The sequence below is a fragment of the Nomascus leucogenys genome, unplaced genomic scaffold, assembly GCF_006542625.1.
Source record: "Nomascus leucogenys isolate Asia unplaced genomic scaffold, Asia_NLE_v1 Super-Scaffold_518, whole genome shotgun sequence".
NCBI classification, from domain to species: Eukaryota; Metazoa; Chordata; class Mammalia; order Primates; family Hylobatidae; genus Nomascus; species Nomascus leucogenys.
Genome location: NW_022095776.1, coordinates 551595 through 623683, shown reverse-complemented (window position 1 = coordinate 623683; position 72089 = coordinate 551595). Strand labels below are relative to the sequence as shown.

Here is a 72089-nt window from a genome sequence, read left to right as displayed (position 1 = left end):
GTTTTGGTTTAATGTGTATTTTGCATAATTCTGACCCCTCTTGCTCTCATTTGATTGCAATTTTCCTAGAAGATATTTTTCATACTTGTACTTTTAGCCTATCTGTGTGCTTAGACCTAAAGTGAGTTTCTTATAGACAGCAGAAAACAAATCTTTTTTTTAAATCTCTTTAGCCAATTTACATATATCTATTGGAAATTTTATTCTATGTATATATTCATTTTAATTGTGAAAAGAATGGACTACTTCCATATTGTTAATAGTTCTATTTGTTTCTTGTAGGTATTTTCTCCTCTTTTCTGCTCTTATTGCCTTCCTTTTTATTTAATTGATTTTTATAGTGACATGTTTCTATTTAGTTTTTTGCCAAGGCCAAATTGCAAGATAAAAAGTTTACCTTTAATCTAGTCTCTTGACATCAGATCAAACCTTATGGACAAATCTAAAAACATGAGGTTTCCCTCTTCTGGGGCCCCACTTTTTGGACTGCTGTATGATCTCTGGAGGATTGATGAGTCCACACCAAGCAGCAGTGGACAGCAGTGTTCTACCTGTGAACACTTGTTTCTTGTAGGCCCTACTGTCTCTCAGGGCACCACCTCTCTTATCCTTGAAACAGGACTGATATTGGTAGAGAAGGGGCATTCACTCCTATCTGGCAGAAAAGGAGGATTCAGGCCCTTTACCTCTCAAAGTTCAGAAAAGTCAGAGCCCTCAGAGATGCACTTGCAATGTGGCAGCCACTGGCCACAGGGGCTACTAACTGTATTGTGCACAGTATAACTAAGATATGCTGGGGAAAAATACAAGAAAATATTTAAACATTAGTTACATATACATATGTGCATAAAAATATATAATGCTGGGTTAAAGAAACATATGTATATGTGTGTGTATGTACATATGTACACATATATATGTTTATTTCATTCTGATTATATGTTGAAATATTTTGGATATATTAGGCTATGTTTTTAGCATCAATTTCACTCATTTTTCTTTTTCTTTATGCTGTTACTGGCAAATTTTAATTGACACATGTGGCTCACATTTTACTTCTATTGCACATTGGTGCAATAGAGGATTGCCTAATTTCAAAGCTCAGTTTGCCTCAAAAGCCAAGAGGCCAGAAAGATTGTAAAATCTAAAAATTAAAAATAATTGTAATCGGTTGGGCATGGTGGCTCACGCCTGTTTTACTAGCACTTTGGGAGGCCGAGGCGGGCGGATCACTTGACCTCAGGAGTTCAAAACCAGCCTGGTCAACATGGTGAAATGATGTCTCTACTAAAAATACAAAAATTAGCTGGGCAACGCGGTGGGTTGCCTGTATCCCAGCTACTTGGGAGGCTGAGGCAGAAGAATCACCTGAACCTGGTGGGTGGAGGTTGCAGTGAGCCAAGATCTCACCACGTACTCGAGCCTGGGTGACAGAGTGAGACTCTGTCTCAAAAAAATATAAATAAAAATAAAAATAATTGTTATTATTTTGTTTCTATTTTGAATAATACACACACACACACCCCTCCCCCCTCACACACACACAAATGAGGCAGAGAAAGAGAGAATCTTGTTCTGTCACCCAGGCTGCAGTGCAGTGGCCTGATCTCAGCTCACTGCAGCCTCTACCTCCCAGGCTCAAGTGACCCTCCCACCTCTGCCTCCCAAGTAGCTGGGACCACAGACACCTGTGACCATGCCTGGCTAATTTTTTCATTTTTTTTGTAGAAAAGTTTTGATGTGGGGCACTCACAGCTCCTATTCTCTCAGCCTATCAAAGTGCTGTTATTAAAGGTGAGATCCACTATGCCTGGCCACATATATACAATTTATAAATAAAAATAACCTTATATACATGGTTAAATGCAAATATCCCACAGTGAAGGCCGTGCTTCAGCATAAGGAGGAAGTCCTGCCTGAAAAAGTCTGCACCTTGGAACATTTTACCCTGTTGTCATTTGGCTACCAGTTGGCTCACATCTTCTCTCATTCACAACCTGAAGGGGTGGGGCCTGGGGCCGTATTATCCAATCACTAGTGCTGGGGTAAAAACTGTCTTAAAACTATTATTTTAATGCTTAGCAATGCTAATTTTTAGTGAGAAACTTAAGATTACTTAATTTAACATAACCAGACTTTAAGACTTTAAATTACTAAAAAACAAAAAAAAAAGTTAAAATGATGACACAGTTACTTCCTCTAATGTTTTTTGGTGAGGGTTTCAAATACCTATGTCATATATTGAAACCTACAGTTCTACAAGCCCTACCCTTAAATCAAAACAACCCTGATGCTATTGTGAACAGGTACTTAGCATAAATCCTACGCTTAGGCAAATTTATATAGTGATTTCAATTGTCCTTCACATTCCTTTCCTGTGATAAGTGTCTGGGTTTAGGGGGTCACAGTGTGAGGCTCCACCATCTTCAGCTATCTGAGACATAGCTTCTATTAATAAATGTTCCTCTTAGATGTTTCTTTCTGAGAAACTTAATTTGTCAGCCTCATTCTTCAAACTCTCAGCTCCTTTGGCCTTTAAAGGTAGGTTTATATACATATATATATATATATTCACAAGAAAACACCCTCATATATATAGTCTCTCAATTTCTCGAACATTGTTATGTGGTTCATGACTGTAATGTGTACCACATGTAGTTTTGTACATGAATAGTATATTTTTTATAGCTACTTTCTATTACACATCACTAAAATACATGTTCAGTAAGTTCTCAACATCATTGATAGGTCCCTGGAAACTGACTTTAAGTGAAACAAAATACTATATGCCATGGAAAATTAACTCTTGTTTATATCAATTAGCCAATGGTAAAATTGATTTTATTATATAGTACATTGTTTTACTTAAAGTCACAGTTTCCGAGAATCTATCAAAAAAGGGAGAACATACTGTCATTAGTATTGTAGTATATTGCACATTACAGCATTACACTATTATAGTATGTTATTGTAGTCTTAGCAGTTGGTAGTATAATGTGTTTCAGTTTCTCCCAAGGTCACAGAATTATCCACACCAACCAATAACAACCTCGTGTGGGAACCAAGTGCATCTCAACCTCTTGATACTACAAAGTCTTCCCTAACACCCCCTGTTTATTCTCTCTACTCCCAAGTGCAATCCCTGTGTGGGTCTGTATACCTTATATAATTTCCTTCTTCCATGATTATATGTAATGAATAACTGCTGTCAATCTCATTTGTCCAATGATTGGTGCCATGGTTTTAACTGTTCCAGTAGTACAAGGGTGGTAATTTATCCCTCACCAATGGGGTAAAGGGGAGGCTAATCAAACAATTCACAATACAAACTGGATTAACCAACCATGACTAAGGACATCGGCTCAACTTTAACTGCTTTTGGCCTACTGATTTCATGATACATTAAAAGTCACCTCAGTCAGAGCCACCAGTTTCTGGTGGGCTTTTGCTTTGGTCTAAATAGCCTTTTGTGGCCTTTATTATGAGTTGCCTTCCCTGACCACATTAAAGCACACTCATCACCTAGACATATATGGTCAGTTGACTCTGCTCCAGCCTGATGTGTCATCGTATTTAGCCTTTGTTTGCATGCAGTTTGCAAGACACTTGCCTTTCAAGGCAGTGAAAACACAGAAACTTAATCAGTGAGTACTTCAGTCCTGATTACCAAGAGTAATCAGGATATTGAGTTATTTTGCCCGGTTTATCAGGGAATTGGTTTTTGTTTTGTTGTGAGTTTCTTTTTCCCCACATTGATTAGTATTACATATATTTTGGATAGTAACATATCCTACATATGGTTTACAAATATTTTCTCCCATCCCATATATTGTCTTTACATTTTGTTGATTGTTTTCTTTATTGTGCAGAAACTTTTGACTTTGATATAGTTTCACTCTTTTATTTTTGCTTTTGTTGCTTGTGTTCTTTGTGTCAAAGCCAAAACTTCATTGCCATGACCAGTGTCAAGGAGCTTTATCCCCATTTTTTTTAAAGAGGATTCATGATTTTAGTTGTTATGTTTAAGTCTTTATTTTAAACTCATTTTTGTGATAAGAGAAGGCTTTGCTTTTTGTGTGTGCATATCTAGTTTTTTTCTACACGATTTCTTGACGTGTCTATCTTTTCCTAATTCTGCAGGATCAGTTGACTGTATATGTGAGTTTATTTCTGGGTCTTCTACTCTGTTCCATTTGTTTCTGTGTAGGTACTATGTTATATTGGTGAGTATAGTTTTGTAATATAGTTTGAAATCAGAAAGTTTGAGGCTTTCAGCCTTTTTATTCTTCTCAATATTTGGCTATTTGGGGTCTTTTTGGTTCCATACTAATTTTACAATTGTTTGTTCTACACTTATTTTAATGGCATTAAAATTTTGATAGAAATTTCTTTAACTGTAGATAACTTTCTGTAATATAGATATTTTAACAATATTAATTTTTAGAATCTATGAACACAGGATATATTTCCCATTTTGTATTCTTCAATTTTTTCATCATCATTTTATAGTTTTCAGTATGAGATCTTTACTATTCTTGGTCAAACTCATTTTATTTTATGACTTAAGTATTTCATTCTATTTGATAATATTGTAAATGGGATTGTTTTCTTTATTCCTTTCTCAGACACTTTGCTGTTACTGTATAAAAATGCAACTGATTTTCATGATAATATTGTATCCTGTAACTTTATTGAATTTGTTTTTTAGCTATAAAATGGTTTTGCTGTCGTGTTTTTGGTAAAATGGTGGGTATTCTTAAGCCTTGTTATACTTTACATTGATAGTTGCTATTATCATTCTTTAAAATATGACCAGATGGGTTTCTGCTGTCATGAATTCAATGGAATTCAGATGTTCCCATTTGAAATAATTTTGTCGGTTTTGCCTGGACCCAGGGAGGGCGGCGGGGGGGTGCACCCCATGGGAGCCCAGAGATTCAGGATGATGAGGGAGAAGCGGTCAGGGAGGAGGCTGAGCACGGGAAGCAGAGAGAGGCTCTGGGGACAGTGGGGAGGAGAGGGGGTCGTGTCAGAGACCCAGTGGGGAGAGAGAATGGGCCAGAAAAGGGGTGAAGAGTGGGAGTGGGCAAGAGGACTGCTTCCCAACACAGGCCGGGGGCAGGGGAATTTTGCTAAAACTGCAGGCCCCAGGGAAGAGTGCGGGCAGGGTGGGAAGCAGTGGAGAGGACCAGGCAGACCTCAAAGTCAATTTGGAGAAAGGAACATTTCCCAGTTCCTTCACCTCTGCCCAGCGTTCTGCAGGCATAACCCCCAGGGGCAGGGAAGGGGTGGAAGCAGCTGTCAGCATGCTCGGAGAGCTGAGGGGCGCACACTCGCTTCGCAGGGCCCGGGTGATGGCGGAAGCAAGCGATGGCTGCGGATCCCGCTGGCTCTGTGGATGGGCATGGGAGGCAGGGGCGGGGCAGAGCTCACAGGGCCCAGCGCTGGGGTCTGCAGGGTGCCCTGGAGAAATCCACCCACCCCTGCAGTGGGCCTTCTGGGAAACCAGTGTGGACGGCGCGGTGGAAACGCCCCTTCCACCTGGAGCATTTGAGGCTGGAATTTAAGCTCCGGCAGACAAGCCGCGGAAAGACTGGAAGAAACCCGAGTGCAAAGCCCAGCCCAAGGGGAGGAAGCGAAAATGCCTGGCATTTGTCAAACTGGGCTCTGAGGAGAAGGTTCCGGGCCTGATGTTCACTGCCCTATGGAGACTCAGGCTGGGCGGGACCCTGAGAAGCACCAGGGACCCAGTGCAGCAGGGCGGAGAGGGCGGTGAGGACACACAGCTACTGCTTCCCAGCACAGTTCGCCTTCTCCAAGGCCCGGCCCCCAGCTGAGCCCAGCACTGAATTGCATGGCGCCTTCTGGAACACTGCTGGGGGTGACCAGTGGAAGACCCCACCTCCCAGGGAGACAACCCTACTATACCCCCAGATAATAAAGCTGCTCCTCTGACCAGAAAAATAAATAAATATATAAAAAATTATGTTTGGTCTTTGAAAATAATGTGTATCCTGTTTACTGGACAACATGCTGCCCATTTATCTATATGCCTAATTAGTCAAACTTTTTAATGAAGTTATTTAGCATTATGATCCTTTATTATGAAACAAAACAGTAAATTTTGTAATGATTTTACTGTCATCTAATATGATGGAAAATATGTCAATTTGTCACTGCCAATGAATCTTTGTGTTACTTATTTTACACTGTTAGTTATTCTGTCTACAAATGTCTAATGGCTTAGAATCTCGCTTAACATATTGTATGTACTAAGCCTAACTGCTCTAATTTATCAAATTATCTTTTTATACCATTCCTAAAAATACAATATTATTTGTTATTTTATTGAAATTATTTTTCTGCCTAATCTAAATAAGAAAATTATGAGGTCTATTGAGTCTGCCCTCGATAAAAGTTCATTTTTTGGCTGGGCACGGTGGCTCCTGTCTGTAATCCCAGTGCTTTGGGAGGCCGAGGCAGGTGGATCACGAGGTCAGGAGTTCAAGACCAGCCTGGCCAACATGGTGAAACCCCGTCTCTACGACAGATACAAAAATTAGCCAAGTGTGGTGGCAGGAGCCTGTAATCCCAGCTACTCAGGAGGCTGAGGCAGAGAATTACATAAACCCAGAAGGTGGAGGTTGCAGTGAGCTGGGATCATGCCACTGCACTCCAGCCTGGGCAACACACACACACAAACACACACATACACACACAAGTCCATTTTTTCCTCTTTATTAATACATTAGAGGGTATAAAAGCAGTTTCATTATAGGGACATGTCGCATAGGGATGAAGTATGGGTTTTTGTGCAACAATCATCTGAATGCTGCTCATTGCCCCAGTTAGGTCTTTTCTCATTCCTAAACCCTCTACCAACCTCACATCTTTCTGAGTCTCCACTGCCTATTTTTCGTTTCTATATCCAAGTGTATGAATTATTGAGCTCCCATTTATAAGTGAGAAAATGTAGTGATTTATTTTCTGTTTCTGAGTTATTTCACTTACAATAATGGCCTCCAGTTCCACTCATGTTGCTGCAAAAGACATGATTTTATTCTTTATGGCTGAGTAGAGTTCTGTGGAATAAATGTAGAGCACATTTTCTTTATTCAATCATTGATTGATAAATTTAAATTGACTCCATATCCTTGCTATTGTGAATAGTGCTGCAATAAACATATGAGTGTGGGTACCTAACTTTCCCACACTGAACCCATGGAGGACTAATATCTACAAACCTTTAACTGTACTCTCTGTGGGAAAAGGTTAATATATTTTTACAGTTCAATAAAATTATTGTGAAATCACTACACAAGGTGTTTACCATTGATATTTTTCCATAAAATTGAAGTCAAGTTATGTTAAATGTAATTGATCATACTTATTTATTCCTCACCTGACTCATATTGGCTTCATTTTAAATTTTCTAAATTTATACCTTCTTCCATTTCATACATTTCAGTTGATCATACTGTATTGTAGGATATTAAATAAAATATAAATATTGTCATTTATTTTATGTATTGATATATTTTATATTTTTATTCTTGCATTTTACAGTGAGGTTATGAAAGCTTTCATCATCTAAATCTATTTTTTGTTATGTTCTTTGCCTCTTAATATTCATATAAATAATTATATAAACACAAATGTTTTTGAGAATATTCAATTTTAGATAATTTTGTATTTCATCCATAATTAATTTGTATTACTACCTGTGTGAGTTAGAGGACTGTTTATCTTCACTTCTGCTTCACTTTCACCCTGATCTCTCCACACTCCACAGCTCTTGTTTAGTCAAGAATAGTGATTTATCATTTAACTAAATGGGGCCAATTCAATAAAAATATACAGATGTACCTTTTAGATATATGGGTTTTGCTCCAGACCAGCGCAATAAAACAAGTATCACAATAATGTGAGGCACACAACTTTTCTTTCTTCTCAGGGCATACAAAAGCTATGTTTATACTATACTGTAGAATAAGACTGTAATAGCCTATGTTTATATTAACAACGTACATACCTTAATAAAAAATGTACTTTATTGCTACAAAATGCTGACATAGGTATACACACACACAAAGATCACATGATTTTGGAAAAGTAGCGTTAATAGAGTTGCAAAATGTAGGGTTGCCAAAAGTCTTCAAATTGTAAGAAATCCAACATCTGCGAAGCACAATAAAGTGCAATAAGACAAGCTTTGCCTGCACAACAATCAATATTCATGAGCAATATACATAGAAATCATACATAAAATATTTTCACATATGTATAAAAGTAATTTACAACTTACAAAATAGGTGGGAGTTACAATCAGAAAATGATTTGTGAAGTAAATTAAAAGGGAGACCAAGCCTCAGAAACATTCCTGAACAGACAGAATCAGTTAGATCTCCTCAGTGACCTCATCTTGTTGATTTGCAAACAAGCAAAACATAATGTGACCTATTTTTTGTGAGTGCCTGCAGTAAAAATAAAAACAAAACAAAACAAAAACAGAACTTAAGCTTAAGCTATCAGAAGTACCCAAGAAGCTTACAGTAATATACATCTGTATGGAAAACCGAATAAGACAATTTTATACCTGCAACGAATTAAATAATTTTAATATTTTGCTCCTGCATTTCTTCAATACCTCTGACACTTAGCCATTGAAATGGTAAACCTCTTTTGGTCTGGTGTTCCACAATTCATTAGTTGCCTGTTACTCAAGAAAAATGTTTTTTGAAACAGGTTCTTGTTCTGTCGCTTATGGGGGAGTGCGTAGACAGAATCAAAGCTCTCTACAATCTTACATCCTGAGCTTAAGCCATCCTCCCACCTTAGCCCCATGAGTATCTGGAAATACAGGCATGTGCCACTGTACCTGGCTAATTTCCTCTTATTTTTTGTAGAGCCAGGGTCTTACTATGTTTCTCAGGCTGGCCTCAAACCCCTGGGATCAAGTAATCCTCTCACTTTGGTCTCTCAAAGTGCTGGAATCACAGATATGTGCTACCATTTCCTGCCAAGAAAACTTTTAGAGTTTATCTAATTAAACAAAAGAGCTTCTGCACAGCAAAAGAAACTACCATCAGAGTGAACACGCAACCTACAGAATGGGAGAAAATTTTTGCAATCTACTCAACTGACAAAGGTCTAATATCCAGAATCTACGAAGAACTCAAAAAAATTTACAAGAAAAAAAAAAACAACCCCATCAAAAACTGGGTGAAGGACACGAACAGACAATTCTCAAAAGAAGACATTTATGCAGCCAACAGACCCATGAAAAAATGCTCATCATCACTGGCCATCAGAGAAATGCAAATCAAAACCACAATGAGATACTATCTCATAACAGTTAGAATGGTGATCATTAAAAAATCAGGAAACAACAGATGCTGGAGAGGATGTGGAGAAATAGGAACACTTTTACACTGTTGGTGGGACTGTAAACTGGTTCAACCATTGTGGAAGGCAGTGTGGCGATTCCTCAAGGATCTAGAACTAGAAATACCATTTGACCCAGCCATCCCATTGCTGGGCATACACCCAAAGATTATAAATCATGCTGCTATAAAGACACATGCACACATATGTTTATTGTGGCACTATTCACAATAGGAAAGACTTGGAACCAAGCCAAATGTCCAACAATGATAGACTGGATTAAGAAAATGTGGCAGATATACACCGTGGAATACCATGCAGCCACAAAAAAATGATGAGTTCATGTCCTTTGTAGGGACATGGATGAAGCTGGAAACCATCATTCTCAGCAAACTATCGCAACAACAAAAAAACCAAACACCACATGTTCTCACTCACAGGGAGGAATTGAACAATGAGAACACTTGGACACAGGAAGGGGAACATCACACACAGGGGCCTGTCATGGGGTGGTGGGAGGGGGGAGGGAAAGCATTAGGAGATATACCTAATGTAAATGACGAGTTAATGGGTGCAGCACACCAACATGGCACATGTATACATATGTAACAAACCTGCATGTTGTGCACATGTACCCTAGAACTTAAAGTCTAATAAAAAAAATCCAAGAAAAAAATTTTGTATTGTGCTACAATTTACTTTTAAACAGGACAAAATAAAATGAACTAGCTATACATAAATCTAACAAAAATTTGTAAAGCATATGAGAAAGACCATAAAAAGTCTTTGAAATATAGGAAAGTCAGCATAAACAAATGGAAAAATACATCATGTTCTAAAGCAGAAAAACATTATTACTCAATCATCAATTTTTAGAAGTAATTAATAAATTTAATTTTGTCCCAATATAGATACCATCTGGTAGTGGAAGCAGGCATTTTATTGCAGAACTCCTATAGATGAAAACACAAATAAGAACAGTTAAGAAAACTCTGAAAAAATAGTTGAGTTGCTATCCCACCCTGTGAGACATGTTGATTTATGAATATGTGTATAGCTCAGTGGTACTAAAAAATCAGAAATAAACCACAGTGCATAAGAAAGGGTCTTTGCTTGTTCAGGCTGCTAAAACAAAGTACATTAGACTGGGTCATGTATAAATAACAGAAATGTGTTGGTCACAGTTCTGGAGGCTGGCAAGTTCAAGATTAAAGCACCAGCAAATTCAGTGTCTGGTGAGGATCCCTTTTCTAATAAATGATGCCTTCTTGCTGTGTCTTCACATAGCAGAAGGGACAAGGGTGCTCCATTCAACCTCTATTACAGAATATTAATTACATTCATAAGGTTGAAACCCTTCTGAATTAGTCACCTCCAAAAAGGCTCCATGTTTTAAAACTATCACATTAGGATTAAATTTTTACAAATGAGTTTTTAGAAGAACACACAAATTCACTTCGTAGCAAAAAGTTAATTGGCAATAAAAACTACTGTTGGGTAGGCATCATTAATGCTTTGGGTTTAATAATCTGATATTTCTATCATAAAGGTAAAAATAATGTATTAATTATAACTTGTAATTAAATAACAGTCAAATGAAAGATAAATCTATATGGCAAAAAAATCAAGTTTTTACAAGGTGAATTCTTACAGTTTGGATCAGAATTTTCGTGGTTTCTGGTGATGAATAAGAGGGTTTCCTCCTGCGACTTTTTTACTGAAGTTTCTGACAGGCTTGTTCAATTTCAAAGTGTATAAAAATCTTTTCTGTTTCTGTCTTTGAGAAATTCAAAATAAAATTGGCCTCCATGTGGTTGATCCTAAAACAATTATTCACTCAGTGCTGCTCTGCTGAGGAAGGGCACTGAATCTCACACGTCCAGAAGCATCATGTTCTGTCAGATACAGGATTTGTCCCTGAGCCAGAGCCTCATCATTCACACATGATCAGAGGCTTCCCCAGGCATGCACTGCTCTGCGCCCTCCCACACAGGCTCCGCTCTGAGCATCTGAATCAGAAGGTGACCAGTGAACATGTGTCCTAGTACTCTAATTTACAGGGATTTTGTTTTCTCTTAATGATCACTTCCAAAGCTCTAGAGTCTTTCCTGACTCCACCTACCACATACAGATTGATTGGAAGATTTGGACAGAAGCTTTGGTCCTCACTCTAAGCTCTGCCCTGTTCCATCAACTCACTCCTCTAGAAGTAAAATAGTCTAATCACTCCTGAGAGACCACATGTCAGTGCATCTTTCTGTGCCAATAATTGAATAAAAGTGCTAAGAAAAACAGACCAGAATTTCTGCTGAGGGTTGCATCTAAGGGTCTACATGCCAGAGTTATATCTCTATTTTACACAGCTATTGACAAGTGTAATTTCATCTCTAGATAAAAAATTGAAGACAGAACCCCAGTGCGCAGAGGAAAAATAAAATGGAATTAATGCTCTATAAAATCCACCGTACCTCAGCTGTGGATTGCTAAGTCTCCTCAGCAAAAAGCAATTGTTCTCAATCTTCTAAAACAACTGTGGCTTCAGGCAGCTGGACACTGAGAGTGCAGGATGCTCACTGGGATTCCATGCCTACATCACAGAGGGATGAAATTCCTAAGAGAACGTGAAGCCTCCGGTCTTGTTCTGCCATTTGGTCTAACTAATACTCCCACTCATTCTGGCCCAACAGGACTCCCCAACTCTTCTCTGGGCCACACTAGGGAAAACTCAGGAAGACAAAAAGTTATTAACATGCCTCCATTTCTGTAGTTCCTGGGGTCTAATTTGTTCATTTTTAGGTTTTGGGTTTTTGTCTTTTCTCTACATCCACAGCATTTGTGTGTGCTATTCCAGTACCTATAATTTTAAGTAGTCATTTTTTTCTATTCTTTTCACCCATACTGTCTTCTAGTAATTTTTTTTCTAGTAGAGCCATATGATATGGACACAAGAACTTCTATATAAAAGTTCATCATAACTAAGTTGAGTATCCCATCCCCTCTTTGGGTTGGACTGCCATTCAGAGAATGTAAAAACAAGATTTGCCTGGCATTCAGTTAAGGAAAAGAAAGACACATCTTGTCCAGGAATGGTCAGTGAGAAATCTCAAATTTTGAAAATGGATGCCTATAGACCTCAAAGATGTTCTCTTCATCTTGGAGTCAGTCAAGAAGAGATTTTTGGGTGCTTAGGGGACAGTCACATTCAATCAACACATTACATAGCCAACATGTGTGAACCTAGAGGAAAAAGAAAGCAAAATCAAACAGTTTGGCCATGTTAATAAGTTTAGTGATAAGAGCTACAATGTGATTTCAATGCAAGTGGTCACAAAAGTCTAAAAAATTACACAAATGAGCTTCAAGAGACACATGTTTTGGCTGGAGTCAGCTGACTATTATCCTAAAGGTGTCAATAGTGGTGAGACATGACCAATACTTCAGGAATTGGGCCAAAGGCCAATACAGTTATTATGCCAGGAATGGTCTGGGGCCTTCTAAACTGTGAGACAAATTGGTAAACTTTCACCAGGAAGCACTATTTGGCATGCAGTGATGACCTCTGCATTACATATGGATTCAGGCTTGGTTTATTGGCTTAACTGTGGTTAGCATTTTCAGAAAAATGATCTGAAAGGTCAGCAGCTGAAATTCTGTCTGATTTGATTCTGAAAAAAGATTTCCTTAATCAAATAGCCTTTAGTTTCAATGTGGAAGACCAAACAGAACATGGGCAACAACCCAAAACCCTGAGCTTTTACCTTTAAGTGGAGCAGACACCCCTGCTTCAAGTTCTGTGTGGCTGGCAATGAGGTGAGACACCCACAGCAGCCTCGTGAACACCATAAGGTGGCAGGTTTCTTGACTTGTCAGTGAGTTGGGGCTGGGCATTTAAAAAAATATTCACTGAATTGAAGACACCATTGAGCCAGCAGTTTTTCTTCAAACAGTGAAGGGGGGTGTATTTGTTCGGTTTCACACTGCTGATAAAGAAAGACATACCCAAGAATTGAGCAATTTACAAAAGAAAGAGGTTTAATGGACTTACAGTTCCACGTGGCTGAGGACGCTTCACAATCATGGCAGGAAACGCAAGGCCTGTCTCACATGGGGGCAGACAAGAGAAGAGAGAATGAGAATAAAGCAAAGCAAATGGATTTCTCCTTATGAAACCATCAGATCTCATGAGACTTATTTGCTACCACAAAAACAGAATGGGAAAAAACCGCCCCCATGGTTCAATTATCTCCTACTGGGTCCCTCCCACAACACTTGGGAATTATGGGAACTAAAATTCAAGATGACATTTGGATGGGGACACAGCAAAACCACATCAAGGGGCATAAAATTTTCACCAAAGAACCTAATTTTTCTTTTATAGCTAAGATGTTCTTGTGGCATTCCAATTTACTTTTAGAATGTGTTATATTCTAAGTGGTCTTCTGATATCTTGTAGAACTCAAATTTTCTCACTTCAAAACTGAAATATCAAGGTGGGAAGCCCCAAGCCATGATGTGCCAGGATTCAGTTTGACAAGAACATTGTAGGAAGCTCAACACTGACTTTCAAATCCTCGGAAGTAGTAGTGTCAGGGAGATTATGTGTCAAAAAGTCTTAAGGGCCACCTCTAGGTGGAGGCTGACTCCCTGTCTCAGAAGCATCAAATGAAAACAGTATCAAGTATTCCTTGGCTGCTGGAAGAATTGAGCTATGTAAATGTGCTCACATAGTTGCAGTGAACCTTAACTGGAAAACAAGACTATGCGATTTTGGCGATTTTATCAGTTACTGGCAGAGAGATGTTACCATTCTAGACAGGAGTATGAAGGCAGATGCTTCTAAGTTAGGAGCCAACAGAACATCACCTATAGAGTTGAGCTTTTTGGACATCAGAGAGTAGAGGCATTCATGAAACATTCTGCCCTGCCACTTTGGCAAATGGCAGGGAAGTTTGTCTCACTTACACTTCTCTACCTGTTCCTCATCCAGTTTAGAATAATCCCCACTGGCACTTATAGGACAGGCAAGGATAAAAACACCTAACCTGACAGTTGCTACTGTAGATTCTATGTAGAAACACAAGACTTTGATTTAGCTCAAAAAGTTCCACCTCCATTGTTATGTGTCCCTCCTGTCTTCACTGTCACCCTGCCCAAACACTACTAGTTGAGTTTTGCTGTTTGTTTTTATTTTATTGTTTACCTTTGTTTTATGTTATCCTGTATGTAAACACAGATTTACAAGTTACACTATCCTCAAGCCAGGGGAATACACAAGACCAATAAAGGCTGGCACAGGTGTGTGTAGAGGATAGGACAGGGCAATGGGAAGATATTATTCTCTTTAAACTTTTCACCCTGAGGTCTGTGCTGTCCCCCCACCTTTGTACCTTCCAGCATTTGAAGAGTATTCAGAATCAAAAGCTTCCAACTGATGAAGGAGGGTGAAGGACTTCATCTGGAGGATGAAGTCCAAGATCAAGGTGTGAGTAGTGTTTGTTTTCCCTGAGGCCTCCCTCCTGGGCTTGTATGTGGCTGCCTTCTCCTTGTTTCCTCATGTGGCTATTTCTCTGTGTGCACATTTGTATCCTTATTGTCGCGGGAAGTCAGGAACCCCAAACGGAGGGACCAGCTAAAGCCATGGCAGAAGAATATGGATTGTGAAGATTTCATGGGCATTTATTAGTTCCCCAAATTAATACTTTTATGATGTCTTATGCCTGTCTTTACTGCAATCTATAAACACAAATTTTGAAGAGTTCATGGACACTTATCACTTCCCCAATCAATACTCTTGTGGTTTCCTATGCCTGTCTTTACTTAAATCTCTTAATCCTGTCAGCTGAGGAAGATGTATGTCACCTCAGAACCCTGTGATAATTGCGTTAACTGCACAAATTGTAGAGCATGTGTGTTTGAACAATATGAAATCTGGGCATCTTGAGAAAAGAACAGGATAACAGCAATGTTCAGGGAACAGGAGAGATAACCTTAAACTCTGACCACTGGTGAGCTGGGCAGAATAGAGCCATATTTCTGTTCTTTCAAAAGCAAATGGGAGAAATATTGCTGAATGCTTTTTCTCAGCAAGGAACATCCCTAAGAAAGAGAATGTGCCACTGAGGGTGGTCCTCTAAAATGGCCCCCTTGGGTATGGCCATCTTGTGTGGTCAAGCTGCAGGGATGAAATAAGCCCCGGTTTCCCATAGCACTCCCAGGCTTATTAGGATGAGGAAATTCCTGCCTAATAAATTTTGGTCAGACTGGTTGCTCTCAAACACTGTCTCCTGATAAGATGTTATCAATGACAATGGTGCCTGAAACTTCATTAGCAATTTTAATTTGTGCTGGTCCTGTGGTCCTGTGATCTCACCCTGCCTCCATTTGCCTTGTGATATTCTATTACCTTGTGAAGTATGTGATCTCTGTGACCCACACCCTATTCGTACACTCCCTCCCCTTTTGAAAATCCCTAATAAAAACTTGCTGGTTTTGCGGCTTGTGAGGCATCACGGAACCTACCGAAGTGTGATGTCTCCCCAGATGCCCAGCTTTAAAATTTCTCTCTTTTGTAGTCTGTCCCTTTATTTCTCAAACTGGCCAACACTTAGGGAAAATAGAATATAACCTATGTGAAATATTGGGGGTGAATTTTGCCTGATATCTGGCTGAATTTCCCCGATACCTTATCTCTTCTTTCATGGAGACATCACTTAGATTGGATTAGGACCCACCCTAAGGCCCTCATTTTAAAACATTTTATTGTAACTGATAAAAAATTGTCTACATTTATGGTACTGTTCTGAAATATGCACACATTATGGAATGGCTAACTCAAGCTAACTGGCATATGTGTTACCTCACATACCCATCATGCTTTTGTTATGAGAACACTCAAAATCTACCATCTTAGCAATGCTCCAGAACAGATTACATTAACTGTAGTCACCAAGTGCAATAGATCTCTTGCACTTATTCTTTCTTACTGAAATTTTGTATAATGTGACCTCTCCACCACCCCACCTGCACCCCCAAAGACCTCATTTTAATGTAATTACCTCTTTGATGACACTTTCTTCAAATATGGCCACATTCTTAGGTACTGGGGATTAGGGTGTCTACATACAAATTTTGGAAAGCACACAATTCAGCTCACAGCAGCCTCTGTGAGGATGTAATGTTTACATTGAGATCCCAGTAACCTAGCAACAGAGGGAATGACATAAAAAGATTCTGGGGAAGAAAATTCCAGGCAGATGATTTTATTGAGCAATAGTCCTGAAATGGGAGCCAGCAGGGTGAGTTTGAGGAAGCAGAGACCAGTGATGGCAAGGAGGGGGTGTGGAAAGCAAGCAGAGGAGGTGAACTCACAGAGTTCCAGTGAGATAAGGAAACTTGACTGTGATTTAATTCCCTATATGGTGAGAAGCCATTGGAGGGTTTTAAGCAAGAGGCACAATCAGATTTATATGTTTAAAAGCTTTTTCCAGCTGCCTTATGGATAATGCATTCTAAAGAGGGTGAACATGGAAACAAAATCGTTTTGTCACAGGTCAGGTAAAAGTGATAGTGGCTTAGACTGGGTGATATGGAATCAGAATGAAGTAGGTGGATTGGGGATAGATTTGTGCAAGAGGCTATAGTGGCTATAGGACCTGTTGGTTTGTTGCTTGAAAGGGAAAAGGGTCTTCAAGACTACTGCTACATGTTAGTCAAATTAAGAAAGTTTCCAGAGATATGGTGGGGCCCTTTCTGAGACAGAAAAGAACAGGAGAACAGGCTTTGGGAGAACATCCAAGTGATCTAGTATTTTCCTAAGAGCATGGTTCAGGAAACTTGGTAGAGCCTGGGCATCCTCAGAAGTACTGACACACTCCTCCCACTGGGTCATTTTAGCACTGACACTCAGACGCAGAGCACGGAAATTCCCAAATAAGAAGAGATGTGATGCTGTAGGAATGCAAGAGCAGTGAGGAGGTTGGTGGGGCTTTGCAGCTCACCAGCTGTGTGATCTCAATGGAGACCTGCTGCATCTGGCCTGTGTGAGGTCAGTCTCCAGCACAGCGGGGATAAGAGCACCCACTTCATAGATCTGTCTTGAGGATTCAACAGAGTCACACTCTTGAAATGAATGCAAGTCCTGTCACATGCTGGGCCATTTGCAAGAATTATTATTGGTATTATAATTAATATCCTTGGTGTTATTATTAATATCCTCAATATTGATGGCACATCAGCTCAAGGACTCCATCAATAACTTCAGAGATATCCAAACGCCCTCAGTCTTCACTCTTCCATACATTTCTCCAGTCTAGTAACCAAACCACTCTCACTTCAACCTTGTTTTTGTTTTTAAGTTAGATCAGTGGCTGTAGGCATGTCCCTAAGGCTCTGAGCAGTTTGTCAGTTGTGTTCTGTCCACCCCAGGTCTTTGACAGGCATTGATACCCTTTAGCAGATCTAGGAAGCTTGTTTGTACTCCTCCTTTCCAGGGAGATTAATTGTGAATGAATATTGGATTGGTCAAGTGCTCTCTGCGTCTGTTGAAGGGACCTTCTGTTGCTTTCCTTTATCCTATTACTTTGTGTAATGCATTGATTGATTATTGAATAAGTCAGCACTGCATTTGTAAAAGAATTCCATTTGGACTTGTTCAGGAAAGTAGTCATGTAAACAGCCTTAATTTTTTCATGTATTTATTGACAAATCTATATTATGTTTGTGTGAGGAAAACACTTTTGCAAATTGACTGTAATTTTCTGAAAAGTTTATAACTCTGTATCTCTTTTATGTATCACTTTACAATATTTCAATTGTAATAAAAACACATAAAATTTACCATTCTATACCTTTTTAATTGCATAATTTAGTAGTATTGCATATATCTACATTGTTATGCAACAGGTTTCTAGAGCTTTTCCATTGCAAAACTAATACTCAATACCCATTAAACAACAACTGCCCATTTTACCCTCTCCTGAGCCCCTGACAAACACATTGTACTTTCTGTTTCTATGAGTTGGACTACTTAAGATATATCATAAGTGGAATCATACACTCATTGTCACTTTGTTTTCTGGCATATTTTACATAACATAATGTCCTAAAGGCTTATTGTTATTGTAGCAGGTGATAAGATTTCCTTTTAAATCATATTTTATTGTATGTATATATCATATTTTCTTTACTTAGTTATCTGTCAAGGGACATTTAAGTAGCTTCTACCTTTTGGATTTTGAGAATAATTCTGTTATAAACATGGGTGTGCAAGTGTTTTTTTTCAAATCCTGTTTTGAAAATTTAGATAGATATCCAGAAATGAGATTGCCAGATTGTATTATAATTCCATTTTTAATATTCTGAGGAAGTTCTGTACTATTTTTCATAATGTCTGCATTATTATTTTTTTCACCACTAGTGCACAGTGCTCTGATATCTCTACATCCTTGAAAACATTTATTATTTTTTCTTGTTCAATAGTGGCCATCCTAATGAGTGTGAGGTAATATCTCTTTGGGGTTTTGCTTTTTATTTCTCTAGAGTTGTAGTTTTGAGCATCTTTTCAAATTCCTCTTGGCCATTTGTATAGCTGATTTTTAAAAACATCTGTTGAGCATTTTGCCTATCTTAAAATATGATTATTCATTTTTTGCTATTGAGTTTTAGAAGTGGTTTATACATTCTGGATATTAACTTCTATTAAATATGTTATTTGCAATTTTTTCTCATTTCTTCAGTGGCATTTTTACTTCACTAAATGTTTTCTTTGATGTCCAGAAAGCTTATTAGCACTTGATGTAATTCCATTTTTCTGTTTTTATTCTTGTTACTTCTGCTTTTAATGTTATACTAAAAAAAATTACCAAGATAAATGTCATGATTGTTTACCCTATATGTATTTTAAGAGTTTTATAGCTATCTACTTACATTTAAATGTTTAATTCATTTAAGTTATTTTTGTATATGGTGTAAGTGAAAAGTTCAATTTCATTTTCTTTTATTTTGATATTCAGTTTTTTTATAACACTATTTGTTAAAGACTCTGTTCTTTCCCCTTTGTTCAGTCATGGCAACTTGATTGAAGATTATTTGATGATATTCATGAAGGTTTATTTTTGAGTTCTCTATTCTGTTCCGTCATCTATTTGTCTTTCTGTTTGTATTTCTATAGTTTTGTATTATGTTTTGAAATTAGGAAGTGTGATACCTCCAACTTTATTCTTCTCTAAAGCTACTTCAGCTACTCATTGTCCCTTGAGATCCCATAGGCATTGAATCTGTAGACTACTTTGGGTATTGTGGATGTCTTCACAATATTGTCTTCCAATTCTTGAATAAGAGCATGCTTAAGTTTGTTGTTTAATTTTCACATATTTTTAGAGTTTGTAGTATTTTTTCTGCTATTGATTTGTAATTTTATTCCCTTTTAATCAAAAATAATAGATTGTAATATATATCTATTTTTTGAGACAGGGTTTTGTCCTGTTTCTCAGGCTGGAGCACAGTGGCTCACTCATGGCTAGTCAAAGCTTCAATCTCCCAGGCTCAAGCAGTCCTCCCAGTTCATCCTCCTAAGTAGCAGGAAGCACAGCCACGCCCAGCTAATTTTTATATATTTTGTAAAGACAGGGTTTTCTTATGTTACCCAGGCTGGCCTTGAACTCCTAAGCTCACTCAGTCCTCCCAATTCAGCCCCCCAAAATGCTGGAATTATAGACATGAGCCACCATCCCTGGGCCATATTTTAATATTTTAAAATTTAGTAAAACCTGTTTTGTGTCCTAGTAGGTCATCTATCAAGAAGAATGTTTCATGACTCATTGAAAAGCCTTTGTATTCTGATGTTATTGTGTGGAGTGTTTTTTTTCCCTTTTTTTCTTTTCACTTTTATTCAACGTGACTAGTGTATTCTGTATGTCTTTTAGGTTTACACAGTGTGCAGTGTTATTCAAATATATTCTCACGGTAATTGTTTCTCTAACTATTTTTGCATAGCTATTTCTTTCTTCATTTGTGTCAATATTAGCTTTATATGTTTGGGAACCCTGGTGTGAAGGGTTATTATAAATACAGCTTTCTTCATTTGTGTCAATATTAGGTTTATGTGTTTGGGAACCCTGGTGTGAAGGGTTATTATTAATACAGCTTCCCCAGTGAATTGACACTTCTGTCATTATATCATATCTTTCTTTGTTTCTTAATATAGTTTTGATTTAATGTGTATTTTGCATAATTTTGACCACTCTTGCTGTCATTTGATTGCAATTTTCCAAGGAGCTATTTTTCATACTGCCACTTTTAGCCTATCTGTGTGCTTAGATCTCAAGTTAGTTTCTTATAAACAGCAGAAAATAAATCTTATTTTTAAAATTTCTTTAGCCAATTTATCTGTTTTTATTGGCGTTTTTACTCCATGTATAAATTCACTTTAATTCTGAAAATAATGGACAATTTCCATTTTGTTAATAGTTCTACTTATTTCTTGTAGCTATTTTCTCCTCTTTTCTGCTCTTATTGCCATTCCTTGTATGTAATTGATTTTTATGGTGACATGTTTTTATTTCTTTTTATTTTAATTTGCCAGGGCCAAATAGCAAGATAAAAGCTTTGTCTTTAATCCAATCTCTTGACATCTAAACACTGGAGGTCAAGGCGATGGACAGATCTAAAAACATGGGATTTTCCCCTTCTGGGACCCCATAATTTTTGGACTGCTGTCTGATCTCTGGAGGGGTGATGAAACCACACCAAGCAGCAGTGGACAGCAGTGTTCTACCTGTGAAAACTTGTTTCTTGTAGGCCCATCCTGTCTCTCAGGGCACCACTTCTCATTCCCCGTGAAACAGGAGTGATATTGGCAGAGAAGGAGCATTCCCTCCCATCTGGAAGAAAAGGAGGATTCAGGCCCTTTACCTCACTAAGGTCAGAAAAGTCAGAGTGCACTGAGATGCACTTGCAATATGGCAGCCACTGGCTACAGGGGGCTACAGAGCACCTACATGGTTCTCAGTATGAACTGAGATATGCTGGGGAAAAATACAAGAAAATGTTTTAAAGATTTACATGTATGTATCTTTAATAATTTAATTCTGATCATTTGTTAAAATATTTTGGATATATTAGGTGAGGTTATTAAAACCAATTTCACTCATTTTTCATTTTTTATGTTGCTGCTAGAAAATTTTAATCGACACATGTGGGTCACATTTTACTTCTATTGCACATTGCTGCAATAGAGAATTGCCTATTTTCAAAGCTCAGGCTGCCTCAAAAGCCAAGAGACCACAAAGATTGTAAAATCTAAAATTTAAAATAATTGTCATTGGTCACCCATGGTGGCTTATGCCTGTAATCCCAGCACTTTGGGAGGCCAAGGTGGGTGGATCACTTGAGCTCAGGATTTTGAAATCAGCCTGGCCAACATGGCAAAATCATGTCTCTACTAAAAATACAAAAATTAGCTAGGCAAAGTGGTGGGCACCTGTAATCCCAGCTACTTGGGAGGCTGAGGCAGAAGAGTTGCTTGAATCTGGGGTCAGAGGTTGCAGTGAGCTGAGATCGCACCACTGTACTCCAGCCTGGGTGACAGAGTGAGACTCTGTCTCAAAAAAATAAAAATAAAAATAATTATCATTATATTGTTTTCATTTTGAATAATACACACACATTCACACACCCCATCCTCCTGCCCCAAAACACACACACAGAGTGAGGGAGAGAAAGAGAAAGAGGATCTCACTCTGTCACCCAGGCTGGAGTGCAGTGGCCTGATCTCAGCTCACTGCAGCCTCTACTTCCTAGGTTTAAATGACCTTCCAACCTAAGTCTCCCAAGTAGCTGGGACCACAGACACACCACACCATGCCTGGCATATATATATACGTGTATATATATATATTTATATATACACGTATATATATATACACACACATATATATATATACGTGTATATATATATACACGTATATATATATGTGTGTGTATATATATATATATATGTATATTTTTTTTTTGTAGAAAACCTGGGGGTGGGGTGCTCACACTATGTTGCCCAGGCTGGTCTCAAACTCCTGGTTTGAAGATCTCCTCTCGCCTCAGCCTACCAAAATGTTGGGGTTACGGGTGAGATTCACTGTGTTTGGCTATATATATATATATAATTTATAAACAAAAATAACCTTATATACAAGGTTAAATGCAAGTGTTTCACAGAGAGGGCTGGGATTCAGCATAAGGAGAAAGTCCTGCCTGGAAAGGGCTGCAACTAGGAACGTTTCACTCTGTCTTCATTTGGCTACAAGTTGGTTCACATTCTGTCACTCAGAACCAGAAGGGCGAGTGCCTGAATCCTATTAGCCAATCACTGGTTCTGGGGGAAAAACTGTCTTAAAACTATTATTTTCATGCTTAGTCATGCTAATTTTCAGTGAGAAACTTAAGATTAGTTAACAAGACTTTAAGATTTTAAATTACTAAATAAAAAATTAAAATTATGACATAGGTACCTCCTTTAATGCTTTTTGGAAGGGTTTCAAGTATCTATGTTATATATTGAAACCTATTGTTTCTGTAAGCCTTACTCTTAAGTCAAAACAACCTTGATGTTATTGTTAACAAATACTTAGCATAAATCCTACCATTAGGCAAATCTATATGGTGATTTCCATTGTCCTACACATTCCTTTCATGTGATAAGTGTCTGGGTTTAGGGGGTAACACTGCAAGGATCCACCATCTTCAGCCATCTGAGATATAGCTTCTATTCATAAGTCCCTCTTAAATGTTTCTTCCTGAGAAACTTGATCTGTCAGCCTCTATCTTCACCCTCTCAACTCCCTTGGCCTTTAAATGTAGGTTTACATATACTTACTCATGACAAAACAAGGTTTTACATATATGGTCTCTCAGTTTCTAATGGAACAGGAATTAAAAGAAACTAAAGAATGTGTCAGCAAAAACTCAGTTGTATGTAAGAAAACCCAATTCTCCCTGAGGAAGAGAAAGAGTTGGAGTCCTTTAAAAATTAACTGCTTGTTTTTCTGCCTGTGGCTAGTGAGCATTATCTCTCCCTTTCCCAGGCATTGTGAACACCCTGTTTCTCTAACTGTGCAGCTTGCCCTGAGATTCACCATGGCCTCTTCTTGGTCTTGAGGGTGTTGCTGGCCTACTGGGATGGGGGCTCAGCTGACAGAACAAATAAGAGCTTCCGGAAATAGTGACAGCTGTGAGGCTACCAGGAGCCACACCTCAGGCTTCCCACTGCCTGCCTAGGAGTCCCTAAAAAGCAGGGCCTAATGTTGACCAGGGAGTCATAGCCACAGGTTTTCTGGAGCTGGCTGCAAGACAGAGTCTTCCCCTACTCTCTTCTGATCTGCTCAGCCCTCACCTTTTATTCTGACTGTGTCACACTTCATGGACTGGAACCAAACCACAAATTCCTCCTCAGTCGGTAGATGACAATTATCTCTTGTCACTGAAGCAGCTGCATTTCCTGGAGGACTTTGGTCTGGAGACAGAAAAAAGGGCAGGATTCTGACGGGTCCTGGGTGGAAGATGATAAATGAGAATGGTGGGGGAGGGATGGGACAGGGGTTAGTCTCTGGGACTTTTCTTTTAAAGGGGCCCACCCTCCCCTCCAATCCCATGTAGCCCCAACCTGTTCTCAGAGTTGGATATAAACAGTCCCTCCACTAGGAATTTATCATTGATTCTATTCCCCTAATCAAACCCTCCATTGGGATGGATCTCCTCCTTCTCTGTGTATCAAACCTTCCCAATAAATCTAAGATGCAGAGGATGGAGCCAGGGAGTGTCCTCTTCAGGGTGGTCTCTGAATATCACATCCTCACCCTCCCTCGAAGTGAGGGTGCCAGCTGCTCACGTTTCTCCTTCATTAGTGTTGTTTATATTTTCCTAGAAGGTAGGTGGCCAAGATCCCTCAGAAAGGGCCTCTGGCCCATGACTAGCCCTCATCCCCTCTACTTCCCATGCTGCACCACCATCAGGGTTGCCAAGGTCAGGGCCAGTGCATAAAACAGGACTTGAAACTGCATCAGGTTCTGGGTTCCACAGAAGGGACACTGAGGCTCAGTGACCTTTTGTCCTGATTCTCTGTGATGATGAAGTCCTTGGAAACAAAGAAGGTACTTAACAACTTAGGAACTGCCTGTTTTAGGAGGGGCCCAGTTTCTCTCTTCTCCAATGAGCACCACCTAAGGCAGAGGCTGAGACTCACTTATGCAAGTTCACCACTCAAGGAATAGGGACTGGTGTCTTTGCTGGAGCCTCCATCACTCACAGATAAGATGGACCTGACACCCACATTCACAGGGGCATCTGGTAGGCTCTCAGGAAAGGAGGTTTGCTGAGTGCTGCAATCTCAGGACTCAGTCCAGGACTCTGTCCTCACAAGCTTCAGGATGCTGGTCCCCACCCTGCCTGCGTGTCCCAGTCTCACACACATCCATATAATCCTTTACGACAATTTCCAGCATCATCAGGTCAGTGAGAAGTGTGTCGAGAGAGAGCACAGCACCCTGTGCCATCAAGGTGGTAGCAGTGATGAGCACCAATTCTCAGCTTCCCCCACAAGGCCTGTCCTTTGAACTCTCACCAACCCCTGGCTCCTTGACATCCCTACCCAAGTCTCCCACTTGGAGCAGCCAAGGATCCTCAGAGTCCTTACCAGAAATCTTTCCCTCCTCTTTCCACAGCTGGCCTCCAAAGACACCAAGTACCTCCTAGTTAATTTTATGGTAGGAATTTAACAAGTCACAAAGTAAGGTTGTCCCCACCCTCACTCTTCTCCAAATCCACTGTGAACTCAGCTGTCTAAGGCTCTTTCTCTGGTTTCCCTAATGAAGGCATTCCAAGCACTGTGGCCACAGGAGGGAAGGGCCAGAGGAGGAAGACACTCTGGTCTCTTGATGTGGAGAACTCCAGCTGGGAGGGAGGAGCCCTGTCCTTGACTTCTTGGAGGCCTTCCCTGCCACAGCCACAGGCCTACTCACCTGCAGCAGCAGCAGCACCATCCAGACTCTCTAAAAAGTTCCCTACCTAGCAGAGTCAGAAACAGGGTCAGTGAGACTGTGCTTCCCACATTGAGTTACTCCTTAGTCCCATTGACATCAGATCTTGGATAACTGTCTGAGGCAGCTGGTGCAATTCTCCCACCACCTCCAGTGAGCCCTGATTCTAGATTTACTCCCAGCTCCAACATTCACTGCCTGCGTAACCCTGGGCATGCAGACAGGGCACCCTGAGACTGTTTCCTCATCTGGGAAGTGTGACGGAACACCTTCCTCACAGGGCCTCCTGAGGACTCAGTTGCATGTGGCTATCACCACCGTTCTCACTATCATCCCTCTCAGGAAGAGGGAGGCACAAAAACTCTCAAATTTCCTTCTTCCTTTGAACCTTATGATGACCCTCTGAGGACTGCACAACAGGCTTCCTGGATTTTCCAGATGAGGAAACAGAGGCCCAAAGAGGGAAGTGACTTGCCCAGGGCCCCACAGGAGAAGCTGGCTCCTCCTCCCTCCTTCCCCAGCTGCCTTCATGGCACACACTAGCACCACCACTGACCACAGTCCCGTCCTCTGGACTCTGTGGGTGTCCACATCACCATCCAGGCCCAGATTTGGTGGAAAAAATATGGTGTCTTGGGAGGCCTGATTGAGCAGGGCCAGCTTGTTCCAGCTTCATTGGAATTGCTATCCTACAAGCCACATTTGAGGCTATGACAAAGACTTCACCTCCCTTATGATCCACCAAGGGAGACTCCCACACAGGACTCTCTCTTTATCCACTCCGCGCAGCTTCTGCAAATAAAATTGTGCCCGTGCCCCACCTAGCAGCTGCTGCCCTCCAGTGTCTCTTGTACCCAGGGCTGATCACACTCACCTTTGGAAGTTTGCTGAAATTCAGGAGGACATAAGCAGATTTTTGGCTCAGACAGGTTGCTTCAGGTTTGTGTCCTGGGCCATCTCCTCTGGCCTTCAGAAGGCCCCTGCCAGGCTCAGTGTGTCAAGCCCTGATGCTAGCAGCCTTCAGGAGGCAGAAGATGACTTCTCTACAATTCCCCACCCTGTTGGCCAGGCCTGGGAAGGACTCGAGTTCTCCGTGGTGGCTTCTGAGTGTCCAGCACTCAGTGGTCCCATTGTGATGACAAGGAGGATAGCCAGAAGTACCGGGTTGAAGAAGACGGAGGACGAACAGGAGGAGAAGGTGAGCTTCCAGAAAAAGGCCCACCACAAATGCTTAGTGCCTGGGTGGGCGCAGGGATTGCTGGGTGCTGCTTGGGGGCAAGGCCTTGGGCCCTCTGGAGATCACCATGATAACCACCCACCGCCAGGAGTCACCAGGTATTGTCTGAAAAGATTTGAAAATGATACACCCCCCAGTTACTCAAGAAATGGAAGAAGCTGCAGCCACAGCAGCTCAGCTGATCCAGGCCACTGTGGGGCGAAGGGACCTGCACTGAGTACCCTTTGGACTGCAGCCTGGGCATGCAGCCTGAGTCTGGGGCACCAGCAGAGCTCAGCCCATGCCTCCACCACCCTTGCCCTCTTCTGGCTTGTACATCATCTGGCTGTTCCAAGATTCTAGTGGCTTAATCTCTGTCCTGCCGGGGAAGTGTCCAAGGTTGGAGAGACAGAGCAGTGGCAGTGGGAATGCTGGGCGCTGCAAGAAAAGAGGACAGAGGTAGTCATCTTGTTCTGCTCAGAGAGAAGAGGAGAGGCCAAAGTTCATGACACACTGTCTTTTTAGGGGGCCTCCCATTCAAGTCCTATCCAGTCTCCACTGTTCTACACTTCTGCAGACTGAGGAGATAAGGCTCTGGTAGCTGGGCATGGCCACAGAGGTCTGCATGTTCATCTTGATAGACCCACAGACTAGCAGCACTAGGGCCAGCACCCATGGAGGCTCTCTCCAGTCTGCTGGGCAGTGGACTCCTGCATTCACAGTAGGCAGCTCTCCTGCCTCACCCACCAGCCCCGTGGCTCCAGTAACTGATATCCTCAGGGCTGATCAGGCCCCCTATTGGCAGGACTGCTAAGATTCAGTGTGACATGGACAGATCTTTGCTCAGATGGGCTGCTTGAGCCTTCAGTGTCCTGGGCCATCTTTCCTGGCCTTCAGAAGGCCCCTGCCAGCCTTAGTGGGCCAGGCTCTGACCCTGGCTGCATCTCCCTGGGAGCCCCATCTCACCTGTCCTCCTTCTTCCATGGCTCCTGCTCAGTGCTTCTCACTTTCCCAGGACAAGCCTGGCTCCAACAGACAAGTCTAGACCCTGTGTGTTTATCTTTATGGTGAGCAAAGAAAGATAATGATTTCCATTTTCTTTTATTTTTTTTCTAACTTTACCTATAACTTATTTATTGTAAAAAGGCTTAGGCTTCAGAAGACCTGACCCACCCACCCAGAAGGCTCCAGCCACTACTTCAGTACCTTTCAAACCCACACTGTCACTAAATATTTCCACACTTAACAAAATAGGTGGAAGCACAAGCAAGAGCAATTCCACTGGCATCAGTGGTGTGAAGATGGTGTCAGAAGCGTAATGCCCGTTTGGATTCTATAGGAATTCCATAGAAATAAACAACTCAAGGTTTGTTTGGACAGACTGACATAGAGAAATAACTTTGATAGGTTCTAGTAAACAGAATTTAAGCTTCCTAACAGCCATGACCTTACAAGTGCCTCTTTCTGAATTTGGCAATGTTTTTTGATGTCCAAATGGCCATGATGGCCTCACATAGGTAGAATAGTTTATACCATTGATTTTTACATTACTAATTGTGCATTTTGGCTGACAATATTTCATACATCATGGTTAGTTTCCCATCTTGCTTGAAAATTGGAAGTGACAGCCCTTTATGGAATGTTGTTTTTGACACACTTCCAGGTAAGGTTGTGTCCCCACGGTGCTAAGAGGACAAGTAGTCATCACTGTTACATTTTGATGGGGGCAGGAGAAGCAGACACAATTTGAGAATAAAAAGTACCTAGGAATCAGAATTTGCTTTTCAATCAGTTTTAGTGTGAATTGCACATCTATTAGAATAGCCTGTTCATGCACTCTCAAGATTTCAAGGAGGGACAATTGTCACCTTAGAAAAATTGAAGTGACCAGTGGACTTTCCTCAGATATTTTGTTTGTTTGTTTGTGGCATTTGGTCATGCCATTGTAAATCATTTTTTTGGAATCACTGGGTGATGAGAATCCCCAGTCTGGAGAACTGGATACCACAGAGTACTGGGGTGGCTAAAGTGGCAGGCACTGCAGCCCACGGGAAAACAGCATCCAGGATTATCTCTGGCATGACCCAGGTGCTGGGTGAGGCAGCCAGCCCAACAGCTTATTATGTGTGTGGAAGGGCGACCATGGGCCTGGTCGTGGACTCCAATGTCTAGGAAACAGGCACGGGCCAGGGAGCACCTTACACGTTTACCGCTATGGTGTGTGGGACCTTCATCCCTCACTGGGTGTCCCACTTCTTCCTGCAGTGCCAGGTCCTGTTCCATTCTTTCTGGAGGCTTCAGAAGACTTTCCTCTCTGACTGCCATCATGTTCGCCTGGACGCTGCAGGACCCCAGATCTGCTCATTTCCCAAGTCTCTACAGTGCCAGGTGCCCCATTGTGACAAGGAGGATGACCAAAAATAGGGGATTAGGACCTTGGAGAAAAGAAAAAAAGGCAGGAGAGATGCTGTAGGGAGGAGGTCTGATGTGACTGCTTCTAGTCTGGGGCTGCTGGTGCCGCTTGGGGTTAGGGCTGGTCGCTGCCAGGGTCAGGGGATCCGCTGTGCTGAAGATTCTCACTGTTTCCACCCGTTCCCTGTCGGGGACGCCTGGGTAAGCTGCTGAAGTATTAATTCCACATCCAGAGCAAAGACTGAGGACTCTGGTGCGGGCTCCAGCCTGCAGGACACAAGCATGAGCCACGGAGCACCCTACATGTCGAAGTTGTTGCGGGCTGCTCTTGCCTCCCCCATGAGCTCCTGACTTCTTCCTGGAGTGCGGGAATTTTGTGCTTCTCATTCTGGAGGCGGCAGATGACTTTTCTCCTGGACTTCATACTTGTTTGTCTGACCCCTGTAGGGCCTGAGTTCAGCGGGTTCCAGGGTCTCCATGGTGTCAGGCGCCACATTGTGACAACAGGGACGATGACCAAAAGTATCCCTGTGGTAGAGGAAGAAGAATAAACGGAGGAGTGGAGCTGCAGGTTGGAGGCTTGACAGGATCGCCTCCAGCCTGGGGCAGCTGGATTGGTAAGGTCGGGGCTGGTTGCTGCCTGGGTGAGGTGATAAACCATAATGAAGAATGCCATTATCCCCACTTTCAGCTGGTGGTGCCTGGGCTTATCTGAAAACCTTGGGAAAGTGTTCATGTTTCCGGGGCTTAAGAAAAGGAACAAGTGGCAGGTGCACAGGCTATTCCAGGCCTCCCAGCGGCATCACAGAACCAGCACCAAGTGCCACCTGGACTGCAGCCTGGGCCTGCAGCTTTGGTCTAGGGCAGCCAAGACAGCTCAGCCCCCACCGCCACCGCGCACTTTGGATTCGCTTCTGCTCTGGCAGTGCTGGAGTTCAGGTCTCCTGGTCTCTGGTCTGCCCAGTAAGAGTGGAGGGGTGGAGAGGTGAGGGAGTGGAGTCAGGAGCCTTTTTCCAGTGCTGGGCATAGTGAGAAATCAGAAGACAGGTTATGATCTGGTTATACTTGAAGGGGAGAGGTCAAAGCCCAGGACATTCTGCTTTGTTAGGGGACTTCCCTTTCAAGCCCTATTTGGTCCCCACTGGCCTTTGCTTCTGAGCACGGAAGAGTTGGGGCTCTGTTACATGAATATCTGAAGAGATCCTAACCCTTGCCCTGAACAACTGAGAGACTTATAGCTCTAGCCCAGCACCTCGGTAATGTGAAACTTTTGCTACCTGTGCCCTCCCTACATAACGGATTGTGACATACCACTGGGCCAAGCACCCAGGTAATGTGACTCACTCTTTCTTGTGCCCTGCTTACACTGGGCATTGTGATATATCACTGAGCCTAGCACCCAGGTGATGTATCTCCTTTATTGGGACTTGTCAACAGAAATGGTTGTGACATATCTCTTGCCCATCACCCAGGTGTTGTGACTCTCTTGTCTTCTGTTCACCCATAGGTAAGACTATGACCTCTACCTTGGCCCAGCACACAGGTATCATGATGTCTCTCAGATGTGGAACCACCCAATAGAAGAGATTTTGACTGTCACACATAGAGTTTGGCCAAAGTGTAAAGTCCTGAGTCTCCTACTTGTAAAAAGTTACAGAAGATTCTGACACACACACATATATTAGGAAGCTTTTGGGTGGTACAGACAGTTTCATAATACAAACCAGAACACAGGTGATATTGTGACTCTCATAGGCACATATTGCTGAAAATTAGTATTGTCACCCTCATACATGGACAGAGACCACTGGTGAGCTCCTGATTCTCATGTGCAGATAAAGTCCACAGTAGGAATTTTGATTGTCATGTGTAAATCTGGCCACAGGTGGGATGATGACTCATTTTTGGACCCAGCTCACAGGCCCAGTAATGACTCTAATACCTGGACCCAGCCAATAAAATAGATGTTTGCTTTAGTAACTAGGCTTAGAGCAACAGGTAATGTTCTGGGTTTCTTACTTGTACAAAAGTCACAGAGCCCTACAACACTCAAGCACATTGTACAATGCCTTCAAGTGGTAAAGAGAGTTTCATAACAGGGTCCATCACGAAGAGGAAATTGTGACTCTTGTCTCCACAATAAGCTAACAGTAAGGATTGTCATTCACTTACTTGGCCACAGCTCATGGTTGAGGTTCTGAATTTCACATCTGGAGGCAATTGAAAGTTGCAACTGTGACTCTTATACATGCATCCAAACCACAGGTAAGATAGTGACTTTTGGATCAAGATTAAACACTGTGACGCTGTGTCTCCTTTATTAGGACACTTTTTTTCAGATGAGGTTGGGGGTCTCATGCACAGATCCAGTCCACTGTTGACATTGTGACTCATGTACTTGGATAGAACTCACAAAAGGTGTTGACTTTCATATTTGGAGCCAGGTCACATGCAGTATTGTGAATCTCATCCCTGGACATTTCTGGGGTTGTGAGTTTTACACATATCTTTGCCCAGCAACTGATTGATTTTACTCTTCTGCCTGGGTCCCATCTAAACATGGGATTGTGACCTATATCTAGGTAAAGCACATGAGTGATATGACCCTCCTGCCTGGGCTATTCTCTCAGAGGAGATTTTGAAATATTTATGCACCAATCACCTAGGGGATGTGACTCTCCTCGCTGCACTGGGCTCAGCCCACAAGGGGCATTGTGACATATCACTGGGTCCATCATTTAGGTGATGTGACTCTCCTCTCCTGCCTGGACCCCATCCCCATTTGGAATTTAGACATATTTCTGGTCCCATCACCCTGTGATATGACTCTCCCCTTTTGCCTTGGACCTGCTTACCTGGGGAATTGGGACATATTTCTGGGCCCAGAACATGGTATATTTGACTGCTTTTCTTTTCCTAGACTCTCCCTACAGAAGTGATTGTGACAAATCAATGGGCCAAGCTCCCAGGTGATGTGGCTTTCCTGTCTAAGCAATGCCTGTAGTTGGGATTATGAAATATACCTGGGCCATATTTTCTAGGTGATGTAACTCTCCTGCCTATGCCCTTCCTCAGAGGGCATTGTGATATGTCTCTGCTCCCATCACCTAGGTTACGTGACTCTTCTTTCCTGGGCTCTATCCACAGGGTAATTCGTGAAATATTTCTAGACCCAGCACCCAGGTAATTTGACTCTCCTGCCTTGATTCTGCCTACAGAAGGCATTGCGACGTATCAGTGGGCTCAGCAGCCAGGTGATGTGACTTTCCTGCCAGGGCTGTTCTCTCACAAGATACTGACATATATCTGGCCCACCATTCAGGTGGTGTGGCTCTCCTTTTTGGTCCCTGCCCACAGGTGGTATTTTCACACATACCTAGGTCCACTTCACAGGCATAATGATGACTATCCTACACGTACACAACCAATGGAAGAGATTTTAACTGTTATAGCTGTACTTATGGCAATGTATCAGGTCTTCGGTCTCCTAGTTTTGGAAATATCGCAAAGTTTTAGGAAGCTTATGCATATGCTATAATGCCCTCTGGTGGTACAGACATTGTCATTACAGGGCACAGCACACAGCCAACAAATTAAAATTGTCAGTCTCACACATGGACAAAGCCTACTGTTAAGGCCCTGAATCTCACTCATAGACACAGTCCACAGTTGGAATTTTGACTGTCATATGTGGATCTGGACACAGGTAAAACGTTGACTCATTGCTGGACCTAGCTCACAGGCATGGTAATGACTCTAGTGTCTGAAACAGTCAATAAAAAAAGATTTTGAATCTTTTAAAGCATATTATTTTCCTGAAAAGCAGAAGTATCAACAGTTGCACACATAAGTAAAATATTTTACCTAGATTTTCCATGGCATATATCACCTCATAAGAAATTCCAAGTTTCTTCATTTGAAATACTGCTCTCTTCAAGAGACAATATTGTAATAATTTGTAAAATGTGGTTACTTTTTTACCATTAGAAAATTAATTATGTATTATCCACAAATATCTGAAATACTTCACTGAAGTAAATACTATATGGTCAGAATTATTGTTTTCTTTAACATAAAACTAATATGGGTAAAATTATTTACCTGAATTCAGATATTTTGGCTTCAATTGCCATTCTACCTCACTAGAACTTCCTTAACTCCATAAAAGGTTATCATTTGAATTTTTTGTTTAATTCAGAATTTATTGAAAAGAGATTGTTTTTTAAAAAGTTATAATGTTTTTATTGCAATTGAGGTCATTTTCAATAAATATCTTAAACTTGAGACCCTGGCTGAGTATTCCTTCTGTACTAGAAATCAGATTTCTCTGGCACAACTCCATTGCCTGCAATAATATTTATGAAAACTACAAATACCAGCACACTATTTCAACACTCTACTCAGTTGTTCAAATCTAAGTATCTCATTAGCTATGAAACAAACCAAATGTAAATGCTGAATATATAGTACAAATCAAGAGATTCTTTACAGAAAAAGACAAAAGACTAATTTTCTACAATATGTCACCTGTTCATTAGTTCTTCAGTAGTACTATTTAGGCTATTTCAAGTTCAAGAGGTTTTTTATGTGGGTTCTAAAAGGCATAAACAAAGATGCATATAGTCAGATTTATTTTTATAAACTTTAGATGCTCCTTTTGCTGTGCATCTTACTTTGAATATATGGAGACAAAGACAAATGTACATTTAAGTCATTTGTGGTTATAGGAGTTTTCCCTATATAACTTTTTGCTTATAAGGATGTTGCAAATGACAAGATAAAATCATGAAGCTTGATAAACTGATCTGTGCCCTGTAAACTTTAGTCCACTTACTGTACAGCTTGATTCAGTCACTATTTATTAGTTTAAAACATGGTTTTAAAAGCTGCAAACCAAACTTTATTACACATTCTAAATCAGAAATGGGAAAACTGTGGCACAGTTCCTTTGTGCTGCAGACTCTTTGGGGGAGAAAAGTTCTGCAAAAAATAAAATAAATAAGAGTTTCCAAACTCCATTTTTAAAAAAGCTTGAGATTTCTCCTATGATTAACCTTCACCCTACAGTACTTTTTACCCAAGGCATGGTCCCTAGATCATCTTTTTAAGGTTTAGTGTCTGGGAAGTTTTCAGCAAACCCCTCTCATGCTTTTGTCCAGGTTATTTGTTTTTGTTTTGGGAAAGGTGGATATCTTCAACTGAAGATGGATTGCCTGTCCCCAAGCCTACGTGTGTTCCCTGAAGCTGAAGCTGAAGTTGTCATTCCCCCACCATTCTTCCCCAGGCCATCTCATTTTTTCCAACCCATCTTCTTCAACATCTTCTGAACTTTGTTGTTGTCAGTAGCTTCAGAATGGATAGATGCAGGGGCATCATCTCTTTAGAAAGTTTCTTCACTTCCAATCTACTCCCTACTTCCAGCTCTATCTTTATATTATAGATCCTTCAATGTCTATTCATCTTCATAGTCTGTATTCTGTAAACCGTATTTTACTTGTACTTGTATTTTCTTTAATTATTTTCTTATTTCCAACTCTTTATTCTCCTTACTTACTGTTGAACCAATAAGCAATTCATCTTTCTTATGAAGGTGAAGGTGAGGTCTAACCTTCCCTGGGTCACAGCCATCACAGCTATCACTGCCAGGGTGAATGTGAAAAGGTAACACAGTCTCTCCAATTTTCACTTCATGTCTGTGCTCAAGTACATAGGGTCACATTTAGTTTTCAGCTAAGCAATCTGTTTCCCATTAATAATTGTTCCATTTTGACTGTTTTGATTTACAAGACATAACTTTGAAAGTCATGGTCAAAATAAATGTCTGCATGAAACTTACCGATGCCACCTTCAGAGATTCAAAGAGTATGCTCCAGATCATTTTCCAGTCCAATTGTAGCAGGTTTTTCATTGGTAATGATAAAGAGCGGTCCTGTCTGCAACAAGGATGATCTAATGACAATTACTCTAATACAGAGGGGCCAATGTCTTTTCTCATTTTCCTCCTCAGTGTCTTTTGCAGTTACATTGTCTTCACTGGTAATGTGAGGAGGGCTGCGCTGGGCCTTACCAGACACTTGTGGAGCCAGAGACCATGGAAGTGCAGGCGGTGAAAGGCAACCTCGCCCAGGCTGGCTGCTGTGACCCCCACCAGGATGCCCTGTCACGCATTGCCAGGAGCCATATGGGGCTGTGGGCAATGTGCAAGGGGATGGCTGATGGCCCTGCTCGATCTGCACAGCTGGAAACCAGAAAATTCCTGGGAACTATTACATCTTCCCCAGCTATGGGAATAGCTGGAGGAGTGTTGGAGAAGTCAAGGGGCCAGAAGTGCTAGGGCTGTTCCCGGGTTGAGCCAGAAACAGTGATCAATAGTGTTTTAAATAAAGTTTACCTGTGGCTAGATAGGACCTGCCAATTACTCTTTTTTTTCCCCAGATTTATTGAACGATGATTTACACATTGAAACGTGTATATATTTAGAGCGTACAATAGAGTGCTTTGAGATATATATACATCTTTAAATTATCTCAATGAAGTTGGTTAACACATGTATCTCCACACATAGTTGCTTTATACTTTTCTGTGTGTGTGGTGAAAGCACCTGAGATCTACTTTTGAAACAAATTTCAAGTACATATTATTATTCACTGTAGTCACCATTCTGCACTTTAGGTCCCCAGCAGTTTTTCATTATATAATTGAAGGTGTGCACCGTTTGATGGATATCTTCCCACTTTCCCACTTCTTAGCCCATGGTAGCAAACATTCTACTCTCTTTTTCTTTTCTTTTCTTTTTTCTTCTTTCTTTCCCTCTCTCTTTCTTTTCTTTCTCTCTTCCTTATTCCACATAAAAATGAGATCATGTAGTATTTGTCTTTCTGTATTTCACTTAGAATCATGTCTTCAAGGTTCTTCAATATTTTTGTAAAGGAAAGAATTTCATTCTTTATTAAAGCTGAATTATCTCTCTCTCACAGTTTATCCATTTATTTGTATCAGAGGAGTGCCAGTGCCCTTGATGTTACTGATTTCATGTCCCTTGGCTGTATGCTCTGAATTGGGATTAGTGGTACTTCTAGTTTAAAAATTTTAAGGAAACTCCCTACTATGTTTTTTTATAATGGCTGCCCAGTGGATATTCTCAGCAATGATGTACAAATATTCTCTTTTCTTTGCACCCTAACACTTTTTATCTTTTGACTTTTTGATAACAACTATCCTTACACATGATAAAATGATTATCTTATTGTGATTTTGATTTCAATTACTCTCATAATTAGTGATGTTGAGCATCTTTTTATATACATGCTGGCCATTTTATGTCTTTGGAAAAATGGCTATTTAGATGTTTTGCCCAATTAACCAGGGTATTGGTTTTTGTTTTGTTCTGCCATGCATTTTTTTTCCTTTCTTGTACTGATTAGTATTACGTATATTTTGGATAGTAACATATTATCTTACATATGGTTTACAAATGTTTTCTCCCATCCCTTACATTGCCTACATATTTTGTTGATTGTTTCCTTTAATGTGCAGAAACTTTTTACTTGGACATAGTTCTCCTTTTTTTGCTTTTGTTGCTTGTGTTCTTTGTGTAGAATCCAAAATATCATTGCCATGACCAGTGTCAATGAGCTTTTTTCCTATTTTTTAGAAGATTCATGATTTCAGTTCTTACATTTAAGTCTTTATTTTAAACTCATTTTTGTGATGATATAAGAGAAAAGTTCGCTTTTTGTGTGTGCATACCTAGTTTTTTCTACACCATTTCTTAATGTGTCTATCTTTTCCTAATTCTGTGGGATCAGGTGACTGTATATGTGTGAGTTAATTTCTGGGTCCTCAATTATGGTCCGTTGGTTTTTAGGTAGGTACTATACTATTTTGATTACTATAGCTTTGTAATATAGTTTGTAATCCGGAAGTTGGAGGTTTTCAGCGGTTTTTTTTTTCTCAATATTTGACTATTTGGGGTTTTTTGTGGCTCCATACTAATTTTACAATTGTTTGCTCTACATTTATTTTAATGGCATTAAAATTTTGATAGAAATGTCTTTAACTCTGTGATGACTTTGTGTAGTATGGAAATTTTAACAACATTAATTTTTAGAATCCATGAACACAAGATATAGTTCCTATTTTGTATTTTTCCATTTTTTTATCAACATTTTATAGTTTTCAGTATGCAGATCTTTCATATTCTTGGTTATACTCATTCTATTTAATGAATTACTTCACTCTATTTGATAATATTGTAAATGGAATTGTTTTCCTCATTCCTTTTTCAGATATTTTGTTGTTAGTGTATAAAAATGCAACTAATTTTCTTGTTAATATTATATCTTGCAACTTTACTGAACTAGTTTGTTAGCTATAACAAGGTTTTGGAACAGGAATTAAAGGATATTAAAGAGTGTGTAAGCAGAAACTCAGTTGTATGTAAGAAAACCCAACTCCCCCTGAGAAAGAGAAAAAGCTGGAGTCCTCCTTTAAAAACTAGCTGCCTGTTTTTCTGTGGCTAGTGAGTCTTATCTCTCCTCCCTTCCCAGGCATGGTGAAGACCCTGTTTCCCTAGCTGTGCAGCTGCCAGGTCACTAGACAGATAAACTCAAGTTGCAAAAGTTGTTTTTCCTTGAAAAGTAAGAAATGATGTAATGCCTGTCTCAATTGAATAACTGTCTTTGTTTCTTGCTTCTGTAGTATGACTCCCCCTGCACAGCTCTCCCTCCACCCATGAAATGCTTAAAGGGTAACTTAACTCTTGGTTCAGGGCTCAGTCCTTTGGATGTCAATCTGACTGTGTTGGTGCACCTAAATAATTAATAAATATCCCCGGAACCCCATCGGTCTCTCTGATTCCTTAAAAATCCTGCCACATTTCTGGGGGCCCACCTGAGATTGGAGATGACAGATTTACTGTCTCCTTTGCCTGCAGAACTAGAGCCCCGGGGCTGGGGGAGACCAGGCATCCAAGGTGCACTGTTGGGGAGCTTCACCAGGATGGGAAGTGGCTCTCCCCACGTCCTGGCACCCTGCCCAGCAGTATGACAGAACCAGGGATGGCATTGCAGGACAATACCAGCACTTTAGGAACCATGGTAAGGAGCAAGGGCCCAAGGCAGGGAAGCCTGTCCCATAAGGATGAAGAGGAGCTTGATCACCTCCTGGTGAATGACCACTAATCCAGCCCAGAGCAGCTGGGGGGCGACAGGAGTGGCTTCCCAATTTGGATGATCCTTGTGTTCCCACTAATGAAGTGAAAGTGCTTCACTGGATCTGGAGACAGGAAACGGAAAAAAGGAGGAAATGGGCCAATAGAGCAGCAAGTGGAGCAAGGTAGAGCTTGCTGGCAGTGTGGCAAGTGGCTTGCCACCCCAACTGGGAGTGTGTGGGTGCATGTAAATGCACCCAGGACATGAAAGAGGCTCATTTCATCTGATGAGAAGTCCTGGGGCAGGGAAGGTGTGTGAAAGTGTGTGAAAGAGACAATCTCGGGATAGGCCAATGTGGGTAGTGATGTAGGGAGGCAGAGGTCCCTTAGTGGGACTGTATGCTCTGAGGCAACTGCAGGGGAAATCAGACCTAGGATGCTGCATAAAGCTGGTAGGACCAGTTCCACAGCCACAGTAGGCTGTGACAGGGGAAGGCACGTTCCTGGCTAAGCAGCATCAGAAACTCCCATAATAGGGCCTGGGCTGCTGGAGATGATAGTGAAAATGAGAGTGAAAGTGTGCTGCAAGGGAGGAAATGGGAGGAAAAGCTTCAAAACTGACTCCTCTGGAATGCATAATAAAGAATTTTAAAAAAGGATTTAGAGGTAATTACGGGATAAAACTGGATGTTCAAAAGTTAAGGACACACTGTGAATTAGAATAGCCCTCTTTTAGTGTTGGATGGCTGGCCAAAGGCACTATAGATAGAGAAATTGGCCATGTGTTTTAAGGTGGTGACTAGGTTTGGAGGACAGCCAGGGCATTCAGATCTAGACTTTTTGTTGACTCATTGCTAAATGAATGCAGCCCTACCTAGCAGTTTATTGTACAACACTTGCAGCTCATGCTGAGAGAAATCAGCTGCACTGGCAGCTACAGAGTTAAAAAGAAAGTCACAGAGACTTGTAGCACCACCAAGCCAAAAGCAAAAGTAAAAATCAGCTGCCCCAGAAGCTATAGAGGCAAAAGAAAAGTCTCAGGAAAGGCAGAAAAACCGGTTTTGCAAGAACCACAGGAGGGAATAGAGACCCCTCCTCCCTACATTCCAATCTATCCCCCTTTACCAATGTTAACTGCCCCTAAGGAGTTAAATTCAGACAGATACAGGCTCCTAGCCTCACCACAGAAGGAGAAGTCAGAGCTCTGGGAAGTTAAAGTGAAAGGGTCGAAAAGTCAGGCAGGCCATCTCAGGTCTGGCTGTGCCCAAGTTATGCTTATGCCTCTGAAGAGGACAAAAGGATCCCCACTAGGGCCCAGATAATGCAGTCCAGTTTCAGCACCTACAAAGGTGCTGAGAAGCACTTCTGCAAAGGCTAAAGGATGGTAAAATAAAAAGGCAATCAACACAAAAAAGCTCAGAGGTGCTCCAGGGTGCAGATAAAAGTTTTATGAAAGACTTCATGAGGCATTTTGGTTGTACACTTCGTTTAACCCTGGGGTTGCCAAAAATCAGTGAACAGGGAATACGGCATTTGTAAGGCAGGCCCAAGTAGATATCAGGCATAAATTGCAGAAGTTAGAAGCTCCATAAGCGTGAATGCTACTCAGCTTATTAAGGTGGCTACCAAGGTGTACATTAACTGAGATCAAGGGGCAAAGAAGGAGGCTGATTGAGGCTTAAGAAAGGCTAATTTACTAGCAGCAGCCCTTACAGGAAGAGAAACTGGCTTTGCAAGGAGGCATGGATGCGGGCATGAATGCAGTCATGGAAAAGGCTAGTCTGGAGAGGAGTTTGAAAGCTGGCCAAGGCTAGAGAGAGATTTGTGTGCATGGTGCAAAAGGAAATGACATTGGAAGGATGAATATCAAAAGAATAAGGAGAATGATCAGGGCCATTGTATGAAAAAAACCACTGGCCAAGGGCTACTGCACTCAGGAGAAACCCAAGACCCCCTGCACCTGCTGTGGAAGGCAGGATATAAAATGTCAGGAAAAAAAGCTCAAATCTGCTATAAAAGTGTCCAGTATTTAAGCTTTTATATAAGCCAAGAGGAAAGATTGCTTAATAGTGAACAAAAGCAGGCTGTTTGTGCACTCCCTACACCAAACACCTGGTGTCAAATAAGAGAGATCCTGAGGGCAGCAAGGTTCTGCTGCATTTAACTCCCAAATTTCTTGCTCATGGCTAAGCCATTATATGAAGCCACAAAGGGAAGGACAAAAGGAGACCCTCCTCCAGGAGGGCAACCAGGAGCATGATTTTAAAGAAATCAAAGAAGCCTTGACTAAGGCCCTAGCTTTAGGACTGCCAGATTGAACCAACTAAGCTTTTCTTCTTGTACGTCCACAAGTGAAAGGCCATAGGGGTTCTAACTCAAGCCATAAGGTCATGGCATTGCCCAGTGAAATACTTATACAGGCAATTAAATTCTGTAGCACTTGGGTGGCCTCCTTGTTTTAAAGCACTAGCTGCCACTGCCCTACTGGCACAGAAAGCTAATAAACTGATGTTAGAGACCATGAACACCCTAAACCCAGCCATCTTGTTCCTCATCGTGTCAGTGCCAGGAGGCCCCCTTCATTGCTGTGTAGATGTAGATAAAGTGTCCTCAAGCCAGACAGATTTGACAGATTGGCCCCTTGGGGACCTGGACATTGAATATTTTACTCATGGAAGCAATTTCATACTAAAGGGAGTCCAGTGAGCTAGTTATGCAGTGGTGACTTTGGGCTCAGTAGTAAAGGTGCAGTCTTTGCCTACAGAAACTTCTGCTTAGAAAGCAGAGCTAATAGCTCTGACAAGAGCTCTCTGGCTAGCAAAAGACCAGAAGACAAATATTTACACAGATTCCAAATATGCTTCTGCCATTTTGCATGTTCATGAGGCTACTTAGAAAGAAAAAAATAAAGACTTAACTGCCGGAAGTAAAGAAATAAATGGAAGAAATTGTACAGCTCTTAAATGCTGTATAAGCCCCAAAAGAGGTGGCAGTGATGCACTGCAAGGGGCACCAAAAAGCAAGAACACTAAAGGCAAAACAAACAACAAACAAACAAAAAACTGGAAAACATAATAACAAAAATAGACACAAATATCAAAAAAGATGTGGACATAGGAGACTGGAAAGATAATAAATGGTCTCCTGAAAGAATCATTAAATACTATGGGCCAGCAAGTTGGGCACAAGATGGATGATGGGGGTACTGTACCCCCATCTATATGCTCAACTGCATCATAAGTTTGCAGGCAGTCCTTGAAATTATAACCAATGAAACATCAAGGGCACTAGATTTATTGGCAATACAAGCAACACAAATGAGGAATGCTATATATTAAAATAGGCTGGCTTTAGATTACCTCTTAGCCTCAGAAAGAGGAGCATGTGGAAAATTTAATTTAACCAACTGTTGCCTAGACATCGATTACAATAGCCGAGCTGTCATGAAAATCACAGCTAGAATATGCAAGTTGGCCCATGTTCCAGTTCCGACTTGGTCCAGGTGGTCCCCACATTCCTTGTATGGAGGATGGTTCTCAGCCTTTGGAGGATTCAAAACCCTCATCAGTGGGCTCTTGCTTATTCTTGACATCTGTCTCATCCTCCCTTGCCTCTTACCCCTGTTTATTAGGTGTATTCAGTCAACTATAGAGGTAATAGTGGCCCCGACACACCACCACACAGTTGATGGCATTAACCAGATAGCAGCCACTGCCAGTAGAAGAAGAAGTTCAGCTCCATGAGGAGGTGGCAAACAGTGGTGCTTTCTATTAACACTTCTGTTATAAAAAGCATCAAAGGAAGGAATGGAACAGAAATTAAAAGAAATTAAAGAGTGTGTAAGCAGAAACTCAGTTGTATGTAAGAATACCCAACTCCCCCCGATAAGGAGAAAGGGCTGGAGTCCTTTAAAAACTAACTGCCTGTTTTTCTGTGGCTGGTGAGCCTTATCTCCCCTCCCTTCACTGGCATGGTGAAGACCCTGTTTCCCTAGCTGTGTAGCTGCCAGGTCACTAAACAGATAAACTCAAGTTGCAAAACACTTTTTTCCTTGAAAAGTAAGAAATGATGTAATGCCTGTCTCAGCTGAATAACTGTCTTTGTTTCTTGCTTCTGCAGTATGATTCCCCCTGCACAGATCTCCCCCCACCAACAAAATGCTTAAAAGGTAACTTAGCTCTTTGTTCAGGGCTCAGTCCTTTGGATGTTAATCCAACTGGTCCAGTGCACCTAAATAATTAATAAATATCCTCCTGAACCCCATTAGTCTCTCTGGTTCCTTAAAAATCTCGCTACAGTATTGTTGTTGTTGTTGTTGTTGTCAGTAAAATGCTGTTTCTTTTTTCTTTTTTTTTTTTTTTTTTTTGATGAAGTTTCACTCGGTTGCCCAGGCTGGAGTGCAGCTGGATGATCTCAGCTCACTGCCACCTCCACCTCCCGTGTTTAAGTGATTCTCCTGCCTCAGCCTCCCATCACCATTCCTGAATAATTTTTGTATTTTCAGTAGAAACAGGGTTTCCCCATGTTGGCCAGGCTGCCCTGGAAGTCCTGATCTCAGGTGCTAATGGTGGATATTCTTAATCCTAGTTACACTTTAAATTGATAGTTGCTGTTAACAATTCATAATTCTTTAAAATATGACCAGATGGGTTTCTGCTGACAAAAATTCAGTGGAATTCAAATGTTCCAATTTAAAATAATTTTGTCGGTTTTTCCTGGGACCTGGGAACTAGGGGGCACCCCATGGGAGCCCACAGACTCAGGATAGCGAGGGAGAAGTGGTCAGGGAGGAGGCTGAGCATGGGAAGCAGAGTGAGGCTCCAGGGACAGTAGGAAGGAGAGTGTGTCATGTTGGAGAATCCGTGGGGAGAGGGAATAAGCCAGAAAAGAAGCAAAGTGTGGGAGTGGGCAACAGGACTGCTTCCCAGCACCAGTAGGGGACAGGGAACTTTGCTAAATCTGCAGGACCCTGGGAACACTGCGGGCACAGTGGGAGGCAGTGGAGGGGACCAGGTGGACCCCGAAGTCAATTTGGAGAAAGAGACATTTTCTGGTTCCTTGACCTCTGCCCAGCATTCTGTGGGTTTGGCCCCCCAGGGCCATGGTAGGGGAGGAGGCAGCTCCCGGAGGGCTTGCAGAGCTGAGCGGCACATACCTGCTTCGCAGGGCTGGGGTGACAGTGGAAGCAAGCAATGGCTGTGGATCCCGCTGGCCCCACGGGTGGGTGCAGAGGGATGGGCAGGGCTGAGCTCATGAGGCCCAGCACAGGGGCCTGCAGGTGGCCCTATAGGAATCCACCTGCCCATGCAGTGTGCTTCCAGACCAGTGTGGACAGCACTGTGGACATGCTCTTCCCAGCTGGAGCATTTGTGAGGCTGGAATTTATGCTCAGGCAGACAAGCAGCCAGAAGAAGGACTGGAGGAAACCCAAGTGCAAAGTCCATCCCAATGAGAGGAAGCAGAAATGCTTGGCCTGCATCAAACTTGACTCTGAGGAGAAAGTTCTGGGCAGGATGGGTCACTACCATATAGAGACACAGGCTTGGCGGGAGCCTGAGGAGCACCAGGGACCCAGTGAAGCAGGGTGGATTGGGCAGTGAGGACCCTACAGCTACTGCTTCCTTGCAAACTTTGCCTTCTTGAAGGCCCAGCCCCCAGCTGAGTCCAGCACTGAATTGCATGGCGCCTCCTGGACCACTGCTGAAACTGACCAGTGGAGGATCCCACCTCCAAGGGAGAGAACCCCACCATATCCCTAGCTGATAAAGCTGCTCCCCCCACCCAGATAAATAAATAAATAAATATAAAATAATTTTGTTTTGTCTTTGAAAATAATGTGTATGCTCTGTTTACTGGTCAACATGCTGCACATTTACCTATATGCCTAATTAGTCAAACTTTTTAATGAAGTTATTTAACATTATGACCCCTTATTATGAAACAAACAATAAATATTATAATGGTTTTAATATTATCTAATATGATTGAAAATATGTCAATTTGTCATTGCCAATGAATATTAGTGTTATTTTACACTGTGAGATATTCTGTCTACAAATGTCTAATGGCTTAGAATCCTGCCTTGCATATTGTCTGTGCTAAGTGCTAACTACTCTAATTCATCAAATTATCTTTTATACCATTCTTAAAACACAATATTATTATTCCTTTATTTTTGTTAAAATTATTTTTTCAGCCTAATCTAAATATTTATGAAAATTATGAAGTCTATTCCATCTGCCGTTTTGACAAAAGTCTTTTTTTCTGTTTATTAATATATTGGACAATACAAATGCAGTTTCATTACACAGACATGTTGCGTAGTGATGAAGTATGGGCTTTTGTGTAAGAATCACCTGAATGGTGCTCATTGTATCAATTAGGTACTTTCTCATTTCTAACCCCCCTACCAACCTCCCATCTCTCTGAGCCTCCAGTGTCTATTTTTCCAGTCTGTATATCCAAGTGTACGAATTATTGAGCTCCCACATATAAGGGAGAAAATGTAGTATTTCTGAGTTATTTAATTTACAATAATGGCCTCCAGTTCCATTTATGTTGCTGCAAAAGACATGATTTTATTCTTTTTTATGGCTGAGTAGTATTCCATGGTGCAACTGTATAGCAAAATTTAAATTGACTCCATATCTTTGCTATTATGAATAGAGCTGCAGTAAACATATGGGTGTGGGTGTCTTCTTTATGTAATAAATTACTTTCCTTTGGATAGATACCTAGTAGTGGGAATGTTATATCAAATGGAAGTTCTATTTTGAGTTTTTTGAGAAATCTCCATACTGTTTTCCTTCAGGTTGTAGAAATTTACATTACCACAAACAATGTGTAAGTATTCTCTGTTCTCTGTATCCTTGCCAATATCTGATTTTTTTTTCTTTTTAATAATTAGCCATTATGAATGGTGTAAAATTGTATTTCATTGTGGTTTTTAATTGGCATTTCTCTGATCATTGGCAATTTTGAGTATTTTTTACATGCTTGTTGGCCATCATTGTCTTCTTATTGGAAATTATCTGTTCCTGTTCTTGTCTGCTTTTTAAAGAAGTTACTTGTGAATGGCAGGTGAAGGACTGAGTCCTGGGGGATGACCTCCAAGGAGTCAAATAATGGCTGGCATCCCTTCATGCTGGAGGTGAGATTGGGCCATCCAGATGACTCTAAATGCTTTGTCCTGGGCTCTGGGTGGCAGGCCATGGGTGGGAGCAGACACCCATGCTACAGATAGGGAGATTGGGGCACACAGCCCTGGGGTTCCAGGAGCAGTGAGGAGGCCAGGACTGGCCTGTGGGAACTTTGATGTGGGCTCTACTACTGCAGGTGTGAGCACAGCAGTGCAAAGAAGCTCAGGTGGCTGCTGTGGGGCAGATAAAAGGGTTAAGCCACCGAGAGACAAAAGCTACAGCCCAGTGGGAGGAGAGGGTGGCTGTGAGAGTTGGAAAAGGGGAACCAACAGCATTTCTGGGGGATGGGCTGTGGGTGTGAGAGAGCAGTTAGGGGGATAATGTCCAGACATTCTGGCCTGGAACAATGGCAGGTGGACTTTGTCCAGCCGTGGAGAGGTCTGTAAGGGAGGTGGGGCTTCTGGTTTCACAGGAGCCCAAAGATGTGCTCATGCAGATGAGGGCCCTCCTGGGATGGACATGGAAGGGGCAGCTACAACCTGGGTACAAGTGGTAGTTGTCTCAGCCCCTGGGACCTCTGGGGTGAGCAGGCAAGTCAGCAAGGAGGAAACAACCAGGGAGACAGATGTTGATGGAAAAAGGAAAATAGACCCCAGGAAAGGAGCAAACCCAAGAAGAGGAAGAAAATTCCTGGCTCACCTGCCCCAAAGGCCTCTGCCCCTGTCCACATGCCTTAGTGCCCTTCCTCTGAGTCCCTGCTCACCTCTGCCTACCTGACTGTCCAGACAGGTGTGGGCTCATGCTGTGGGGGTAACTGATGGGCCACTTTCAGAACGCACAGTCTAGGAGTGGGCATCGTTGAGTGACTGTCGTGGACCAGTCCTTGGAACAGCCTCTGATACAGCTGTTGAGCTGTCTTCATCACCCAGGGGCCTCATTCCCCCACCCCTGGAGGTCTGGAGGACAGCTCAGCGCTGAGAGGTGCCTCCTCCCAGTGTCTCTCTGCATTGCTCTCACCTGTGCCTCAGCATCCTCCTCCGAGATGTGGGCCTATTGCTTCATGTGAATGGCAAGGAGGTCACTGTGAGAAAGGGGCTCCCTCCTTTCTCCTTCCTGGGCCCCTGGTGCCTCTCTCCTGGGGGTAAGGCCGTTGAGCCCACAAATGAATTTAGGCAGGAAGGCAGCCCCACACCAGCCCCCAGAAAGAAGAAAAACTGGTTGAGCTGTGAGGGAGGGAATGGTGACAGCCCTGGACATTAGGACAAAAGAGAGCTGAGGCCTCTGGGACGCCATCCTCACCAGTGCCCGCCAGGCCCTGGAGCTCTGCAGGGGGTGGCTTAGGGGCTCAGCGGCTTGCCAGCCAACGCTTCTCAGCTACTTCTGAGGCTCCCAGCTCTGCAAGGGCCTGGGTTTCCCCTCCTGGTAAACTGCTCTCAATGCCTGTCCTGGCTTGTTCACTTAGCTGGGTTACATGCTGTGCCTCCTTCTGGTGGGGGCCCTCCCTGTGTGCCTCCCTGCATGGGTCGGGGCTCCCATGGAGACTCCCTTATGCCCTGAGGCTTTCAGGCCAGGAAGAAGCACCCCGACATCTCAGCAAGAAAAGCTACTTGGGGGAAGCAGAGGGAATGGGAGGAGACACATTGCCAAGCTGTGAGCATGACTGGGGGGGACATTGTGTTGAAGCTCCTGGAAGCCTCATTCATCCCAGGCAGAGGTCCTTGAAAGGCCAACACTCTTCTTGCTTAGGAGGGAAAACTGAGGCTGCATGTGGGCAGGAATGGCCTTGGACTGGGGGTCTGGTCAGATGGGCCTCTGCTCCTCACCTGAGCTATGGCCTTCACGTGCACTTCCATGAGCAGAGGCCCCTTACTGGACTTGGCCCCAGTGGATAAACAGGAAACTGCCAGCCATGCTGTCCACCCAAACCAACTTTGGCTGCCTGGCTACTGGCAACCGCATTCTCTCCATCCCCTGGCTGTAGAACCACAAGAGTTCCAGGTAGATCATCATATCAGGACATTGAAGTGGGCCTGGAAGTTGATGGCAGTGTGGCCTGTATGTGGAAGTTGGGACCTGTCCCTGGCTCACCCACCATTCCACCTGGAGCTGTGGCAACAGCAGTAGAGCCTGGTCATGGAGTGTGGTGCCATCACATTGCTGTCTCTTCACCTCTGTGATGGAGAACAAGTGCAGCAGCCTTCAGCAGACATGCACGCTGGACAGCTGGGTGAGGGCTGTGGCCCGTGGGCAGGCGGCAGGAAGGTGGGCAGCCTCTGAGCTCAATGTGCTCTCCTGAACATCCCATTCAAACCACAGGGCCTCTGGCCAACCAGACGCCACAAGGTGGAGTTCCACTGCAAAGTGTACAGCAATTTAGTACGTGGAGGTGAACGGCAGCAAGGTGGGTGTCAATGGCATGCCCTATGTCACCATGCTCAGGGGCGATGGTGCTGCTTGCCAGGAGCATGGGGATGGTAAGCCTGGCACTCCACTTTACTGAACTCTACTATCATTATGGAAGTTTTGGAATAGCTTATGAAAGACAGAATCATGTCATCAGCCAGGAGGCAAAATCCTCTAAAGTCAGCAGTTTTCCCGCATATGAACTTGGTGCTGGTTCTACTTAGAATCTGCTATGAACGAGTGTCTAAAATGAGAGGTAGTTTTTCCTAAAGTAAGATTATATGAGTCACTTGATAAAGGTGGGAAGCACTCTTATGAGTATTCCCCTTCATAATTCATGCAAAAAATTTGCTTCTGTCTTTGCAACTTAATGTTCTCTAAATTCCTACAATGAGTAAAAACCTCACTGGTAAGCTTATAATCAATTTCATATATTTAACAATTTGGATTTTATCTGAAGATCCCTTAAAAAATATGAAACAAAATCTATTTGATTTATATTACATGTAAAATAGAAAAATTAGGATAGGGTTTTCTGGACACATAGAATTAATTTGCTTTATATTTTGTATATGAGTTTTAAGCCAACTTTTATTTATTAAAATAAAAATAATGCTAAAATATATTTTATTTTATTGTATGGAGTTTAAATGGATACAATTGATAATGTAATAATATTAGCTAAATGAACATTGATGCCTACTTTTTTCACTTTTTAAAAAGTTTATTTTAAGAACTTTTCTCAGTTTAAAATTACATTTGATTAAATATACTCCTAAATATTTCTTTCTTTTTCATACACATACAAATGGAATTGTCTTCTTAATTTTATTTTCAGGTTTATCATTCTTAGTACATAAATGTAAAATTGAACTTTGTATATTGATTTTGTATCTTATGACATTGCTGAACTCATTTATTAGTGTTAGTGGGTTTCAATTAATTTCTTATAAACTTTTATATTCAAGTTTATGTCCTCTGCAATGATAGACAATTCTAACCTCTTATTTTCCCACATGGCTGATTTTGTTTATCTTTCTTATATAATTTCATGGGATGTTAACATTTTTGTCTTGTTCTCAAATGTCAAGACACAACAACCAGTATTTTATTATTATGGGGTTAGCCATGAGTTTTTCATTGATGCCCTAGAAAGTTTGCTTGTACTCCTCCTTTCTAGGGAGATTAATTGTGAATAAATATTGGATTGGTCAAACGCTCTATGGGTCTGTTGCAGGGATCTTTCTGTTACTTTGCTTTATCTATTACTTTGTGTAATGCATTGATTGATTATTAGATAAGTCAACATTGCATTTGTGAAATAATACCACTTGGTCTTAGTGTACAATTATTTTGATATGTTCTTGATTCATTTCTTTTTTTGAGAATTTCTCTATGTATTTATCAGGGAAATTCATCCACATTCATATTTACCTGTGATGCTTTTGTCTGGCTTTAGTATGAGGGTAATACTGACCTCATAGAAAAAAATTAGGTAGTGTTCCCAATAACTGTCTTGTATTTTCTGGAAAGGTTTGTGATGAGTTGGCATTAATTTTTCACTAAATTTTAGTAGAATTTACCAGTTAAGCCATGTGACTATGGGCTTGTCTTTTTGTGATATTTTTAATTAAGTAAATCTCTTTACTTGTTATATGTGTATTCATATATTCTGTTTCTTCTTGGATTTACTTTTATAATTGGTACCTATTGAGGTAGTTATTTCTAAATTTTAGTATTTCATGTTTTTAGGTTTTCTAGATAGTTGACATGGAAAATTCAGGAAGTTAAATGTAGGAGAATGTTTAATGTAGGAGAATGAGGCTACGGTGTCATCAATAATACTTGAAGTTTCCTCTATTGTCAAGAATGATATGATCATAACTGTCATGGTTAATTTTTATTGTATAAGCCAAATATGAAGGCAGAAGGAAAGGGACATCCATCACTCAATCACAAACCAGTGTACTCATTGAAGCCTTTGAGAAGAGTCCTCGAAAATTTCCAGGAGAAATCCATTCCTGGAATCACCATTAGAGAGAAACTTGCTAAACAGACAGGCATTCCAGAGTCCAAAATTTACATTTGGTTTCAGAACAAAAGACCCCAGCTCCCAGGCCACAGCAGAAGGTGGCTTGTGAATTCCCTGGCACCAGGTCCTAGACCAAGACCTCATCTGACTGTTTGGCTGGAACAAAACACGTGCACTGCCCCAGGCAGGTCCCATCCTCTTCCTGCCTCGTATTCTTTCACCAGCCACCTGTCATTTGTACAAGCTCTTCCTCCATCTCCCACATCCTATGATCCTTTGGATCCCTCTGCAGGCTGCATGAGCCAGGCACCAAGGGTCATGGTGCTCACACCACTCTGGCTGTGCAGATGGGAGTGATCTCCCAAACTCTCTGGCACTTAGGAGTCGTGTCTATAGTACCAACTCTAGGAGTAGGGATTTCCCATACACAGACTTGTTTCTGGCCTCTGTGTGAGGGAAAATATCAGGATGACAAGAAAAATGAGAAACTGGCTTGGAAGTTCTGGCTTAAAGGCAAGTCTCAGCATGGTTATCCTTAGCCACAATTTAAGGACCTGGGTCAAGAAGACATATCCCACCTACAACATTGATGGGGCTTGGGCAAGCAGTCCCAGGATGTCATCATTCAATGGGAACGTGGAGCAGGAGCACTTTAGCAGCCCATGTACACTGAGTCTCCCCTGTGACACAAGCCAAGAAGGAGCCATCCCATCTGCTGAAGCAACCAAACCAGGCATCTGCATGATCTCCTACCAACCTCAGGGTTTCAGGAAAAGGCACAATCTCTTCTGAATGTAGATCCACAGGAGGAGGACCCTCCGTGCTCTGAATCACCACTCAGTGAGAAAGAATTTCAGACTCAGCTTAACAGGCTGCAGAGCTCACCAGGGGATCAGCTTTAGCAGGCAGGCATCCTTCTCATCATTGCCATCCAGGACTCTTTTCCTTGGACACAAACAGTAAAATGCCAAGAAGAAGGGACTAGGAACACATTGTGGTCAGAAACAAAGCTGATGCAAGAAGCAGCGCAACCACTTGGAAATCCGAAGGGAGCATTTTGCCTCTCTCCTGTGGCATCCCTCAACTTCTGTCCTCACTTCCTAAACTCAGTGATGATTTCTGAATTCCATCCTGCCTCTGGAGACTGCATGGGTTCCAGGCAATGAAGAGCTTCGCTGAATCCTGATGCAGCAAAGCATTCTCGTGACAAACATGACCTCTTCCCTTTGACCATCAGCTCCGGGGCCATCTGGACAGTGCACAAACTAGAAACCCACTAAGGGGAGGAGAGTAGCTCTAACGGGGACACATCCCCACTTCTTTCCCTTCTAGCAAGTTTGAAAGGCAACCGTAAATGCAGGTGGATATGTAGAAAATGAGGGCATGCTATAACTTCACATCACATGAGTTTATGACCAGGGGTTTTTAATCTTAGTTCTGAGAGCTGTACATGGGAAATGAAAGTTTTTCCACTAAGCATCTATCAATGACTGATTGCACAAGCTTATCTCCATCATACTAAGGTGTCTTCATTGAGAATTTTCCCATTGAACAAATAAACATAGAGATAGTGAGAGGTAGGCTGGGCATGGTGGCTCATACCAGTTATCTCAACATTTTGCGAGGCTAAAGCGGGCAGGTCTGTTGAGGCCAGGATGGTGAAACTCTGTCTCTACTAAAAACACAAAAAACAGCTGATGATGCATGCCTGTAATTCCAGCTACTCGAGTGGCTGATGCATGAGAATCTCTTGAACTCAGGAAGCAGAGGCTGCAGTGTGCTGAGATTTTGCAACTGTACCCCAGCTTGGGCAATAAAGCAAGAATCTGTCTCAAAAATTAAAAACAAAAGTGTGAGAGAAATGGTTAAAAAAAAAAGCACTATGAAAAATCATCGAACAAAGTGTAAGGATGTTAACCTTCCCACATTGTTAGAACTTTTATATATATTTACATGCATATCTACACACAAAGCTGATCTCCTTATATGTTAAATCAGTTACATGTTGAATAAAAAAAAAAGAAATTGGGTGGAGCCAAGATGGCCGAATAGGAACAGCTCCGGTCTCCAGCTCCCAGCCCAAGCGACACAGAAGACTGGTGATTTCTGCATTTCTGCTTGAGGTACCGGTTTCATCTCACTAGGGAGTGCCAAACAGTGGGTGCAGGACAGTCGGTGAAGCGCACCCTGCGCGAGCCGAAGAAGGGCGAGGCACTGCCTCACTCGGGAAGCGCAAGGGGTCAGGGAGTTCCCTTTCCTAGTCAAAGAAAGGGGTAACAGATGGCACCTGGATAATCGGGTCAGTCCCACCCTCATACTGCGCTTTCCCAATGGGCCTGGAAAACGGCACACTAGGAGATTGTGTCCCGCATCTGGCTCGGAGGGTCCTATGCCCACGGAGTCTCGTTGATTGCTAGCACAGCAGTCTGAGATCAAGCTGCAAGGTGGCAGCGAGGCTGGGGGAGGGGCGCCCGCCATTGCCCAGGCTTGCTTAGGTAAACAAAGCAGCCAGGAAGCTCGAACTGGGTGGAGCCCACCATAGCTCAAGGAGGCCTGTCTGCCTCTGTAGGCTCCACCTCTGGGGGCAGGGCACAGACAAACAAAAAGTCAGCAGGAAATTCCAGAGGCTTAAATGTCCCTGTCAGACTGACAGCTTTGAAGAGAGTAGTGGTTCTCCCAGCACACAGCTGGAGATCTGAGAATGGACAGACTGCCTCCTAAAGTGGGTCCCTCACCCCTGAGCAGCCTAAATGGGAGGCATTCCCCCAGTAGGGACAGACTGACACCTCACTCGGCCGGGTACTCCTCTGAGACAAAACTTCCAGAGGAACTATCAGACAGCTGAATTTGTGGTCTCACGAAAATCCGCTGTTCTGCAGCCACCGCTACTGACACCCAGCCAAACAGGGTCTGGAGTGGACCTCTAGTAAACTCCAACAGACCTGCAGCTGAGGGTCCTGTCTGGTAGAAGGAAAACTAACAAACAGAAAGGACATCCACACCAAAAACCCATCTGTACATCACCATCATCAAAGACCAAAAGTAGATAAAACCGCAAAGATGGGGAAAAAACAGAGCAGAAAAACTGGAAACTCTAAAAAGCAGAGCACCTCTCCTCCTCCAAAGGAACGCAGTTCCTCACCAGCAACGGAACAAAGCTGGATGGAGGATGACTTTGACGAGTTGAGAGAAGAAGGCATCAGACGATCAAACTACTCTGAGCTACGGGAGGAAATTCAAAACAATAGCAAAGAAGTTAAAAACTTTGAAAAAAAATTAGAAGAATGGATAACTAGAATAACCAATGGAGAGAAGGGCTTAAAGGAGATGACAGAGCTGAAAGCCAAGTTTCGAGAACTACATGAAGATTGCAGAAGCCTCAGTAGCAGATGCGATCAACTGGAAGAAAGGGTATCGCTGATGGAAGATGAAATGAATGAAATGAAGCGAGAAGGGAAGTCTAGAGAAAAAAGAATAAAAAGAAATGAACGAAGCCTCCAAGAAATTTGGGACTACGTGAAACGACCAAACCTATGTCTGATTGGTGTACCTGAAAATGATGGGGAGAATGGAACCAAGTTGGAAAACACTCTGCAAGATATTATCCAGGAGAACTTCCCCAATCTAGCAAGGCAGGCCAACATTCAGATTCAGGAAATACAGAGAATGCCACAAAGATACTCCTCGAGAAGAGCTACTCCAAGACACATAATTGTCAGATTCACCAAAGTTGAAATGAAGGAAAAAATGTTAAGGGCAGCCAGAGAGAAAGGTCGGGTTACCCACAAAGGGAAGCCCATCAGACTAACAGCTGATCTCTCGGCAGAAACTCTACAAGCCAGAAGAGAGTGGGGGCCGATATTCAACATTCTTAAAGAAAAGAATTTTCAACCCAGAATTTCCTATCCAGCCAAACTAAGCTTCATAAGTGAAGGAGAAATAAAATACTTTATAGACAAGCAAACGCTGAGTGATTTTGTCACCACCAGGCCTGCCCTAAAAGAGCTCCTGAAGGAAGCACTAAACATGGAAAGGAACAACCGGTACCAGCCACTGCCAAAACATGCCAAATTGTAAAGACCATCGAGGCTAGGAGGAAACTGCATCAACTAATGAGCAAAATAACCAACTAACATCATAATGACAGGATCAGATTCACACATAACAATATTAACGTTAAATGTAAATGGACTAAATGCTCCAGTTAAAAGACACAGACTGGCAAACTGGATAAGGAGTCAGGACCCATCAGTGTGCTGTATTCAGGAAACCCATCTCACGTGCAGAGACACACATAGACTCAAAATAAAGGGATGGAGGAAGATCTCTCAAGCAAATGGAAAACAAAAAAAGGCAGGGGTTGCAATCCTAGTCTCTGATAAAATAGACTTTAAACCAACAAAGATCAAAAGAGACAAAGAAGGCCATTACATAATGGTAAAGGGATCAATTCAACAAGAAGAGCTAACTATCCTAAATATATATGCACCCAACACAGGAGCACCCAGATTCATAAAGCAAATCCTGAGTGACCTACAAAGGGACTTAAACTCCCACACAATAATAATGGGAGATTTTTACACCCCACTGTCAACATTAGACAGATCATTGAGACAGAAAGTTAACAAGGATATCCAGGAATTGAACTCAGCTCTAAAGTGGACCTAATAGACATCTACAGAACTCTCCACCCCAAATCAACAGAATATACATTTTTTTCAGCACCACACCACACCTATTCCAAAATTGACCACATAGTTGGAAGTAAAGCTCTCCTCAGCAAATGTAAAAGAACAGAAATTATAACAAACTGTCTCTCAGACCACAGTGCAATCAAACTAGAACTCAGGATTAAAAAACTCACTCAAAACTGCTCAACTACATGGAAACTGAACAACCTGCTCCTGAATGACTATTGGGTACATAATGTAATGAAGGCAGAAATAAAGATGTTCTTTGAAACCAACGAGAACAAAGACACAACATACCAGAATCTCTGGGACACATTCAAAGCAGTGTGTAGAGGGAAATTTATAGCACTAAATGTCCACAAGAGAAAGCAGGAAAGATCCAAAATTGACACCCTAACATCACAATTAAAAGAACTAGAAAAGCAAGAGCAAACACATTCAAAAGCTAGCAGAAGGCTAGAAATAACTAAAATCAGAGCAGAACTGAAGGAAATAGAGACACAAAAAACACTTCAAAAAATTAATGAATCCAGGAGCTGGTTTTTTGAGAAGATCAACAAAATTGATAGACCGCTAGCAAGACTAATAAAGAAGAAAAGAGAGAAGAATCAAATAGATGCAATAAAAAATGAAAAAGGGGATATCACCACCAATCCCACAGAAATACAATCTACCATCAGAGAATACTACAAACACCTCTATGCAAATAAACTAGAAAATCTAGAAGAGATGGATAAATTCCTCGACAAATACACCCTCCCAAGACTAAATCAGGAAGAAGTCGAATTTCTGAATAGACCAATAACAGGTTCTGAAATTGTGGCAATAATCAATAGCTTACCAACCAAAAAGAGTCCAGGACCTGATGGATTCACAGCTGAATTCTACCAGAGGTACAAGGAGGAACTGGTACCATTCCTTCTGAAACTATTCCAATCGATAGAAAAAGAGGGAATCCTCCCTAACACATTTTATGAAGCCAGCATCGTCCTGATACCAAAGCCAGGCAGAGACACAACCAAAAAAGAGAATTTTAGACCAATATCCTTGATGAACATTGATGCAAAAATCCTCAATAAAATACTGGCAAACCGAACCCAGCAGCACATCAAAAAGCTTATACACCATGATCAAGTGGGCTTCATCCCTGGGATGCAAGGCTGGTTCAACATATGCAAATCAATAAATGTAATCCAGCATATAAACAGAACCAAAGACAAAAACCACATGATTATCTCAATAGATGCAGAAAAGGCCTTTGATAAAATTCAACAACCCTTCATGCTAAAAACTCTCAATAAATTAGGTATTGATGGGAAGTATCTCAAAATAATAAGAGCTATATATGACAAACCCACAGCCAATATCATACTGAATGGGCAAAAACTGGAAGCATTCCCTCTGAAAACTGGCACAAGACAGGGATGCCCTCTCTCACCGCTCCTATTCAACATAGTGCTGGAAGTTCTGGCCAGAGCAATCAGGCAGGAGAAGGAAATAAAGGGTATTCAATTAGGAAAAGAGGAAGTCAACCCGTCCCTGTTTGCAGATGACATGATTGTATATCTAGAAAATCCCATTGTCTCAGCCCAAAATCTCCTTAAGCTGATTAGCAACTTCAGCAAAGTCTCAGGATACAAAATCAATGTACAAAAATCACAAGCATTCTTGTACACCAATCACAGACAAACAGAGAGCCAAATCATGAGTGAACTCCCATTCACAATTGCTTCAAAGAGAATAAAATACCTAGGAATCCAACTTACAAGGGATGTGAAGGACCTCTTCAAGGAGAACTACAAACCACTGCTCAATGAAATAAAAGAGGATACAAACAAATGGAAGAACATTCCATGCTCATGGGTTGGAAGAATCAATATCGTGAAAATGGCCATACTGCCCAAGGTAATTTATAGATTCAATGCCATCCCCATCAAGCTACCAATGACTTTCTTCACAGAATTGGAAAAAACTACTTTAAAGTTCATATGGAACCAAAAAAGAGCCCGCATCGCCAAGTCAATCCTAAGCCAAAAGAACAAAGCTGGAGGCATCACGCTACCTGACTTTAAACTATACTACAAGGCTACAGTAACCAAAACAGCATGGTACTGGTACCACAACAGAAACATAGATCAATGGAACAGAATAGAGCCCTCAGAAATGATGCCGCATATCTACAACTATCTGATCTTTGACAAACCTGACAAAAACAAGAAATGGGGAAAGGATTCCCTATTTAATAAATGGTGCTGGGAAAACTGGCTAGCCATATGTAGAAAGCTGAAACTGGATCCCTTCCTTACACCTTATACAAAAATTAATTCAAGATGTATTAAAGACTTAAATGTTAGACCTAAAACCATTAAAATCCTACAAGAAAACCTAGGCAATACCATTCAGGACATAGGCGTGGGCAAGGGCTTCATGTCTAAAACACCAAAAGCAATGGCAACAAAAGCCAAAATTGACAAATGGGATCTAATTAAACTAAAGAGCTTCTGCACAGCAAAAGAAACTACCATCAGAGTGATCAGGCAACCTACAGAATGGGAGAAAATTTTTGCAACCTACTCGTCTGACAAAGGGCTAATATCCAGAATCTACAATGAACTCAAACAAATTTACAAGAAAAAAACAAACAACCCCATCAAAAGTTGGGCAAAGGACATGAACAGACACTTCTCAAAAGAAGACATTTATGCAGCCAAAAAACACATGAAGAAATGCTCATCATCACTGGCCATCAGAGAAATGCAAATCAAAACCACAGTGAGGTACCATCTCACACCAGTTAGAATGGCCATCATTAAAAAAACAGGAAACAACAGGTGCTGGAGAGGATGTGGAGAAATAGGAACACTTTTACACTGTTGGTGGGACTGTAAACTAGTTCAACCATTGTGGAAGTCAGTGTGGCGATTCCTCAGGGATCTAGAACTAGAAATACCATTTGACCCAGCCATCCCATTACTGGGTATATACCCAAAGGACTATAAATCATGCTGCTATAAAGACACATGCACACGTATGTTTATTGCGGCACTATTCACAATAGCAAAGACTTGGAACCAACCCAAATGTCCAACAACGATAGACTGGATTAAGAAAATGTGGCACATATACACCATGGAATACTATGCAGCCATAAAAAATGATGAGCTCGTGTCCTTTGTAGGGACATGGATGAAACTGGAAAACATCATTCTCAGTAAACTATCGCAAGGACAAAAAACCAAACACCACATGTTCTCGCTCATAGGTGGGAATTGAACAATGAGAACTCATGGACACTGGAAGGGGAACATCACATTCCAGGGACTGTTGTGGGGTGGGGGGAGGGGGGAGGGACAGCATTAGGAGATATACCTAATACTAAATGACGAGTTAATGGGTGCAGGAAATCAACACGGCACATGGATACATATGTAACAAACCTGCACATTGTGCACATGTACCCTAAAACCTAAAGTATAATTAAAAAAAAAAAGAAAAAAAAAAGGAATTATTTTCTATGTTTTAACACTGAAGAGGGGTGCACATGGTCCAGGCATGTCCTGTTGGAGCTGAATGGGGCCTGTTCTGGGAAAGGGGAAAAGGCAGAGTGAGGCCCTGGTGCACTTAGGTGGGATAAGTTGGGACCATAGAGAGGCAGTCAGGGCCTGGCCCCAGCAACACTGAGGCTCATGGGGGCTTCTGGAGGAGAAGGAAATAGTCCAGAGTGCTGAAGGCTAAACCACCCTGTAACAGCAAAGATCGGGCAAGATTGTGCTGCATCTCAGCATCCCTGCCAGCCAGACCTAACTAGACCCTATATTAAAGACACCTGGGGTGGACAGGTGTGAGCTGCCAGGCTGCAAAGAGCCCCAGAAGGAGGTCTGCCCTGGGGCAAGGGTCCAGACCATTATGGCCAAGTTGATTTTAAAAAGCCCTATCTCCTCTGTTCTCAGAGGCTCAGGCTGGTGGAGAACAGATACAAATTGAACTGGGCATATGCCCAGTAATGGGATTACTGGGTCAAATGTTATTTCTGGTTCTAAATCCTTGAGGAATCACCACACTGTGTTCCACAATGGCTGAACTAATTTACACTTCCACCAACAGTGTAAAAGCATTCCTATTTCTCCACATCCTTGCCAGCATCTGTTGTTTCCTCCATATGTTCTTTGTCTTCTGCTACCAGGGTGGATATGGAAGGACCATTAGGTGGGGGCAGGGCTAGGCGTGCCTGAGCTCAGACTCTCCTTGGGTGGGTCTTGCTTTGGCTGCTGTAGGGGATGGAGATGAGATTCCCAGGTCACTGTATGCTATGAGACCACCACTTCTGTTGTCCTTCTCAGTTTCTCCCCAAACTCCCCTATTCCCTCGTTTATAAGACAGGAGAAAAGGGAGAAAGCAAAAAGTTGGAAAGAAACAGAAGTAAGATAAATAGCTAGACGACTTTGGCGCCACCACCTGGCCCTGGTGGTTAAAATAATAATAATATTAACCCCTGACCAAAACTACTGGTCTTATCTGTAAATTCCAGACATTGAATGAGAAAGCACTGTAAAACTTTTTGTTCTGTTAGCTGATGTATCTAGCCCCCAGTCATGTTCCTCACACTTACTTCATCTATTATGACTCTTTCTCGTAGACCCCTTAGAATTGTAAGCCCTTAAGAGGGCTAGGAATTTCTTTTTCGGGGAGCTCAGCTCTTATGACACGAGTCTGCTGACGCTCCCGGCCAAATAAAAAAATCCTCTTCCTTCTTTAATCCAGTGTCTGAGGAGTTTCGTCTATGACTCATCCTGCTACACTGGAGTTGTGTACCTAGAAGGATTATGGCTGCCTCTGCTGAGTCATGAAGGTTGTCAGGGAAGTGGGGGAAAGCGGAAGTCTCAGGCCTCACCTAGCTTCCACGCACACTGAAAGGCTGGTCTCACTCCCACAATGCCCCTTGCAATAGCCCCGAGTCTGTTTCCAGACTGAAGGTGAATCTGGCTTGAAAACTTACCTGAGGCTTTCTGCCTCCCGACTGACAAAGAAATGGGCTTCAGTTCTTACGCCGCCGGTGAAGTCTGCAAGCCAGATTCGTGCCCTCCCCTGAGTTCTGGCCAGGAGGCTTCTCGACCCATTCAATTTTTTACAAAGTTCAGCTAGAGAAGTCCTTCTCCCTGTGAAGTTTTACCCCCTGATCCTCTGGCCACCCTCCTCATGGAAGCCTGTGGTGCCAGGCAGGAATGGGCTACTTGGGGATCCAGCGGCCTTCCGGTGCCTTTCTGCTACTTCCTCTACTCCTGTATGTTTCTCAGCTCGGCTCTCTAACTTGACTCAGCTCCAGGTAAAGTTAGGAACTTCTCCCACAAACAGACTTTCAGCTTCTCCAGTAGGGGTGTGTGTTCAGGAGACGAGGATCTCCCTTTCCCATTTCCATGGTTAGGGGACTTAAAATATTTGGGGTGTCTCCTAGGTCCTGCAAGAGCAGTCTGCTTCCTTTGGAGGGTCTGTGGGTCCTGTCAGGATTGCTGGTCTGTTCTTGCAGTCCATCTGGAGCTAAAACTCACAATGCAAGCCTCCACATGCTGCTCTGTCCAGAGCTGCAATCTAGTTCTGCTTCCTGTCTGTTATAATCCCTCATGACCCTTGAGCTTTTTTTTTTCATTTGATTGTTGGCAGCATGTATGTCTTCTTTTGAGAAGTATCTGTTCATGTCTTTGTCTACTTTTTAAAGGTTTTTATTTTTTTGTAAATTTGTTTAAGTTCCTTGTAGATGCTGTATATTGGATCTTTGTCGAATGGCAAAAATTTTCTCCCATTCTGCAGGTTGTCTTTTTACTCTGTTAATAATTTCTTTTGCTGCCCAGAAGTTCTTTAGTTTAATTACATCCCATTCATCAATTTTTTCTTTTGTCACAATTGCTTTTGGTGTCATTGTTATAAAATCTTCGCCTGTGCCTATGTCCTGAATGGTATTGCCTATGTTGTCTTCCAGGGTTTTTATAGTTTTGTGTTTCAGATTTAAGTCTTTAATCCATTTAATCCCGTATATGAAGACCGATATTTATGTTTAGAAATTCTTTCATCTTCTTAATCTAGTCTATTGTTGAGGTTCTCAAATTGTATTATTTATTTTGTTTATTGAATTATTCAATTTCAGCTGTTAAATTCCTTTTCACTCATTTTATGGATTTGTTTGATTAAAATCTATTGCTGGAGAATTATTGTTTTTCCTTCAGAGATGCTATGTTTCCTTGCTCTTTTATGTTTCTTATGTCCTTACATTGATATTTGAATATCGGGTAAAACAGTGCCTTCTTCTAATTTTATAGATTGGCTTTGGTAGTAAAAGACTGACTCCTGTAGCTGTATCTATACTGTTGAATCAGTAAGACACTTTGCCTTTATTTCTGGGTTGGTTCAGTAGTTTAGACTTCTATGATTTCTTCAGCTATAATCAGCATCACTGATGTCTGTGAGCTCCTCAGTGTCTTAGCCTTCATTGTTAATGGAGGCTGTGGTGAGATTTTGCTGAGGAAACACATGCCAGGCAGTTTGGTCCTTGGGCACAAGTTGTGTTGGTCTTTGAACTCCTGGGTGATGTACGTGGGCACTAGTGGTTGAAGTTTCAGGCAGGCCATCCTTGGGCCTTCAGGTGGCTTTTATTTTTTTGAGATGGAGTTTTGCTCTTGTTGCCCAGGCTGGAGTGCAATGGCTTGATCTCAGATCACTGCAACCTCTGCCTCCTGGGTTCAAGCAATTCTCCTGCCTCAGCTTCCCAAGTAGCTGGGATTACAAGCATGCACCTCCATGCCTGGCTAATTTTGTATTTTTTTTTTTTTTTTTTTTTTTTTTTTTTTTTTTTTTTTAGTAGAGATGGAGTTTCTCCATATTGGTCAGGCTAGTCTCAAACTCCCGACCTCAGGTGATACGCCCCCCTCTCAGCCTCCCTAGTGAATGGCACTGCCAGTTCCCTGGAGTGTAGGACACTTTGTAGGCTAGAGTGATGGGGACCAGGCTACTGGTGAGTTCAGCTGGTGTTGTGACACTGCAGCCCTCTGGGTGGACATGAGGGAATGTCACTGGGGGTCCAGAGATGTGGAGATGCAGGGGTTGTTGGGCCCCAGGGCAGGATGTAGTCTGTTGGGGGCTGGGCTTTCAAAATGGCACTGTGCCACAGCTGCCTGTGTCTGGGGGCGGATGCAAATGATCCAGTGCCAACTCCTTCTCTGGGACAATGCCCATCACATGGACTCCAGGCAGCTCCCTATAGTAGTCTCAGGGCCTGCGAGGGCTGAGAGACTCTCCCATGGCTAGGATTGCAGTGTCCACGGTGGGAATATGGACCACTGGGGCTCTCTTTCTTACCTTTTTGCTACACTGGAGAGTTTGTCCTGGCTTTAAGCTGATTCTGGCTGGGCTGCTGTTTCACTTTCCTTTCCTTCCATACCTCAGAGATTCCTTGTCAGTTTGCTGCTGAATTCTAGTGCCCTCTTTCATGCCCCATTCAAGGTATGATTATCTACTTGCTGTTTTGGTCTTTCTTTGTGGAGGACACAGTGCCTGATGCCTCTAGTCAGCCATCTTGAAGGCCACCTCCTAGCAATGAGAGGATAATATTCTATGTGATGGCTTTAATATACGTGTCCAAACTGCTTCTTTTCTAGGGAAGCACTTACTCCAAGAAATAAATGTTATATAGTGCAAAAATATATTAAAGGGTCAGTTGGTGATGTAATTTCAAGAGTAGCACTGAGGAAAACTTGGGACTTCCACAGAGTTGAGTTGGTTGGAATATATCTCAGTCTCTGAGATTTTGAACCCAATGTTTTGAACTTTTTGAGATTTCAAGTAGCCCATGTGACATAACTTAACATTCTTTCTTGGCCAAATCAGGCATAGTGAAAAATAAAATCCAGCTAATATACTTTTAAATGTCTTGATTCTATACTCTTTCAATGACCAAGGGGAGGCTCCCCACTACTTTACACAAAAAAGAAAACTCTATGAACGAGAATATCTTCACACAAAGCAAATAAAATTATGTCTAGATGGAGCAAAATGGTGACAAGTGGGAAAAGCACTCAGTGGCTGTGGTAGGCAGAATAATGTCCCCTCTGTCTCACACCAAAACTATCCACATTCTAACTCCTGGGTCCTGTGAATGTGTCACCTTAAGGCAAAAGGGGAATTGAGGTTTCATGTGAAATTAAGGCTGTTAATCGGCTGACCTTAAAATAGGGAGATTATCTTAGATTATCCAGGTGGGCCCAATGTAATCATGAGTCCTAAAAGATGGAAGAGTGGGGAGAAGATAAATTCAGAATGATGGAGTGTGAGGACTCAATTCTCCATTGCTGGCTTTGAAAATGGATGAAGGAAGCTATGGTGCACAGGAGTAACCTGCCATTGCTGGGATAAAGGTGCAGGAAGAAATCTGCAGAGCTTCCAGAAGAAAGCTCAGCCCTGATGACACCTTGATGTTGGCCCACTGAGATCCAACTGAAAGCTGCAACCTATAGAACAGTCAGATAATATATTTGTGTTGCTTTAAGCCAATAAGTTTGTTGTAATTTGTGATAGCAGCCATAGGAAGCCAATGCAGTGTTTTAAAAGAAGGAAGAAAATGCTGAATGATTATGCCCAGTGAAAGTTGAGAACTAAAGGAGTTCCCTGAACCTCAGCCAGGCATACATGTCTGGGAATTGCCTTTGAAAAAGTTGCTGAAGAAATTGCCTTTAATCTGAGTGCACCCCTTTTTATAATTTAGATTTTTGATGAAGTCTGGTTGATGTGGGAATACGTGATTGTGCAATTTTCCCATGTGCTGCACCTTTATCAGGGAGAGACAGACCCCTGTAAGGCTACATGCAATAGGATGGTGCATTTTCCCAGTAAAAATGGGGAGTAGGTTTCCCATATGCAGGGTGAAGGGTTGCAGCGCTAGACAAAAGCAATAGGTATGGTGAAACTTCCCCCACCCTGCTGTAGGTCATTTTCAACTAAGAGCTCATCTAGATGCGATAGAAGGATACTGGAAACCAAACAGTAATTATGTCATAACATTCAATATAAATTTATTTATTTATTTATTTATTTTTGAGACAGAGTCTTTCTCTGTCACCCAGGCTGGAGTGCAGTGTCATGATCTCAGCTCACCACAGCCTCCACCTCGTGGGTTCAAGTGATTCTCCTGCTTCAGCCTCCTGAGTAGCTGGGATTACAGGCACCCGCCACCATGCCTGGCTAAATTTTTGTATTTTTAGAAGAGACAGCGTTTCACCATGTTGGCCAGAATGATCTTGATCTCCTGGCCTCATGATCCACCCACCTTGGCCTCCCAAAGTGCTTGGATTACAGGCGTGAGTCACCGCACCCAGCCAGTAATATAAACTTTTAAAAGAGGTTTTGTGCTTGTTGGTTTTGCTTTATTCTTTATCGAGGATTCAATAAAAATCCCTGTGAGAAAAAAGGAGAGAGGGAAAGGGAAACAGGGAGACAGGGACAGGGAGAGAGAAAAAGAGAACATAAAACCTCCAGAAAACAACAGGCTTCAGTCCTTTTTGGGTGTAGTGCTCTCAATTCTTGGTTGATGCCCCAGAGGCAGGAAGCAGGGTCGGCTGTTTAAACATCTCCCAACATGGATTTCTGTTTCAAGGCAAAAGTCCCGACAGGAGCCATTTGGACGTTCACAGATCTCCTTGAATTTGCCCCTGGCTGCACGCAGAAGAGGGTTATTGTAACCATTCATCAGTCTTTCTTTACTTTGTATTGAATTACATGGGTGTAGTGGGCAGTGCCTGAGAATAATCTTGTGTGGATTTGTGTGTGTGTGTGTGTGTGTGTGTGTTATTTGATTTCTTAAACACTTAAAAATCTGCTGTCACACAAAAATTTGGATTTTTTGGTGTTCTTGAAAAATCTGAGAATATTGGGTGCACCTACATGACAAAAGGCTGGAGGTGAGTAGCCCGCTCCCCTTTACAAGTTCTAGAGCGTGCACGTTTCAGTTTATTTGTTCCTTATTATCTCCTAACACTGAGGGGAGATATAAGCCTTTTAAAAAAATATAATGCCTTGTACTATGGATTTTCTTGGAGTGAAAGAGAAGAAAATCTCTTTTGGCTCATTTCTTTTTATTTCTACACACACACACAAACACACACACACGCTCTATATGATAGGTTATAATAGATGTATCTTTCAAAAGTAGAACTGAAATATAGACCTAAGAGATAATATACTTTAATTGTTAGAGAGGATATTTTTCCTGTGGAAGGGAAGAATATTCCTATGTGTTTAATAGACAAATATATCTATGTCAGTACTTGTTAAACCCTGTGACTTCACTCATTTCTTATATCTCTGGCACTGGTCTTTGAGGTTGCAATTTTTCTCTAGAAACCACTGCATATATTAAGAGTGAAACAATCAAGGTCTTCTTAAAGGCTCAAAAACTATACTCGTTGAAAACATTGAATAGTATTTCATTTATGTCCTAAGATATCACTGCTCTGAGGATAGGCCACACACATTGAGGTGTTTAGTTTGAAAAGTGTTTTAATTCTGAGCAGTCTTTGCTTGTAATACAGATCACATTTTCCATGACAACTTCTTGACAATAAGAGAGATATAAAAACCAGCACTTTTTTCTTCTATTCTGGAACACAAAAGCCAATTCTAGAATAGCTTTCAATCAGTACAGCGATTTTAATAAACACTCAATAAATGTCTATTTAATTGAACTGAAATCCAAATGCATTAGATTCCATTAAACTTTTCAATGGTCACAAAGCAATTAGTGGATTGATGTGAAGACCAGATATATGCAACATAATATTTATATCTATAATGCAAATTGTGAAATAAAGGTCATGCTTTTTTGAAGACAATGATAATTCTAAATGTTGACCACTTGGTAGAAACAAGCTGAGATCTGAGTTTTTTGATCCTTGAGCTTTCCACCTCTTCCTTTTATCTGTAAGTAGTCAGCTACTATGTATATAGAGCCCACTGGCCTTGGGCTAAAATTGGCCCTTTGCAGCTGGAAGAGTCATAAGAGATTAGTATAGTGTAGAGGATGAACCACTGACCTGTCTTGTGATATGTGATAAATCACTCTTGGACATCCCTCTGCTGTAGTACTTCTTGCATTCTACTATGGGTGGTGTTTTCCCATCTGACCTCAATTCTTGATAATGAATTTCTTGAGGGCAGGAATCATTTCTTATTCTCCTCTCTATGTATATTCCAGAATCTGATTCAAGTCATTGCTTATAATAGCTAGTCATTAAATGATTGTGGAATAATTGATTAAAATACAACTACTTTCTATCTTGTAGTAGGTATGTGTGGAAATTTGTTGTTACTCTCGATTCACAGGTCTTTGAATCATGTGTACTATTTTACTATACCTGACTCTATTGAGCATTATATTTTCAAACCACTTTTCAAAAAACTTAATGCAGAGCTACCATTTGACCCAGTAATCTCATTACCAGGTACATACCCAAAGGAAAATAAATCAGTCTTGTAAAAAGACATAAATTTCTATGTTCATCACAGCAGTATTCACAGTAGCAAAGGTATGGAATCAAACTAGGTGTTCATCAATAGGGGATTGAATAAAGAAAATGTAGTACATATATGTCATGGAATACTATGCAGCCATAAAAAGAAAAAAATTGTGTCCTTTTCAGCAAAATGGATGCAGCTGGAGGACTTTATTTGAAGCAAATTAGCTCAGGAACAGAAAGCCAAATACCACATATTCTCAGTTATAAGTCGGAGCTGAGCAATGAGTGCACATGGACTCATTGTCTTGTCTAGTCACTTACCTTAAAGATGAGGAAATAAGCTGACAGAAAGGAAGAAAGTTGCCCAAGATTACCCAGTGATCGGGTGAGGCAGATGATAGGGACAGCACTAAGGCTTGGTATCCTGAGCCTCATTCTATTTTCCACTCTTGCCCTCTCTCTGTGTCCTCCTTTCCTCTCTAGCCTTCTACAAATGGGAATGAGAGAGATTGGGTCTTACCAGGAGGGGAGGGAGAGGGAGTAAAGTCTGAAAAGCTACCCTTTGGGTACACCCTACCTGCGTGACAGAGTTATTCATACCCCAAACCTCAATATCACACAATATACTCATGTAACAAATCTGCATGTGCACTCCCTGAATCTAAAATAAAGGTTGAAATTATTTTAAAAAATTGAAATTACAAAGGGCTTTGTAAAATTATGATATACCGTTGTTCATTTGCAAGAATTCAAGTAACATTAGGGATTTTAAAAATCTTTTGTTTTTATTTGTTCTTTGCTTGTAAACCTTGTGTATTGCATATTGTGGACACAATGTCTTTTCCAGCTATTTGTTTCAGGAACAAAAGCTAGAGTTACAATGAACATCATAGGCTGTCTTGTCTAGTCACTTACCTTAAAGATGAGGAAATAAGCTGACAGAAAGGAAGAAAGTTGCCCAAGATTACCCAGTGATCGGGTGAGGCAGATGGTAGGGACAGCACTAAGGCTTGATATCCTGAGCCTCATTCTATTTTCCACTCTTGCCCTCTCTCTGTATCCTCCTTTCCTCTCTAGCCTTCTACAAAAAGTTTGCAGTTCCGCTTCAATGTCTACCTAAGGACATCCAGAGGAGATGCCACCTTTCATTAGGCTGCATTCTGTAGCACCATCCTGTGTTTTCTTCTCCAGTCTTGTTGCATCCCATTTTTGACTGTAAGTAATGCTTCTGCCTGTGCTGTTCTATCTAAATAGTTTCTTCTATTTTGATTGAGTGACAGTGAAAACAAAAAAAAATTTGTTTATCCAAATTTGGAATTTTTAAACCCTGATTAAAAGCATTGATTTTCTGGGGTTATAGATGTAAGATACATATTTTAAAATATTTTTAACTGATTAAAAATATCCAAACCCATGTATTTAGCCACGGTGACTATTTAACAACTACTAGTGAGACAGGACTTCAGTAATGCCACAAGGATAATAATCTTATAAGTCAGTCCCCAATGTTGTGTGCTACCGAGTTAATATAATTGGATATGGTATTACCTTTTATCAGGCTTTAGAAAGTCACACAAAGGAATAGCACGACAGAACTCTAGGGTGGGATGTATAGGGAAAGCCGGGATATTTAAAAAAAGCATCGACTCTGACATTTACCCCACTGCTGGGGAAAGCACTTCAGTTTCCAGAGCCTTAATTTTTTCCTCTATAAAGCAGCAAAAATAGAGGCAATAAGTTGCTTATTAATCCTTGAATACACATGTTCAGGAGTTCCAGAAAATTTTCAGATCTACTTTGGGTGTCTGGTAACCACCTTGGGCAAATCCAAGAAGTCCTATACACACTTCTCCAAAGCATGTCTGTGCAAGGGACCTTATACCTGTGATTAATGTTCCCATGTTGAATGCAGTAGGCTATGCTCTGGTGTGGGGTCATCCCTGGTCCCTGTGTTTAAATTCTACATTACAAGACTAGATGCTGAGAAGGAAGAGGGAAAGCCAGGGATGGAGATGGAGCCTTAAGTGGAAAAGTCAAGCCCCAGGGACCAACAGTACTGGGGAGCAATATGTTAAAGGTTTCTTAGATTATAGTAATATTTTCAAAGAGACTTCTTCCACCAGTCCCTTCTGTCTGAGCCTACCACAGCTTTGGCATAGCTCTTATGCCAGTGTCTTAGGGTAACTAACTTTTGCTGAAAGAAACTAGAGGAGCTTTGGAGACCAAGATTTAGTAGAATAATGCCTGATTTTTAATTTTTGAGGTCTAGTAACTTCTAGTAAACTTGCCTAATTTAGAGATGGAATAAGAGGGTTTCAAAGACTTGAAACACCATTGACTTCATTTAACTGAGTTGCTATGGAGAATTAATGAATTAGATGGCTGCAGACCTCTCAGCCAATGTGTCTTACCAAGTTTATTTTGTTACCTTGTAGAACGTGGCTCATAAAGAAGAAAATGGTGAAGAGGAGGACAGCAATCCTCATGGCTGAAGAAAGAGAAGAAAGTTTGGCTTCATTTCCAGGAGGCAGAGAAAACTTCCATCTGTGGCTCTCTAGCACCAGTGGAATGTCTCTGTTTGGATAATAAGAGCCTTTCTGTACCTCATTAGGGATATTCATAGATAGAAGTGTTCTATGCATGCAAAATTGCTTTTATGGGAGGACTGAGAGTCCTTTTTTTATTGGACAGCCAGTTCATTAGAATGATGAGGGTGCACAGTTTTGGCCAGAAAATCTTGTTAAATGGGAACATAAGCTACAAACATTTTGGCAAAAATGAAAGTTTATGAACAAACAACCATTTATATTGTTACAATAAATTAGACTGTGTTGAGAAACCAGTTGGTTTCGTTAATGACCAGACATTTTGTTAGTGAACACTTCCCAGACTTTACTAGCCCTGCTAAGAATTAATCACCCCACTTGCTCCTGGTCTTACTCTCCAAAGTGCTTTGTTTATGTTACAGTGCTTACTGCCTTGTATGTTAGATTAGTGAATGTATATTTGCCTCATCCACTACTGTATGAGCTTCTTGCTTGCTAGGACAAGGCTATATTCCTCAGAGCTGAGGAGGGAGTTGAATCATGTGGCTATTTATTCTCAAATCCTCTTCACCAAGTGGAACAAAACTGAACAGTGAAAGGCCACCGCACATGGAAGCAGGAGGTCTGGATTTGGGTTCCAGATCTCTAGATCTATTACTAACTGGAGGTATGGATATAGTCAGGAAAATTGTCTTCCTTAGGTGCTTCCTTGATAGCACCTATAAAGGTCGAAATCTGTTGGATCTAGATCAGGGGATTCTCAATCATTACTATGCAGAAAATCAACGGGGAGAGTTGCTTTGTGATACAGATGCTTAGTTCTATCTCATGATTTTTTATTGTTTTTTAAAATTGATCAAGTATTTTTCATTTAATAATGTAAACTTTCTTAGTCTACATCTAATAAAACTCCCACCAGCATACAAATACATTGAATGATATTAGCAGCAGAATCTTTAAATAAAGTAACCATACACAACTATTAGGCCATTTTTTTCCATTGCTTATTATTTCATGCTATTTGTCACCATTGTCATCATAATCAGCCTCATCCTACATTGTTGAACACCCATCATGGACCATATGGCATAAACACTTTTCCTACTCATAAAGGAGCATATGTTCTCTATATGCATATAAATTAATGTCTGAACAAAGTGGCTTAAACAAGGCAGAATTTTATTTCTCTCTCACTTAAAGCTATAGTTACACCTACAATGGCTAGTACAGATACTTGCCAAATTCGTTAGAGACGCAGGCCCCTTCCAGCTCTCTGCTCTGCTATACTTTAGGAGAGGCTCTAGTTTGGCTGCTAAATCCCCACCTATCATTTTTGAATTCCAGGCAGCAGGAAAGAAAAAAGCCAAGAGAGAAAAACAAAGGAATATGTACCCCTCCTTTTAAATTTTTTAACCAACCCCCTCTTGTTTTTTCTAACCCACTTTGTTGAGCTATGATTACATTTAAAAAGCTGTACATATTTAAGGTGTACATCTCGTGAGTTTGGGGATAAGTATACACCACAAACACATCACTACCATCAAGATTATAAACATATCCTTCACCTCCCAAAGTCCCCCCCCATTATTATTATTATTATTATTGGTAATAAATTTTGGTAAGAACACAAAATCTACCATTTTAGCAAATTTTAAGTATGCAATACAGTATTTTTAGCTATAAGCACTATGCTGTAAACGAGATCTCCAGAACTTACTTATGTGGTATATCTGAAACTTTGTGCACTAATCACTTCTACCCATTTCCCCAGCACCACAGCCCCTGGCAACCATGATTCTACTCTCTGCTTTTGTGAGTTTGTCTATTTTAGATTTCAAATACAAGTGAAATAATATAGTAATTGTCATTCTGTGGTTGGCCTATTTCATATAATGTAATGCCCTCCAAGTCCATCCATGTTGTCACAAATGACAGGGTTTCATTATTATGTAACACTGAATAATATTCCATTGCATATATGTATTAGCCATTTATCTTGATACTCTCCCTCCACCTGCCTCCCAACAGGCCCCAGTGTGTGTTGTTCCCCTCCCAGTATCCATGTTTTCTCATTGTTCTGCTCCCACTTATAAGTGAGAACATGTAGTGTTTGGTTTTCTGTTCCTGGGTTAGTTTGCTGAGGATAATGGTTTCCATCTCCATCCGTGTTCCTGCAAAGGACATGATCTCATTCCTTTTTATGGCTGCATAGTATTCCATGGTGTATATGTACCACATTTTCTTTATCCAGTCTGTCACTGATGGACATTTGGGTTCATTCCATGTCTTTGCTATTGTGAATAGTGCTGCAGTGAACATATGTGTGCATGTATCTTTATAACAGAATGATTTATATCCCTTTGGGTATATACCCAGTAATGGGATTGCTGAGTCAAGTGGTATTTCTTGTTGTAGGTCTTTGAGGAATCACCATACTGTCTTCCACAATGGTTGAACTAATTTACATTCCCACCCACAGTGTAAAAGTGTTCTTATATCTCAACAGCCTCATCAGCAGATAGTTTTATTTTAACAATTTTTGAGAAACCTTCATACTATTATCTGAAATGGACATATTAATTTGTATTTCCACCACAACTATACAAGGGTTAACTTTTCTCCACATCCTCACTAATACTTGTTATACATCTTCTTTTTGATAATAGCTATTCTAAGAGGCATCAGGTGATATTTCATGGTGGTTTTTATTTGCATCCCCCTGTTGATTAGAGATGGTAAGAATTTTTTCATATATTTGTTGGCAATTTGTATCTCTTCTTCTGGGAAATGTCTATTCAGATCTTTGCCCCCCCCTCTTTTTTTTTTTTTTTTTGAGATAGAGTCTTGCTCTGTCACCCAGGCTGGAGTGCAGTGGCAAGATCTCGGCTCACTGCAAGTTCCGCCTCCTGGGTTCATACCATTCTTCTGCCTCAGCCTCCCTAGTAGCTGGGACTGCAGGTGCCCACCACCATGCCCAGCTAATTTTTTTTCTTTTTTTTTTTTTAGTGGAGACAGGGTTTCACCATGTTAGCCAGATCTTTGCCAATTTAAAAAAACATTTCAACTTTTATTTTAGATTCAGGGGATGCATGTGCAGGTTTTTACATTGGCACATTGTGTGATGCTGAGGCTTAGAGTGTGAATGATCTTGTAACCCAGGTAGAAAACATAGTACCCAATAGATAGTTTTTCAGGCCTTTGTCCCCACTTTCCCTTCCCCCTCTAGTATTCCCCAGTATCTGTTGTTCTGATCTTTATGTCCATGTGTAACCAATGCTTTGTTCTCACTTATAACTAAGAACATATGGTATTTGGTTTTCTCTTCCTGCATTATTTTAGAATAATGGCCTCCAGCTGCATCCATGCTGGTGCAAAGGACATAATTATTTTATGGTTGTGTAGTATTCCATGGTGTACATATACTGTATTTTCTCTATCCAGTCTAACATTGATGGACATCTAGGTTGATTCCATGTCTTTGCTATTGCAAATAATGCTATAATAAATATATGAGTGCACATGTCTTTATAGTAGAACAATTTATTTTCTTTTGGATACAAGGGTCAGTCCCCATGGCTACTGTCAAGGGCTAGTG

General features: G+C 41.5%; 1 protein-coding gene and 1 pseudogene across 1 annotated transcript; both read right to left on the bottom strand.

The window, feature by feature from the left end:
• Positions 1 to 34093: 34093 nt before the first annotated feature.
• Positions 34094 to 43869, bottom strand: LOC100581809 (annotated as a pseudogene).
• Positions 43870 to 63838: 19969 nt separating this feature from the next.
• LOC115833662 (beta-defensin 108B-like) lies at positions 63839 to 68434 on the bottom strand. Its single transcript, XM_030808382.1, has 2 exons — positions 68377 to 68434; positions 63839 to 64149 (listed from the first exon to the last, which is right to left on the bottom strand). Exons 1-2 carry the CDS (start codon positions 68432 to 68434, stop codon positions 63986 to 63988), a joined length of 222 nt encoding a protein of 73 aa, XP_030664242.1. The 3' UTR covers positions 63839 to 63985.
• Positions 68435 to 72089: the final 3655 nt, after the last annotated feature.

Excerpts from the sequence above, each read along its gene's own strand:
- LOC115833662 (XM_030808382.1), bottom strand. The coding sequence starts at position 68,434 with ATGAGGATTGCTGTCCTCCTCTTCACCATTTTCTTCTTTATGAGCCAC. Across the intron at positions 64,150-68,376 it reads TATGAGCCACGTTCTACAAG|CCAGGGGCAAATTCAAGGAG; the intron begins GTAACAAAATAA and ends TTCTGCGTGCAG.